The sequence below is a fragment of the Lotus japonicus genome, chromosome 3 (genome assembly GCF_012489685.1).
Source record: "Lotus japonicus ecotype B-129 chromosome 3, LjGifu_v1.2".
Taxonomy (NCBI): Eukaryota; Viridiplantae; Streptophyta; class Magnoliopsida; order Fabales; family Fabaceae; genus Lotus; species Lotus japonicus.
In genome coordinates, this window is record NC_080043.1 from 65,742,015 (window position 1) to 65,814,103 (window position 72,089).

Consider the following 72,089-nt stretch of genomic DNA (forward strand, 5'->3'; position numbering starts at 1 on the left):
GATTGAAAGTAAATGTTGTGTAGTAGTTCAAATGTGGTTAATAAAAGATTACATTAATGTAGTGGTGCCTTAGTGCTTATCAAAAAAAAAGTTGGTACCTTAGTTTATTGATTATTATTTGGAGATTATAGGTGAAATTTACTCTTTTTTTTGGTATATTAAAGTACAAAATTGGAAATAAAGTCAAGAAGTTTAATTGGAATTTTATCTATGTTTTGTATTTGATATAAATTTATTACGTGAAATGCTTGAGTGGTAAGCTAATTTAATTGTAATTAAAGAAATAATTGTAGCTAAAACTGAACTGGTATTAATAAAAAAAAATTGATATGAAATTAAATACTCAAATAATATATTTTTACTGGGCTTTGTGATTTTTAAATACATAATTAATGGAAGAAAACCTACACGTATATTGGGTGGCGCTAATCCCTTAAACTTCCTGTTCAATCCTTTCTATTTAAAGGGGTCTTTGTTATGTACAAGTCATTGCAATTCATCTTCAGAATTGTGTTCTTAAGTTTGTCAAAATCCTTTCTGCAAGAAAGCATGGTGCACACTGAACCTGATGATGGTTACATTAACAGTGTTGGCATTTTTTTGTATCCTCGGGAAGTAGGGCTTCTCACTAATTTTTTACAATGATTATTTTTATTAGATTTCATGTAAACATATGAAGTTCATCAAGATTAGTATACTATTTTGTTTTTCACGAAACATTTGTAACTTGATCTGGAGCTTAGGTTTCATTTCTTTTTAAATTTTTTCCACCCAAAAAATTATAGTTCATATTTTAGCAACAAGATCTTTAAAAAATATGTTATTTTGTTGGGATGATTTTACATGATCAAGTATTAACATAGTACCTTATAAATATATATCATTATCTGCAGGAAAAAGATCCATATGTTGTAGTCCTTAAGTTAGTTTTTTTGCTTTGTTTTGAATTTATTTTTTGAGCAAGTGTTTAAATAATTGCACTATAATATTGATTTCTTATTATTAACATAGGCACAAGGACGTATAGATCAAGCGTTTGCTTTGAGCTGGGAGCATTTACTGGGCCCCAAGTGGGTGTTGGAAGATCCACTCCATAATATTTTTATGGTTGACTACAACATGGACACTGCCAAGCCTGCTCTCCAACAAGGATGAAGCTCTTTGGCTGAGTATTATGGTCTGTCTGATGATCATTGGTGTATGTTGAAAATGGTTGAACCCTGTCATTTTCACATGACCATAGCTCTTGTGGGGGGGGGGATGAGATTCGTTACTATCGTGCTCTATACCCTCCCTCACCACCACCATCACCTGTTTTTCTCCCTGAAGATGTGGATGATATATTTGCTGATTTACCAAATATCCTTTCTGGTGAGATGTCTATGGTGGAACTTGATCAAGAGGTGCCAGCAGTGGTCTCCTCCCCACAGTCAGTCCTTATGAATAATGTAGAAGATGAGCAGGTAGTTCCGGAGCATTACCCAGCACCAAATGGTGTCGCTGAAGGGGTTTTACTAGAGTACCAGATGGGCTTTAACACTGTTATTTCTCCATACAGAGCATATGGCAGCCAATACGTGAGTAAGACAACAAGTTTTTTGTCAATTTTTTTATTTAATATACATAACTGAGTTCACTTTTTCATCTGGCAAAGACCTTGCCAGGCAGGGTTGCTCATTATGTGCGTCGTCATGGAGCTGATCCTTGGGTATTGAGAGGTCCTACTGGCATTTGCGTAAGGGTTAACATCCTGCACCGTGCAACTGGACGTCACACTAAACTCGGTAAAGGTTGGAGGAAATTCTGTCAGCTTCACGATGTTGTTCCGAGTGACAGGATCCGCATGAGGTTTACAGATGGAGTTGCAAGGGTCATTGATGTGGAGTTTGACAGATAGAAGTATTTGGTGACACACAAGATTTGGTGGCTGGAGTGTTGTGAAGAACGCTGATTTGTGATGAAGTTTGTATTTGGATGTGCTGTTTTGAAGTCTTTTTCAAGTTGGTGTAGTTTGATTGTTTTATATTTATGTTTTCATTGTAATGTTTTGGAGATTTGTTTGGACAAAGTTCACTCTGTATTGTGATTAAGTTGTATGTGTTTTTCCATTGTAAGTTATGTTTCAACAGTTTATGTTATCAAGAATTTAAGTTTGAAGTTTGGATTTTACTATTTGTAGTAACTCTTATTATGTACTAATCCAATCAGCTAATTTAAGAGTACAAGGAAAATTGAAAGAGAAGATTAATTATCTAATTTGGAAGGCATGTGTAGGAGTTTTTTATATAGGGCCCAGGAATCGAATTTACAAATAAGTTGGATTCATTTGTGTAGTATTTTTTATTAATTAATATTTTGTCCATCGACATTATGCTTGTGGGGGAATGTATGTGGGCATGGTATATAGGTAAAGGTTTAGTTGTCCTTTTAGATTAGGTAGAGTAGCTGATGTCAGAGGGATATTTGGAAGGCTCTGTGCGCAAGTGTAATAAACTCAAAAAAGTTCCTTATAAACCCATTTCCTTTCATAGATGGTTGGTTCGAAGTTTCTGAAGCTAGCTCCCAAATACATGTCACGTAGAATATTGCTTTGGTAAGGTGGTTTCGGGTTTAATTTATCTAATGAGTGTACTTCTGGAGGCATCTCTTTGACGTTGTGATTTGTGAAGTTCTTCAACGGACCTTGTGCATGTGCCCATAAGTCATTCATGGATTTTCATATTGAGCCTGTTAATATGTATAAGTTCGAATCAGCACAAGGTAGAGTCCTACATTTCAAGATTAATTTTGGGTTCTCAAATTCTTATAATATAACATTTGATGTCTGCCTCATACTGTATGAATGTAATATACAGTAGTACTTATCTAAAGTATTTTGTCTTTGTGCTCCATTTAGCTAGGAGTAGAAGGAAACAAATAATGGCACGAAAGAGAAGTTCTGAGTATATGTCCCAAAACAAAGTCTGTAGTAGTAGCAAACCAGGCAAGTTGTTTCTGGATTGGTAGTTATTTAAATAAGTGGGTTTGAGAATAGGACCGTTTTTTTTAAGTGCTCTTTGTGAATCTATAGACTGTTATTAATTTAGTAATTTGGTTGGTGCATGTTATCTTATATTAATTTTCAAATTTGAGTAACAGCTACAAAGATGAGGAAGAATAATTCAAGGTCTCCTTTCTCTGATGTTACAAACAACTTAACCAAAAACAACGATGGAAATTGTTCTGGAATTTTATCAGAAACTGTTGTAAATGTTATTAGATCCACACCAAGTGTATCATCTACAAGCAGCACATTGTGTAAGACTTAGATGTTTGCTTGCATAATTTGATTATTGAAATATAATTGAGCACAAAAACTTAAAGGTTATTTTCATATTGCAGTCTCAAGATTATCGAACAACAATTATTTTAGCCCCCCGTTATCCATACATCCAGATGGTCTTTCGAATATCTCAACCATTAGTGGTTAGTATGCAAATTTGCGCATAAGTCCTATAGTAATTATTCTGAATGTATTATTAAGTAATTGTTTGTTTTTTTATATCAAATTGCAATTGATGTGTCAGGGAAAAAAAACCAGTATGCAACTGCTAGGCGCAGGAGATTAGAGTATATGCATAGTAAATCAAGGAATTTCAATGTCAACCAAGATAATATGGCAGTTTTTGAAGGGGACAAAACTGTTGCCAAGGAAGGTATATATATTTACTATTAGGTTATGATATTGTAGGGTGGTGTTACATAAGTTTTGTTATCTATATTATTGATTGTAGGCAATAAATCAAATCAGAGGTATATTGAAGAAGGTGTTAAAAGGGTTGTAGTGAAGAAAAAAAAATTGGCTACAAGAAGGAAGTCGAGCCACCGTGGAGCAACTTCACAGAGATCCAATTCTGTTGATCCTAATTTAATAAGAGGTGCTTCTGCGTGTCGTCAATTATTGGTGGACTTCAATGCTGCTAATGAACCTTTAAAGCATTTGACTCAATTATACCAGGATTCTGAGCTAATAGGTATGTTTTTAGGCTGATTATGATGTGGGTTTTTTAGATTAAATTCCCTGCCTAAACTATTTGTTGCATTTGTGTGTCAATAGATGAGATAGACCTTGGGGATGCGTCCTATCAATGCTGTTATTGTCACGCTCACATGTGGTATGAAGAAAGAATTGGTAAAAGTATGCGGACTCTAAGCCCAGAATTTTCACTATGTTGCATGAAAGGAAAAGTTGTTCTACCTTTGTTATCAAAACCGCCATTGCTCTTATATAATCTGATTCGTGGTATTGACCCTCGAGCAAAACACTTCAAGGACAATATTAGAGCATATAATAGTATGTTTGCATTTACGTCAATTGGTGGGAAGGTAGAATCAGCAGTGAACAATGGAGGAGGGCCCCCACAATTTGTTTTGAGTGGTCAAAACTATCATAGAATTGGTACGCTACTACCGCAAATAGGATAAGCTCCTAAATTTGCTCAGCTCTATATATATGATACGCAGAATGAAAACTTGAATCGAATGAAGCCTTTTATGTAAGTTTTGTTGGAATTCTTATTGTTAGTACGTGGTCTATATTATTTTTGATTATAAATGTGTAATTCAGGTTCCCTCTGATGCGATTGTCCTGCGCGATGCTGGGACAAGAGGTTCGACAACCGCTTAACAGTAAAACAAATCTGAACAACAGAAACAATAACACACAATAATTGTTAACCCAGTTCAGTGAAAAATTTCACCTACGTCTGGAGGGTTTGCACCCAAAGAAAGGAGATCCACTATCTCAAGATTCAAGAATTACAGACACTCATGAACAACTCAGTTCATAGTTCCCTTCCTAATCTACCCAGTGTATTTCTACTTAGAATCTCAACCTAAGTATGAGAGCCCCTCTCACTTTCTCTCAATCACTGCCACAGTGATTGGTAAACACAATGAACAATCAGAGTTTGAATGTAATCAAACAACACAGAACCCTTCTTTGCTTTATAGAATCAGTGAGCAAAGAGGATTCACAAATAACAAAGAACGAAGCACAATAACAAATCCTAAAACACTCGATCTCTCTCTATCAGCTTCGATAATCTTCACGTTTTAGGTCTTCATCCTTTTATAGACTTCAGCAGCGGTAGCATGGGCTTTAGGGTTGGCATGGGCTGAAGAAACAGATTGCAGTAACAGCAATTCAAAAACGCAATCTTGATAGATTCGGTTTCTTATTGCACAAGATAAAGATAGAAACCAATCTTTTAACAAAGATTGTTTCAAAAAATAACAACCCAACAAATAAACCCTTCTGGAATAGCTACTTGCTCCTCAAGTAACTCAAAAAACATATCTTCAGTAAATCTTCAGAGGGCCCACAATAGAAACACAAGCTGAGGACTGATGCCCTAGCTTCAAGAGATCAGATGCCACGGCATCTGCTTCGACAATCGGTTGTTTTGACAAAATGCACGACAACATGTTCCAACAATCTCCCCCTTTGTCAAATTTTGTCTAAAACAACTCACAATCAGAGAGGATAAAAACTAGAGAAACAATTCTCCCCCATAGTCAGAGCTCCCCCTCAAACTGATGCATCTACACAACCAACTACCATACTTCAGAAGGCATAGTCGGAACATACCACTTAGCAGCACAAACACACAACCAGAGGTACAATCAGCCTTAGCACATGATGACACCACAATAGATCGGCTTGAACGTCATTGTATCAGAAATACTATCATCAGAAGCTGGCAGCACATGATCAGAAGTACTACCATCAGAAATACTGCTTATCAGAAGCTGGCAGCACATGATCAGAAGTACTACCATCAGAAATACTGCTTATCAGAGGCAACGTCAGAAGTACTGCTTATCAGAAGCAACGTTTCAGAAACAAACATGGCCATTGTCTTGAACTTGTCTTCAAATTGAACTGACCAAAGCTAAAACTATTAGAACACACATAGCAGAAACAGAAGCAACTTCATAGTAGAACTTCACAGTTGAAACATAGGTCTTCACAAACTTCTGAAAACTCAAACATCTGACTTCGGAAAACTCAAACATCTGAACAAACAAACTTCTGAAATCACAGACTTCTGAACTACTCCCCCTTTTTAGCACAAATTTGCAAAGGGTGCATAAAAAAAAAACAAAAGACAATACCAAAAGAACAAAGCAAACTAGGCTTCAGAACCGGACTCCTCCCCAGACTCGCCTGCACTTTCTTCAGATCCTTCCTCCTCTTCATTACCCTCTTTCTGAGCAGCTGTAGCAGCAGCACTTTGCTCACCATCTTGACGTTCTTCTTCTTGTAGCTTGAGTAGCAACGCATCAACCTTGAGCTTCCTGGCAGTGCTCACCCTGATTGTCTCCTGCAAAGCCTTGGAGACTTCCAGTAATTAAGCAATTATGGCCTTAGTGCCAGATGCAGTCACAGGAGGCGCAGATGTTTTGCTGGTTGGTAAGGCAATGTCGAGGACATGTGGCTCCATAAACAAACGTTGATCCAAAGTGATTGGAACTCCCCAAGACATAGCCACATCATCTGCCCTGAGAATCTGAGGATGTTGCTTTAGAATTATCTCAGTAAGAAGTGAAGGAAATGAAACAGGCAGCTTCACAGCACAAGTATCAGCATGCTTCAATGTCTGCTCAAACACAAAAGTTCCAAAATCAAAAGCAATAGGCTTGCCAATCCTATAAATCAATCTGGCAAGCGTTGCAGAAACACCAGAGGTATGCTGAGTAGGAACCCAATTCACAGCACCAATCCTGTTAAGAATATCATACTTCACACTCAGATTTCCAGTAGACAACAACTTCTTGCTGGGCCACTTCTTCACATAACCGGCAGTAAGCTCCTTGGCAACATCATCCATGGACACTTCTTCATCAACAAATTCAATAGCACTTCTTCCAAGTGCTTGATTGACCACAGCAGGTGAGAACATCACACATTCAGCCCGCACATAGACTCTCCTGAATTCTGCACTATCAGGAAGTCCCACATCAACAGAGAGATTCACCAAGAACTCTCTCACAAGCTTCTCATAGCACCGACCAACATTCTGAATAGTCTTCATCAGACCTGCTTTCTCAATAAGTGCAATAACATCTCTGCATTCAAGAACATCAGAGCCAACTTCCCTTTCCTTGGCCATTCTCCTCTTGCAGACAAACTTCCACTTCTGAACATTCTCTTCTGAGTGGAAAGACACTCTATCAATAGGAACAGCAGGAACATTCTGAGGAATACGCTTACCAGAAAACTTCTTTTTCTCAGAAGATCGAATGTCCTGGACACCGACTTCAACATCTGATTCAGAGTCTTCAACACCAACTGAAATCTTCCTCTTCTTCTTCTCAGTGGGAGTCTTGTCTTCCTTTTGCTTTCCCTTACTCTTCACACTGGCTTGTCGGGACTTGTAGGTTATAGGTGAAGACTTGGATTTCTTTGATGAAGTAGGAGTGACTTCAGGAGAAGAAACCCTTCTTTTCTTCTTCATCCTCGCAGCAACACTATCAGCAAAGTTCTCAGTCAGAGGAACATCATCAGAAGCATCATCAGAGATGTCCTGAACAGAGGCTGGATCAGCATCCTTCGAAGAGGATGAAACAGAGATATTAGGCTGGGTAGCATCGCCTGAATTTTCATGAGAAGTGGAATCCTTTCCAGGAGTTTCTTGAGCAGAACTTTCCTTAGACCCAGTTGCCTCAACATCAGCCACAACATCAGGGGGCGATTTCACAGGAGAATCTTCATCATTAATTTCCTCTTCGTCAGGAACATCCTCAAGGATAGGAACATGTGGGGCTTTGCTGTTCTTGACTTGCGATTTGTAGACCTTACACGTTGGGTTTCTTGATCGCATCTTCTTGGAGGCTTTCTTGGACACAGAAGATGGTTGAGAAAGATCACTCTTCAAACCCATGCACTTGACTCCTTTAGCAGTTCTTTCAATCTTGGCCTTGACCGATTCCTTCTTTCCTGAACTTTGAGACATGATGAATCGAGAGCAAATACAAACAGAGTATAGAACAATGGAACAGATTTGCAAATGAGAGATGATAAGTCTTGAGGAAGATAAATGCACAAGCGGTTGAGAGAACACAATTTGTCCGTTGGAGGTAGTTATAGGATAAGTGAACCATGAAGTAACCTTCTCTCTGCTGATGTCACAACGGCAGTTAATGATGACCACGAATAAACTAGCCGTTAACACACTAGGGCACGCTAATTGCTATGCATCAGAAAGACAAATCCCTAGACTTCCTCTTAATTTTTCAAAAGTGGTTGCATCAAGGGGTTTTGTGAAAATATCAGCCAATTGCTTGTCAGTTGTAACATGATCCAAATTAACAATTTTATCCTCCACCAAGTCTCTAATAAAATGATGTCTAATGTCAATATGCTTGGTCCTGCTATGCTGTATGGGATTCTTAGAAATATTAATTGCACGGAGATTGTCGCAGTACAATGTCATGACATCCTGTTCAACATCATATTCCTTCAGCATTTGCTTCATCCACATGAGTTGTGTACAACTACTTCCTGCTGCAATATATTCTGCTTCAGCTGTAGACAATGAGACACAATTCTGCTTCTTGCTAAACCATGAAATCAAATTATTCTCTAAGAAGAAACATCCACCAGATGTGCTCTTTCAATCATCTGCACTTCCTGCCCAATCTGCATCACAGAATCCAACTAAAGAAGAATTTGTATCATGAGTATAGAGAATACCATAGTCACTCGTGCCATTGATGTACTTGATAATTCTCTTGACTTGTAGCAGATGACTAGCCTTAGGAGCTGCTTGATATCTTGCACATACACCAACTGCAAAGGTGATATCTGGTCTGCTAGCAGTGAGATACAACAAGCTTCCAATCATGCTTCTATAGAGACTTTGATCAACATCTTCCCCCTGCTCATCCTTGGAAAGTTTGATGTGTGTAGCAGCAGGAGTTCTCTTGTGACCAGCCTTTTCAAGGCCAAACTTCTTGACTAACCCTTTAGCATACTTACTCTGTGATATGAACATCGAATCCTCCATTTGTTTGACTTGTAGTCCTAGAAAATAGTTCAATTCACCAACTAGGCTCATCTCAAATTCAGATTTCATTTGTCGGACGAAATGCTCCACCATTGAGTTCGACATTCCTCCAAAGACAATGTCATCCACATAAATCTGTGCTATCATGAGCTTACCTTTGTCATTCTTCACAAACAGAGTTTTATCAATTCCACCCTTACTGTAACCATTGCTTTCAAGGAATTCAGTTAACCTTTCATACCAAGCCCTAGGTGCTTGCTTCAAACCATACAAGGCCTTCCTCAACTTGTACACATAATCTGGATGATGTGGATCTGTAAATCCTTTAGGTTGTTCAACATAAACTTCTTCATTCAAATAGCCATTCAGAAAAGCACTCTTCACATCCATCTGATAAAGTCTGAACTTCAAGAGACAAGCAACACCCAACAAGAGTCTTATAGATTCCAGTCTAGCTACTGGAGCAAAGGTCTCATCAAAATCAACTCCTTCTATCTGAGTATATCCTTGAGCAACAAGCCTTGCTTTATTCCTTGTGACTGTTCCAGTTTCATCTGATTTGTTCTTGAAGATCCACTTAGTGCCAATGATGTTTACTTCTTCAGGTCTAGGCACTAACTCCCACACTTCATTTCTCCTGAACTGCTCTAGCTCCTCTTGCATAGCATTTATCCAGTATTCATCAGTGAGAGCTTCATTGACATTCTTGGGTTCTATCTTAGAGATGAAACAACTATGAGCAATTATACTTCTAGATCTGGTAGTCACCCCTTCTTGAAGATTACCAATAATGTTTTCTTGAGGATGATTCTTCTGAACCCTGATTGATGGAGCTTTGTCTGACGTGATATCCTTGTCTTCCTTTTCATCAGCACTTGCTTCTGACTCATTGTCGAGGGCGGTTGCTGGAGCATCGGCTGGAACATCAGCACCATCATCATCTTCATTCAACACTACTTCTTCCTTCTTGCTTGGTTCATCATCCACAGTCACATTCACAGATTCCATCATGGTCCTTGTGCGAGAGTTAAACACTCTATAAGCTTTGCTGTTCATAGAATACCCCATGAAAATTCCTTCATCACTTCTCGGATCAAGCTTCCTCTTAGGATCACGATCTGCAAGGATATAACATTTACTTCCAAATATGTGAAAGTATTTTACAGACGGCTTTCTACCTTTCCATAGCTCATACTGTGTAGAGGATGTCCCTGCCCTGATGGTGACTCTATTATGTATGTAACATGCAGTACTCATAGCTTCAGCCCAGAACTGGTGTGGAATCTTCTTAGCATGTAACATTACTCTAGCTGATTCCTGGAGAGTTCTATTTTTCCTCTCAACTATTCCATTCTGCTGTGGAGTGATAGGGGCAGAAAATTCATGGCTAATACCTTCTGTTCCACAGAACTCCAAGAATTTTGAATTCTCAAACTCCCTTCCATGATCACTTCTGATTCTCACAATCACACAGTCCTTCTCATTCTGAAGTCTCATACATAGATTCTTGAATATTTCAAAAGTCTCTGATTTTTCTCTCATAAATTCAACCCATGTATACCTTGAAAAATCATCTACACAGACAAACACATACCTTTTTCCTCCCAAGCTTTCAACCTGCATGGGACCCATGAGATCCATGTGAAGCAATTCCAGAACCTTTGTCGTGGTCTGATGCTGGAGCATCTTGTGTGGCACCTTGGTTTGCTTACCAATCTGACATTCTCCACATAGCTTTCCTTCTCTCAAGCTCAAATTGGGCAATCCCCTTATTGCTTCATCTGCAAGAATCTTTTGCATGCTCCTGTAGTTAAGATGTCCTAGTCTTTGATGTCATACATTCACCTCATCTTCTTTAGTTAACATACATCTGGAAACATGAGCTTTTTCTTCTGATATCCACATATAACAGTTGTCTTTTGATCTGGCTCCTCTCATCACAACTCTCTCATCATCAGTGGTCACAACACATTCTATCTTATTGAACTTCACATCATATCCATGATCACACAGTTGACTTATGCTGATTAGGTTGGCTGTTAAACCATTTACAAGTAACACATTGTTCAAGTTAGGAGATTCTGTGCTAACAAGTCTTCCTACTCCCTTGATTTTTCCTTTAGCTCCATCTCCAAAAGTAACATAGTTGGTGGAGTGACTTCTGATGTCTTGCAAGAAGCTCTTGTTTCCTGTCATGTGCTTTGAGCAACCACTATCAAAATACCAATCTTCCTTTGATGATGCTCTGAAAGACGTGTAGGCTACCTGACATCTGACTTCACCCTTGGGCTTCCATTGCTTCCTCATCTGAACAGGCCTTTTATCGTGCATCTGAGGATAACCATATAACCTATAACAGTAGGGCTTTATATGACCATTCTTACCACAGTAGTGACACTTCCAAGGTACAGTTTTGTCAAGCTTAAGCTGGGGTTTCACATGCAGAGGTACATGTCGAGGCAATGAATCTGACAACTGATAATTTCTGGGCTTCTTGAATTCAGTTTGTTTTGCAGCAGACACAAATTTCTTTGAACCTTTCTGATTTTCTTTGTTTGTTGTTCTATAGTCAAAGCCGATTCCCTTCAAACTCCCTCCTTGCTTGCTAGTTTCTTTCAGAATTTCATCAAGCATATCAGAACCACTGTTCAACATTCTGACAGATTTGTGAGTATCTTCAAGCTTTCTTGTCAGAGTTGCCACTTCCTCTTGAAGTCCTGCATTAATCAACACTAGATTAGCCTTTTCCATCACATCAGCATTATTAAACTTACTTTGCCATTCGATCTTCCTTCAGCTTTGTGCTGAGCTCTTTCAGCCTTTCATTCTGAGAGACAAGTTGTTCTATCTCACTTTGCTTTTCTCTCACAAGTTTACATGCTTCTTCCCACTTGATGTGCAGCAGCTTGTAAGTCTCAGCCAGTTCCTCATCTGTAATGTCCTCATCACTTGTATCAGACTCATAGATGGTTCCAGAGAAAGCATTGACTTTGTTTGCAGATATCTCCTCCTCATCTTCAGTGTCTTCATCTGACCAAGTTACCATCATACCTTTCTTCTGCTTCTTTAGATAGGTGGCGCATTCAGACCTGATATGGCCATATCCTTCACATTCATGACACTGCACTCCTTTATTCTGACCAGATCTTTCTTCTTCTTTGGTCTTCCTCTGTGAATTAGAAAATTTGGGTTTGTTATCGAACTTCATGTCCTGGACATTAGGCCTGGTTCTTTTGTCAATCTTTCTCAATGCTCTGTTGAATTTTCTTGCTAGCATGGCCAAAGCCTCAGAAAGATTTTCACCCTCACAATCTTCATCATCACCTTCATCAGTGTTTGACACAAAAGCAATACTCTTACTCTTCTTCTCAGATTTTCCACTCAGTTTCAACTCAAATGTCTGCAAAGAGCCAATAAGTTCATCAACCTTCATGTTCTCAATGTCTTGAGCCTCCTCAATTGCAGTGACTTTCATAGCAAACTTCTGAGGAAGAGATCTCAAGATCTTCCTTACAAGCTTCTCATCTGACATAGGTTCTCCCAAGGCAAATGAAGCATTAGACAAGTCACGGACACGCATGTGGAATTCTGAAATAGTCTCTTCTTCAGTCATCATCAAATTTTCAAATTGAGTAGTGAGCATCTGAAGCCTTGACATCCTCACTCGAGTAGTTCCTTCATGTGCAGTTTTCAGAATTTCCCAAGCATCCTTTGCCACAGTACACGTATTGATCAGCCTAAACATATTCTTGTCAACTCCATTAAATATAGCATTCAGAGCCTTTGAATTTCCAAGAGCAGCTTCATCTTCAACACTGGTCCATTCTTCTTCAGGTTTTTCCACAACAGTAGTAGAGGTGCCTTCAACCTCAGCCTTAGTGGGGTGCTTCCAACCCTTGACAATAGCTTTCCAAGTCTTGTTGTCAATTGATTTGAGAAAGGCTGTCATGCGAACCTTCCAGTAGTCATAGTTAGTACCATCCAGAATGGGTGGCCTATTGACTGATCCTCCCTCCTTGTTATCCATGAGAACTTGAATAAAACTCCCTGGAGCTCACCCAACCAGAACAGGGTGCCTGCTCTGATACCAATTGTAATTCAGGTTCCCTCTGATGCGATTGTCCTGCGCGATGCTGGGACAAGAGGTTCGACAACCGCTTAACAGTAAAACAAATCTGAACAACAGAAACAATAACACACAGTAATTGTTAACCCAGTTCAGTGAAAACTTTCACCTACGTCTGGAGGGTTTGCACCCAAAGAAAGGAGATCCACTATCTCAAGATTCAGGAATTACAGACACTCATGAAAAACTCAGTTCATAGTTCCCTTCCTAATCTACCCAGTTTCTACTTAGAATCTCAACCTAAGTATGAGAGCCCCTCTCACTTTCTCTCAATCACTGCCACAGTGATTGGTAAACACAATGAACAATCAGAGTTTGAATGTAATCAAACAACACAGAACCCTTCTTTGCTTTATAGAATCAGTGAGCAAAGAGGATTCACAAATAACAAAGAACGAAGCACAATAACAAATCCTAAAACACTCGATCTCTCTCTATCAGCTTCGGTAATCTTCACGTTTTAGGTCTTCATCCTTTTATAGACTTCAGCAGCGGTAGCATGGGCTTTAGGGTTGGCATGGGCTGAAGAAACAGATTGCAGTAACAGCAATTCAAAAACGCAATCTTGATAGATTCGATTTCTTATTGCACAAGATAAAGATAGAAACCAATCTTTTAACAAAGATTGTTTCAAAAAATAACAACCCAACAAATAAACCCTTCTGGAATAGCTACTTGCTTCTCAAGTAACTCAAAAAACATATCTTCAGTAAATCTTCAGAGGGCCCACAATAGAAACACAAGCTGAGGACTGATGCCCTAGCTTCACGAGATCAGATGCCACGGCATCTGCTTCGACAATCGGTTGTTTTGACAAAATGCACGACAACATGTTCCAACAAAATGTTTTAATGAGGCATTATTGAATGTGCAGTGATGCTAACAAAGATGATAAGTTGGACATATCTTTAGTGGATGATTTGAAGCAAATGATTGATTAGTGCAATATTCTAGCAAAATCGTTTCGCAAGGTGCGGGATTTTGTAAGGTCTAATGAATCAACATCGTTTGGCTTGAGACTGTTTCGAAAAAGAGGTAAGGATCCTCGAACATATAACCTTCCTACCTGTGATGAAATTGCTGCGCTTATTGTAGGTGATTTTGATAACCTTGAAGTTGGTAGAGATATTATTGTTAAAAAAAATGGAGTCCTTACTCGGATACACGAAACTCATACTTCCTTTATTCCTTTACAATATCCATTGATATTTCCATATGGGGAAGATGGTTGGCAAGAGGACATTCCTTTGAGTGGTATTTTTGCATCTACTAGCTCTCGCTTGAAACCGCGGGTGACATTGAGAGAGTTTATAATGTTTAGAATTCAAGAAAGAGACTTGGAGCATGGCAATATTCTTCTTAGTAGAAGGCTTTTTCAACAGTTTTTGGTTGATTGTTTTACTATGATTGAATCTCAAAGGCTTTCTTTTGTTCGCAATAATCAAAAAATGATTCGCGCTGATTTCCTAAGTGGACTTGAAGAAGCAATGTCTAAAGGAGAAACTGACTCAGGTTCATTGGGAACGCGTATTGTGTTGCCAGCATCATTTATTGGTGGAAGGCGTTACATGTTTGATTGTTGTCAAGATGCAATGGCTATTTGCAAGCGTTATGGTTATCCTGATCTCTTCATAACAGTTACTTGCAACTCTGCATGGAAAGAGATTGATAGATTTGTTCGAGCTAAAGGCCTTAGGGCTGATGAAAGACCTGATGTATGTTGTCGAGTTTTTAAGATGAAGTTGGATCATTTAGTTGGAACCTTGAAAAGTGGTATTATTTTTGGTCCAGTAGATGCAGGTAAATAACAAGACCCATTATCGTTTATTTTTTTATTGGATGTTATTGTTGTTGTTATTTATGTATATGTAGTTGTTTTGGCATATTTGATTAGTCACTGAAAATTATTATTTCTTTTGTAGGTATGTATACAATTGAATTTCAAAAAAGAGGGTTACCGCATGCACATATTCTACTATGGTTGCGAAGAACAATAAATTAGTTACAACAACTGATATTGATAAATTCATTTCTGCTGAGATTCCTGATCCTAAACTTTACCCTAAACTTAACAAAGTTGTATGCAACTATATGTTGCATGGGCCTTGTGGGTCTGGTTTTTTAAAATCTCCTTGCATGTTGAAAGGTAAATGCAGCAAGTTTTTTCCGAAAAGATTCCAAGAAAGCACTATTATTGATGAAGATGGTTATCCTGTTTATAGAAGGAGGGATACTGGAGTATATGTTGAGAAGAAAGGTCTTCGGATGGACAATTGTTTTGTTGTTCCTTATAATCCTCAACTACTCATGTTATACAATGGTCATATCAACGTTGAATATTGCAATAAGTCTAATGCAATAAAATATCTCTTCAAATATGTCAGTAAAGGGCCTGATCGGGTTAATGTGGAAATAACCAATCAGAAAGCAGATGGCTTGGAATCTGAGTCAAAAGATGAAATTAAGCAATAATATGATTGTAGATATCTTACACCATGTGAGGCTGTATGGAGAATCTGTACATATTATATTCATGTCAAGTGGCCTTCAGTGAAAAAAGTGACATTTCATCTTCAGAATAACCAAAGTATTTGCTTTAGAGACAATGATAATCTCCAATATGTTGTTGAGAATGCTGTTGAAAAAGATACAATGTTTATAGCTTGGATGAAAGCTAATGATAAGTATGAAGAGGGGAAGGCATTAACCTATGCTGAGTTCCCATCATATTTTGTGTATGATGAGGACTCTCAGTCTTGGCATCCGAGGAAAAAGGGATATTCTATTGGAAGACTTCAATATATACCTCATGGAGTTGGTGAGCTCTATTATTTGAGAATTCTTTTAACAAGACAGAAAGGTTGCACAAGTTGGGAAAGCATTCGCACTATTGAAGATGTTGTTTATCCTTCTTTTCATGACGCATGTTACGCGTTAGGATTGTTAGCTGATGACAGAGAATTTATAGATGCAATTGTTGAAGCTAATGATTTGGCGTCAGGTTAGTATTATGTAGTATGTTTTACATGTGTCATTTGTTTAGCGTTTCTTATATCCATTATTTAAATTGTTTTTTTTAATACAATTCAATGTATATGTTTTCCTAGGAAATCAACTAAGGAAATTCTTTGTGATGTTGCTTACAACAAATACCATGAGTAAACCTGATATTGTTTGGGAAAAATCATGGCGTATTTTATCTGATGGGATTGTGTTTGAAAGGAGAAAGAAGTTATGCATACCAGGTGAGTACTATATATCAAAAAAATATATGATATTATTGTTGATTTAATATTAATTATTAACATTGTAGTTTATTTGTATGTAGATCTCCATATAAACGACAGAGATTTACAAAATCTTTGTTTAATAGAATTGGAGAAAATATTGCACTTGAATGGGAGGTCTTTAAAGGAATTTACTTGCTTACCATATCCTGAAGGATTTGATGATTGTCAGTATGAGAACAAATTTGTAGCTGATGAAATGAATTACGATAAAGTTGCTATGGCAAGTTTGCAAAAATCATTACTCAATTCCTTGACTGAAGAACAAAATAAGATATACAATTTAATAATGAAAGCAGTTATGTGTCAGTCTGGAGGATTATTTTTTCTATATGGGTTTGGAGGCACTGGTAAAACTTATCTTTGGAACACATTATCTGCTGCTGTTAGGGCTGAAGGATTGATTGTACTTACAGTTGCTTCCAGTGGAATTGCATCTTTACTTCTTCCTGGGGGTAGGACAGCCCATTCTAGATTTAGTATTCCTATTTCCATAAAAGAATGTTCTACTTGCAATATAGCGCAAGGTTCTCTTAAAGCAGAGTTGCTACAGAAAACAAGTTTGATTATATGGGATGAAGCACCAATGTTGAACAGATTTTGTTTTGAAGCGCTGGATAGGACTTTAAATGATTTAATGAAATCTCATTTAAGGATTGATAATGATAAGCCTTTTGGGGGCAAAGTTGTTGTTTTGGGAGAAGATTTCAGACAAATACTACCAGTTATTCAGAAAGGAAGCCGTTGTGATATAGTTGATGCCACGATCAATTCATCTCATTTGTGGAAGGATTGTCAAGTTCTTAGGCTAACAAAAAATTTAAGGCTCATGACTTCTCAACATGAAGATGAAAATGTTGAAATTAAAAGGTTTGCTGATTGGTTATTGGATATTGGAGATGGGAAGGTTAATAGCACTGATGATGGTAATTCTACCATTGAGATTCCAGAAGATCTTTTGATCCTTGACTCTGACAATCCAATTCAAAGTTTGATTGATTTTTCATATCCTAATATGTTGCAAAATTTGGAAACAAAAAATTATAGGTTTTTTGAAGAAAGAGCTATATTAGCACCAACTTTAGAAAGTGTAGAAGTTGTCAACAATGAGATTGTAAGACCTGGATTTTCAGAACAAGTTAAGTTTCCGACTCACACGTAGAAATAGTGTAAGCGTGACAGGAGTTTGACATTTGAGAAAGATTAATGAAGAAGAAAGTTCAGGAATTGCTTGAGGAATGTTGCGTAGCTGTTTTCGGAGTTAGTGCGAGTCGTCTGCACACCTGCCTTATGGCAAGCGTGTCCAGAATAGGCTATTTCGCTCTTAAAGCAACGTTTTGAGTGAGATTTCGAACTCTCGGAAAATTTAAAGATTCTTTTTATTTTTCCATCGACCAGCGTTTCATTTCGGAACTCTGGACTGTACGCACGATAGGTTTCACTTTTCGGATGTCCGCCGACGCTAATTTCTTTGCTTCGAAACCCTATTTTCGAGCAATGGATGAATACTTTTTCTATTCGGGACTTCTAACGAAGATTCCGTCCGCGTTGCCAGACTTGTTTCGACGTTTCCAATCTTTCTTCAGTTGGAAGTTTTGTCGTTTGAGCATCACAGCAAAAAGTAGTTTTTCGGGGCAGATTAACCGACACCGCTTTTGAGTTTTTCGATATCGTTTTTCCCAAATCCTAGATATTTGTTTTGAGTTCTGGAATTCCGACGCCAGAATCTCTCTTAGAATTTCTCGGTGATCGTGCTGCAAAAATCGGAATCGCGAAATTTTCATTTTCCCGCGATTTCACCCGCCTATAAATAGCGCGAAAAAGCAAAATCCTCTCATTTTCTTTCCATTTGTGGCTGATTTCGTGGGGAGCAAGGGGGGAGGGGATTTCCGCGAAAACTTGACCAATCTTCGTGCAGTTCGTCCCTACTTCTAGGTATCGAGGTAACTATCATGAATCCTGCCTCTGATTTCTGTTTCTGCTGAGTTTCTGAAGTCGTTTCTGTGCTCTAAGTTTTGAGCTTTTTCTAAAATTGTCCGATTTCTCTGATTTCTCGCTTGGGTTATGTTCCTTATGTTCCCCTGAGTCTAAAACCTCTGTCAGTAAACTCTGATTGCGATTCAGTTGTCCAGGATCTGAAAAATTGACTCAAAACTCTTTTTGTCTCACATTTCGAAACTTTATTGTCGAAAAGACTTAATATGACTTCGTGCCTTTAGGATTTGTTGTCACGGATATCATGAGGATCGTTGCTGTCAAATTTGTTTTCAGAACTGATAACTTTGAAGTTTTGAGCCTTTATTTTGGACCAAAATGCCCCTGCGTAGTCGTATTTCGGCCCGATTGTCCGAAAATTGTTCTGACAGTTTCTTTGCCTTAGTTTTACCCTAAAACTACCTTGTAAACTGATTTGATCGAAGAAAAAGAGCCGAAGCCCTTTTCTCCTTTTGGCCGTGGGTTTTTCCTAAGGGGAGGGGAGTTTTTCGTTTTCGAAAACTTGTCCTTTCGTACCTGTTTGTCGTATTCTGAAGCTTTGATGCTTTGTCTATCGTTTATGTATTGTATTGCGATCGAACTAATCGATTTTGTGTGGATTCTGCTTTGTTTTTCCTCCGAGGTTCAGTTGAAGGAACTTTGGAAGTTTCAAGGCATTCCTGTGAAGGAGATTTGATTTGCGAAGCTGGATCAGCTCGAGGTTAGGGCAACTTACTATATATTAGCTATGACTGCATGATAGGCGTCGATAAATTCGACTTATGTTTTATCTGATGTTGTTTTTGATGATGAGTTGATGTTATGATGCTTTTCCATACTTGTGATGTTGTGCTTTTGTTGGATTGAGCGTTTTGACGCAATTTCGGAGTGGAGATTCATTGATCTGGTGATCTTTGATATTTCGGGTTGGATGAACAACCCTAGGCAAGTCCAAATGTGGGGTTTGAGACTTAGCCATATGTTGGAATTCTTAGACTTTCCCCGGGAAATGTATTTTGGGTGGTTGATCTTTGAAAACTTAGAATGATAGAGCTTTGAAAAACTAAAGACTTGGGAAACTTAGACTTTGAGAAATAAACTCATAACTTGACTAATTCGAATTGAAACAATTTTTATTAACGTTTAAGCATAGGAGAACTGAAGGGGAAAATATTTACGAAAGACGGGGAAAAGTCGACTTTGTTGTGGGTTTGGAGAGTTATCGGAATTGGGGGAAGCCACTAAGGTGAGCTATGGTGATGATTGAAAGTCACCGAGTACTCTAGTACTCTTGGGGATTGTTGTGGAGCCGTGTTGTATTGACCGACACCTAGTGCTCTTGTTGTTTGGGCTGTGTTGTATTGACCGACACTAGACCCTTGTGTATTCTGTGGATGGAGTTGTGTTGTATTGACCGACACTTACTCCGAGTTGTGTTGTATTGACCGACACTAACTCATGGGTTTGTTGAGATTGGGTTGTGAGCTAAACACTTTCGTGGTAAGGACGATTCGTTGTTTGGCTAACCACGTTGCATTCAATCGGGTGAATAACGGGAATGGTTCACCTGTGCATATCATGGTGAATAACGGGAATGGTTCACCTTGCATTAATGATGAATAACGGGAATGGTTCATCATTCGGTGAATAACGGGAATGGTTCACCAAGGATGAATAACGGGAATGGTTCATCCAGGATGGATTTCATCCAGGATGGATAACGGGAATGGTCCATCCATAGTGAAAATGCTTCACTTGTGGCGAACGGGAACGCGTCACAAATCCGGATACATATTGTGCATTTCACGCATACATTCATGCTGACTGAGATTGTGTGTTGTTTGTTTATTGAAGCAATGTTAGAGCCATAACATGCTAGGATTGTTTATATGTATATATATCAACATATATCTATACCCCATATCACATGTTGAGTGTATATCTACTTATTGCTGTGAGTTGACCCTAGCGCCTTGGCTTTGTTTGTATGTTTGTGTTTGGGCGGTCGGCCTGCTGCCAGATGTCGATGGCCGACTGGTGTTCGATGGTCTCTCCCTCGGGGGGGATCAGATATGAGCTTGTGGATCGGGATGCCCCCACCGCTTGGGTGATCGATGTTGTGGGTCATCGAGCGACGTACCGGGGAAGGGTCATGGAGGACCGGACTGACGAGTGTGAACATCTGACGAAAGAAGTTCTACGACGCATGGAGCTGAGCTTCAACTTGCCGTCTTCAGTTCGCCGAGGACTCGGATGTGTGAGCAGTTATGGGTTGGTAGAGTTAGGCAGGCGTCATATTTGTGTAGAGCTCTGATTCGTTTTGCTTTTGGGACGGGGTAGGTTCCCGACGCATGGCTTTTGTGTGGTTCTCTTATTGAGGGATCACAGTGAGTCAGTCGGACTATAGGAGTCTTTGCTTAGGCCATTTTGAGGCCGACTTTCTCCCAGTGGATTGTAATTATAACCTTTTCACTCACACTTCTGGATCTGTAACTATTTGCCTACGGGCACACTACTTTGGAGTCACTGCGAGTGCGCGTGACATGGGAGTGCAGCTGAGGCTGTACATGTGTATATATTTGTGTGTTGGTTGGGTTTTGTCTTTATTTTCTATTGCTTGATTTAAAAGGTATCAAACAAAAAAATTACCTGTTTTCAGCGTAAAGTCTATTTTTGGTTACTAAAGTGACACCTGGAAATCGGGGTGTTACATTGTGGTATCAGAGCTTAGTCGAGTCTTTTGGGAGTCTTTGGGGAATAGGTCTTCTGTGCTAGGTTGTGTGACTCTGCAAAGAGTGAAAATTGATTGTCTGCAGAGCGATTTTCGCTCTAATTGCTTGCGTTACTACTCAATCGGATTGAGTGGTTTGTCTAGTGCTACCGTATGGTTAGTACTAATCGGACGTTCGATGGGATATAGGATGGTGGATCTTAACCGGATGGCGGAGGCTACACGTGAGCATCATCAACGACTGATGGCGACAGCAATGTATCAATAAAGAGGAATGAACCGAATTGGAGCTGGGGGACCAATGAGGTCAGGTTCCCAAGGCTACAACGGAAGGAAGAGTTACCATAAGTGGGGACCATATCAGCGTTCCGAGGGAAGAAATCTTATCTCAAGAGAGTACAAACCGACGACTGCTGATACTGGGGGGGAAGCCAGTTGGTGACAAAGGAGTGACATGTACTCGTTGCAGAAAGTTTGGGCATTTTGCTAACAAATGCTCAGTGATTGGACGGAGATGCTTCAAGTGTAACCGAGAGGGGCATCTAGCTGTGAACTGCAAGACCAAAGAAAGTCTATGCTTCAATTGCAACCAACCGGGACATTTCTCCCAAGATTGCAAGGCACTCAGGGGCGAATCATCAGGGAATGTTGGGAAAGGAAAACAACTTGCTACAGAGGAAAGGATTCATATCAAGGGAGGAGCAAGAGTTGAGGAGTCGAACGAGGAAGAACGTGGGAACGATGGTAATATTTTAACTGTTCTCGTATTCTAGAATAACTTACTCTTTTATATTCAAGCGAGTGTGACGCGCCTAACTTGTATTTACTACTTAGACTATGATCCTATGATTATTATCCCTAGTAGGACCTTATTCGAAGTTGCTCGTGATTTAACTATAGAGGTTACACGAGATCTAGAATAGCACGCGGAGCTAGGGAGTTGTTTTACCGAGGCGTTGATAAGGAAGCTAGGATCTCAGGGAAATTCCTTATGGGTACGAATCGTAGGATTTTAGGGCGTTTAGTTTTGAAGCGGAGTCGTTAGAGGATCTTTCGGCAAAAGGGATTCATTCGACCGAGTGTTTCACCGTGGGGAGCGCCAGTGTTGTTAGTCAAGAAGAAGGACGGAAGGTCGAGATCGTGGGTGGATTATCGACAATTGAACAAGGCGACGATCAAGAACAGATACCCGTTGCCAAGGATAGATGATTTGATGGACCAACTACGAGGGGCTACCGTATTTTCCAAGATAGATTTGAGGTCAGGCTATCGTCGGATCAGAGTGAAGATTGAGGATATACCGAAGACTGCTTTCAGGACACGTTAAGGACACTACGAGTACCTAGTGATGCCGTTTGGAGTGACGAATGTACCTGCTGTTTTCATGGATTACATGAACCGCATCTTTCAGGAGTTCTTAGATCGGCGTGTGGTGGTGTTTATTGAGGACATATTGATCTATTCGAAGGACGCGAATAAACATGAAGGACATTTGCGCCAAGTTTTACAATTGTTGAGAGAGAAAAAGCTGTATGAGAACCCTTCCAAGTGTGAATTCTGGTTGGAGGAAGTCAATTTCTTAGGCCATGCTATCTCGAAGGAGGGCATAGCTGTGGATCCGGCGAAAGTGGAGACTGTTTTGGCTTGGGAGCAACCGAAGATGGTGACAGAGATCAGAAGTTCTGTGGATTTAGCTGGATATTATAGACGCTTCATTGAGGGATTTGCCAAGATTGTTGGACCTTTGACTCAATTGACGAGGAAGGATTAATCTTTTACATGGATTGAGGGTGTGTGGTTCCGTAGCAGAATCGTTAGGAACTTGATATCAGGATATTTGTGGTTACTGGATGTCAGGAACTCATTGTCTGTTCCAGTGGGTTTTTCTAAATTTCCACCTTCGATGTATTAGGCCTGATCAACCTAATATTGAGGGGGTGATATTCGGAATCACAGCTGATAATGGACCTTGATAGAAGGATGTGTAAGATGAATTTGAATTGATTGAGGATTAGTCGGATTTGGGAGGAAAGTTCGTGTTAAGCATTTGATTGTACAAGATTAAGATTTGAACCTTTGGAAGTTGATGATTTTCGTATAGACATTGATTGGTTAGTTCGTGTGATTACTCCAAGTAGAGGTAGACTAAGCCAATAGAATTGATGTTGGAAAATCTTTAAGTATTTTCTCGGAAGTTATGAAGTCATAGGTTATGTGATTTCTGACGTGGGATTATTAGAGATTAGATAGGTTGGATTTAATATCCGGTTATAGATGATTGTTTGATGGTAGCGAGATTGAGAAGAATTAACTCTGAACTAGATTGTTATAGTCGAGTTCGAGGAATAAGTTTTGCTAAGCGTTGGATTAATATGTGGAGACATTATAGTCTTAAGAGATGAATTTTCGCTTGAAAAGTGTTGAATTAATGATTAAGTTGGAGAAAGAAAGTTTTAGCATAAGTTGAATACTTGAGGTTGGTGATATGGATTCCAAGGAAATATGCTGAGATTACTAAGTGAGATTTACTAAGTTGGATTGAAATCTTAGGGTTAAGATTGAATCTTGAGAGTCGAGAATCGCATACGAGTAAGAGATCTTACAGTTGTAGCTGTGACAATAGGAGTTGAATCTTAGAAGAATGAAGACCTGGAGATGGGTTTCGGGTTAAGACCATTGAGGTATAATATAAGAGTGATCTTGAAGTAAATGAATCTTGGGTTGTGTAGGGTCATAAGGTTGGTTATAAGTTGGTGATCGATTGATGTTGATCATGAGGTTGCAGACATAATGAGCCATGTGATATGATTTGAATGATGTTAGCATAATAAGTTGTGGATGTGAAAGCATGACGACACTGGTCAGGTCGTTTGGGTAAGTGAAGGAGTTATAGTTTTTAAGAAACGGATATTCATTTAAGAAGTATTGAAGGATTAAAGGACATTAGAGGACCAAACTTGGAGAAGGTTTAGGTTTTAAATCTATGAATGTCTGTCTAAGGTGTGAAGGACTCAAAGTTTGTCAGAATTTGATTGGGAGATTAAGAAGTTGATTGACGAGATGGTGGTTGAGTCCCAAAAGGAGGGTGTTGGTGTTAAGATGAATACTTGAAGTTGTTATGTTTGGACAAGTTTCTTAGAGCTTAAGAGTGGATGAAACTTTGTTATGGATTTTGATGATGCATATTACGGTTAACAAGTGAATTTTACTAAGGTTGAATGAGAATCCTAGGGCTAAGGTTGACCTAGTGAGCTGAGATTCATGTACACATACGAGATTTAGTGGTGTTAGCGGTTACGATAGAGTTAAATCTCAGAATGTTGAAGGATCGGATGATAAGATGGCTAGTTAAGTCCCTTGAGGTATAGTTATGATGTAATCTACTAGAGGATAAGTCTCGATTTATGCGAAGTGTTAGGGATTTCAGTAAGTGTAAATAGGTTTGAGTGAGGGAAGTTCTAAGGAAGAAGACGATAATAATGGATTGTTAGATATTAAGAAGAGGATTATCTTATAAGTTGTTGGTAACTTGATGTTGAAAGGGATAAGATTAGTGAAGGACAAGAAATAAGGACATAAGTCGATTTTTAATTCGAATGGTGACTAAGTAGGAGATTGATTTCATTGTGCGAGTGATGATAGTTACGAAGTTGGATGTGACGTTAATGGACTATTAGATTCCAACGCAATGTTTCGTCTAAGAGTTATCGAACGAACAAGTGATGGACTGTAGATGAAGATCACGAGGACAAGTTGAGTATCTACTTTGAGATGACAGAGAGGCACTGAGTTTAAGAAGAATTCCGGACGACCGAAAGTAAAGAAGTAAGTGGCTAAGGTTGTGCGACTGCACGGAATGCCAACCGGTATCATTTCAAGCAGAGGTCCGACGCAAGTAATCGAGTCAGACGACATGAGGTTGAATGATGTTTTGTCTTTTGAGACGCCGATAGTTAGCAGTGGGGATAGAAGAGTGAAACAGTTAAGGGGAAGGCAGATTGCTTAAGTAAAGATTTTGAGGAACAATGACACAGGCACTACTACATGGGAATTGGAAGATAAGATCAAGGAACTGTATTCCGAACTTTTTGCAGAGCTCTGAGTTTCGAGGACGAAACTTTCTTTTTGGAGGGGAGTATTGTAAGACCTGGATTTTCAGAACAAGTTAAGTTTCCGACTCACACGTAGAAATAGTGTAAGCGTGACAGGAGTTTGACATTTGAGAAAGATTAATGAAGAAGAAAGTTCAGGAATTGCTTGAGGAATGTTGCGTAGCTGTTTTCGGAGTTAGTGCGAGTCGTCTGCACACCTGCCTTATGGCAAGCGTGTCCAGAATAGGCTATTTCGCTCTTAAAGCAACGTTTTGAGTGAGATTTCGAACTCTCGGAAAATTTAAAGATTCTTTTTATTTTTCCATCGACCAGCGTTTCATTTCGGAACTCTGGACTGTACGCACGATAGGTTTCACTTTTCGGATGTCCGCCGACGCTAATTTCTTTGCTTCGAAACCCTATTTTCGAGCAATGGATGAATACTTTTTCTATTCGGGACTTCTAACGAAAATTCCGTCCGCGTTGCCAGACTTGTTTCGACGTTTCCAATCTTTCTTCAGTTGGAAGTTTTGTCGTTTGAGCATCACAGCAAAAAGTAGTTTTTCGGGGCAGATTAACCGACACCGCTTTTGAGTTTTTCGATATCGTTTTTCCCAAATCCTAGATATTTGTTTTGAGTTCTGGAATTCCGACGCCAGAATCTCTCTTAGAATTTCTCGGTGATCGTGCTGCAAAAATCGGAATCGCGAAATTTTCATTTTCCCGCGATTTCACCCGCCTATAAATAGCGCGAAAAAGCAAAATCCTCTCATTTTCTTTCCATTTGTGGCTGATTTCGTGGGGAGCAAGGGGGGAGGGGATTTCCGCGAAAACTTGACCAATCTTCGTGCAGTTCGTCCCTACTTCTAGGTATCGAGGTAACTATCATGAATCCTGCCTCTGATTTCTGTTTCTGCTGAGTTTCTGAAGTCGTTTCTGTGCTCTAAGTTTTGAGCTTTTTCTAAAATTGTCCGATTTCTCTGATTTCTCGCTTGGGTTATGTTCCTTATGTTCCCCTGAGTCTAAAACCTCTGTCAGTAAACTCTGATTGCGATTCAGTTGTCCAGGATCTGAAAAATTGACTCAAAACTCTTTTTGTCTCACATTTCGAAACTTTATTGTCGAAAAGACTTAATATGACTTCGTGCCTTTAGGATTTGTTGTCACGGATATCATGAGGATCGTTGCTGTCAAATTTGTTTTCAGAACTGATAACTTTGAAGTTTTGAGCCTTTATTTTGGACCAAAATGCCCCTGCGTAGTCGTATTTCGGCCCGATTGTCCGAAAATTGTTCTGACAGTTTCTTTGCCTTAGTTTTACCCTAAAACTACCTTGTAAACTGATTTGATCGAAGAAAAAGAGCCGAAGCCCTTTTCTCCTTTTGGCCGTGGGTTTTTCCTAAGGGGAGGGGAGTTTTTCGTTTTCGAAAACTTGTCCTTTCGTACCTGTTTGTCGTATTCTGAAGCTTTGATGCTTTGTCTATCGTTTATGTATTGTATTGCGATCGAACTAATCGATTTTGTGTGGATTCTGCTTTGTTTTTCCTCCGAGGTTCAGTTGAAGGAACTTTGGAAGTTTCAAGGCATTCCTGTGAAGGAGATTTGATTTGCGAAGCTGGATCAGCTCGAGGTTAGGGCAACTTACTATATATTAGCTATGACTGCATGATAGGCGTCGATAAATTCGACTTATGTTTTATCTGATGTTGTTTTTGATGATGAGTTGATGTTATGATGCTTTTCCATACTTGTGATGTTGTGCTTTTGTTGGATTGAGCGTTTTGACGCAATTTCGGAGTGGAGATTCATTGATCTGGTGATCTTTGATATTTCGGGTTGGATGAACAACCCTAGGCAAGTCCAAATGTGGGGTTTGAGACTTAGCCATATGTTGGAATTCTTAGACTTTCCCCGGGAAATGTATTTTGGGTGGTTGATCTTTGAAAACTTAGAATGATAGAGCTTTGAAAAACTAAAGACTTGGGAAACTTAGACTTTGAGAAATAAACTCATAACTTGACTAATTCGAATTGAAACAATTTTTATTAACGTTTAAGCATAGGAGAACTGAAGGGGAAAATATTTACGAAAGACGGGGAAAAGTCGACTTTGTTGTGGGTTTGGAGAGTTATCGGAATTGGGGGAAGCCACTAAGGTGAGCTATGGTGATGATTGAAAGTCACCGAGTACTCTAGTACTCTTGGGGATTGTTGTGGAGCCGTGTTGTATTGACCGACACCTAGTGCTCTTGTTGTTTGGGCTGTGTTGTATTGACCGACACTAGACCCTTGTGTATTCTGTGGATGGAGTTGTGTTGTATTGACCGACACTTACTCCGAGTTGTGTTGTATTGACCGACACTAACTCATGGGTTTGTTGAGATTGGGTTGTGAGCTAAACACTTTCGTGGTAAGGACGATTCGTTGTTTGGCTAACCACGTTGCATTCAATCGGGTGAATAACGGGAATGGTTCACCTGTGCATATCATGGTGAATAACGGGAATGGTTCACCTTGCATTAATGATGAATAACGGGAATGGTTCATCATTCGGTGAATAACGGGAATGGTTCACCAAGGATGAATAACGGGAATGGTTCATCCAGGATGGATTTCATCCAGGATGGATAACGGGAATGGTCCATCCATAGTGAAAATGCTTCACTTGTGGCGAACGGGAACGCGTCACAAATCCGGATACATATTGTGCATTTCACGCATACATTCATGCTGACTGAGATTGTGTGTTGTTTGTTTATTGAAGCAATGTTAGAGCCATAACATGCTAGGATTGTTTATATGTATATATATCAACATATATCTATACCCCATATCACATGTTGAGTGTATATCTACTTATTGCTGTGAGTTGACCCTAGCGCCTTGGCTTTGTTTGTATGTTTGTGTTTGGGCGGTCGGCCTGCTGCCAGATGTCGATGGCCGACTGGTGTTCGATGGTCTCTCCCTCGGGGGGGATCAGATATGAGCTTGTGGATCGGGATGCCCCCACCGCTTGGGTGATCGATGTTGTGGGTCATCGAGCGACGTACCGGGGAAGGGTCATGGAGGACCGGACTGACGAGTGTGAACATCTGACGAAAGAAGTTCTACGACGCATGGAGCTGAGCTTCAACTTGCCGTCTTCAGTTCGCCGAGGACTCGGATGTGTGAGCAGTTATGGGTTGGTAGAGTTAGGCAGGCGTCATATTTGTGTAGAGCTCTGATTCGTTTTGCTTTTGGGACGGGGTAGGTTCCCGACGCATGGCTTTTGTGTGGTTCTCTTATTGAGGGATCACAGTGAGTCAGTCGGACTATAGGAGTCTTTGCTTAGGCCATTTTGAGGCCGACTTTCTCCCAGTGGATTGTAATTATAACCTTTTCACTCACACTTCTGGATCTGTAACTATTTGCCTACGGGCACACTACTTTGGAGTCACTGCGAGTGCGCGTGACATGGGAGTGCAGCTGAGGCTGTACATGTGTATATATTTGTGTGTTGGTTGGGTTTTGTCTTTATTTTCTATTGCTTGATTTAAAAGGTATCAAACAAAAAAATTACCTGTTTTCAGCGTAAAGTCTATTTTTGGTTACTAAAGTGACACCTGGAAATCGGGGTGTTACAGAGATGCTATGCAAAATTCTTGGGGATATCAAAGAATATTTGAGTTGTGATAGTACATGCAAGTCTGATGATAACTCCGAGATTGAAGCTGAATGGTTTACAACTGAGTTTCTTAATAACATTAAATGTTCAGGAATACTCAATCATAAATTGATTTTGAAAGTAGGGGTTCCTATTATGTTGTTGCGTAACATTGACCAAGCTGGAGGGCTTTGTAATGGTACGCGCATGATTGTCAAAGAGTTGGGAAAAAATGTCATTATTGCTACTGTTGTATCTGGGAAGCAACTTGGTGAGAAAGTACTAATTTCAAGAATGGATTTAGTACCAACTGATTATGGTTTGCCTTTCAAGTTTGTAAGGAGACAATTTCCCATCTATTTATGCTTTGCAATGACAATTAACAAAAGTCAAGGTCAGACACTATCTCATGTGGGACTTTATTTGCCAAAACCAGTATTTACACACGGTCAATTATACGTTGCTTTATCAAGGGTGAAGACAAGGAAAGGATTGAAAATATTGATTTTGGATGAAGATGGTTCAATAGCAAGTTCTACAAAAAATGTTGTCTACAAAGAGGTGTTTGACAATATATGAACAAAACTTATTATTCAAAGGGGTAAGTTTATATTGTGTAAATTTTAATCTTGCTTGAAGGTTAATATGTTACTCATTGATGTCTATCATTGTCTTTGTAGGAGCATCAATACTGGAGACAAATTACTTGGTCGTCATTTTATGTGTATTAATAATCCATTGTCCCTTTGAGTGGAATATTAATTTAGTAGTAAAACATCATGATATTTCATTATATTATAGGTTGTGTCTATGTTTATTTCAAACCGTTTATTCACTACTGATTAGCAATATCATTATTAAAATGGCTAGATTTATGATTGTTTATTACAAACTAATTTGTAATATTTGTGTGCTCATATTTATGTAAATTTGTGTGAGATTTCTTATAACTGAGCGATGTTATATTTTTGAAGCTTTAAATGGTGGGAAATTTTTTATGTCCTATGAATCGAGCTTCATTGTAGGTGCTAACTATAAGAGCTCAATACATTATTCTGTAAACGGAAGAAAATTCAGTATTTGAATAACACAGAAACTTTGTAATATCGTATAGTTCCCTCTACGTAGTGTTCTGCTGTTAACGCATTTATTGCTTAAGCATTCTTTCAACTCTCAACAGTGGACCATGAGATACCCGTTTTCTTCTAATTGACATGTACGTGGTTAACTTCAGTTTATTAACCTGTCAGAATTCAATGCTTAATTGGGATATACATGTATATTTCATATCATGCCTCTGACAACACGTTTTGTAGATTTCCATCAAGCGGAAAGTAGTGCATCCTAGAAAGGCTATCACTGAAAGAAGTTGTTATAGGTGTCCATGGCCTTTGCAACCTTCTAATCACGTGGCCACTGTAAGTACCACTAAGTGTGCCCGTAAATTTAATGTAGGTTCATTTTAAACCCAGTATAATAAGTCCATAATCCATATTGTCTCCAGCCTCATTTTGTCCGGTGAAGAGAAGTTGGTGCATAGATGGAGATCAATGTTGGAGCTGATGTCTTAGGTCCCAAAGATACTATTGTCTTTGCTTCACTACCTGAGAAGGTTATTATACACACTATTTGTATTATATTTTTCTGTCCTTAAAGTTGTGTTAGAGTATGTAGGAACTCAACTTATATGATCTTTGCAGGAAATAGTTTTGCTGCCACGTGAGTTTACAGTTGATTACTACAATGATCTAAAGCTGGAGTGGAAGTTATTTGATCCCTTTGGGAAGATGCACTTGGTATTATATGAAAAGAATGTGGAGAAACCTTATTTGTTTAAAGGTTTGCTGGAAATTCGCGAGTATTATACTCCCTCCGTCCCTAATTATAAGCTAAAGTTGTAAAAATCACACTTATTAAGAAAGCCTTAATTGATGCATTGGTTTTCAAAAAAATGTACAACTTTCTATGTTTACCCCTATTTATGATAACACTTTTTCATCATTGTACTACTAATGGTGGTGCTCCACTACCAATAAATGCAAGGGTGAATATGGAAAGAAATATTAACTTTTGCAAGGTTAGCTTATATTTAGTGACACAAAAAAAGTCTCAATGTTAGCTTATAATTAGGGACGGAGGGAGTACCTTGGAAGGGTTGAACTGGTGTGTCCTTAAACATCAGGGTTTTTCAAACTTTGATTTATTCATTTACAGTGAGAGGATTGAGGAAGTGTGTTATCTCCCTCCCCCCCACCTCCTGTTATGGATGCCCCCCATCTCCTGTGACAACTGCCTCCTCACCTCCTGTTAACACTGTCATCCCACCTTCTGTTATAACTATCCACCCTCCTCTTGATATAACTGGCCACCCACCTCATGTTATGACTGCTAACCCACCGCTTGCTATAAATTATGATGTACTGAGCAACTCTTCTTCCACAAGTCCAAAAATTCCAATAGAAGCTAATTGGATTCTCTATCCATGTTTCTTCACTTGCAAAGTCTCACAAAACCAAGTCTCTGGAAGTCAGCTAGTAAGCTTAACTAACACTTGTGTTGCTTATTAAATATGTATTCATCTTATTATAAGACGTAATGTATTGCAGAATGTTCCTGTGCATGTTTATGAATATCTCCGCGACACACAAGCTTACAAATGGACTTTGAGAGGACCTACTGGGATGCAGGTGGAATGTTCTATCCTTGGCGTGCCTCAGAGAAAGTATGCCAAGTTTGGTAGGGGTTGGAAGTCGTTCTGCACCTCACATGATTTAAAAGCTGGAGATGTGTTGTCATTTTTCCTAACCAGTGAAGTTCTCGCTTTTGTTGATGTTTTAATCCACGACAAGAAGTGAAACAATGCTGTTGTACGTTTTTTATTAACTTCCTGGTTGTATTAATTTGTTTGACTGTTTCTATCAAGTATTGGACAAATGTTCTATTTTAATTAATTTTTATGGCATTTGGTGTTGTATGATTAAGCCAATAGATATATTAATTAAGGCTCAAGCGGTGTGCCGCCCATATACAAGAAGAGGGGAGGAAATAAACTAAAAAATAGAGTATTGAGTGACAAAACGAAAAAGCCATAGTATAGACCAAAATAAATCTAAATGCTACAGCCTCCAAAGAGAACAGACAGTAGCAGAAGCTTCAATTGGACAAACCTACTATTCCCTATACTCTAAAAAGTACGACTGAGTAATTCGTTCAATTGTTGTCTCCACCTTTTATTCAATGGCTTTTATGCATATCAGTTTGTTGGAGTACCATTCATACTTTGAAAGTGGAAGCTATTGACCCTTTCTGATAGTATGTTTGTACGAAACGATTATTCTTAAAAAAATGAGGTAAGAACTTAACCGTGCAAAGCACGGGTATAGATACTAGTATCATACAAAAGTCAAAGACAGAGCCAAAACCATAATCAATATTCCAAGACAATTACGAACCATTGAAAATACTAAGCAGTTTCGCTCGGAGGATATCAAAAACTCCAAAAGAAGCAAAGTTCCAATTACCACAATCAAAACTCAACAAACGTCCAAAACCACTATGATCCGGATTTTCAAGAGAGGTTCCATCAATACTTTAGAGTTACTCATCCACTTAGAAGTCGTTTCCAAGACACCCAAGTCTCTCGATTGTAATTTTAATAATTTGACAACAAATTATATTTATATAAAAATCATAAGGTTAAAAATCTAAATTTGCATTAAAAATAAGAATTATAGTAGGAAAAAATAAATTCAATTTCAAATTACAAAAATAAGAATTAAAAATATTTTAGTTTACATAATTAAAATAGTTTGTTTTTATGATATTGCATTCTGACAAAGGCGACCACCATCATGGATAAAATCGTCATTTAGAAATTACATGTCCCTATATAAATCCAAAAAATTAGGGTTTATCGTTCTCAATCACCGCATTCTCTTCCGTTTGAAGAAGCGAGAGCTCGCAGCCGCTACCCTAACCCCATCGTCCTCTCTGCTAGCAACAGGTAAATCTGATGATTCTCTTCATCTATCTCTCGCTTTGATTCATCATTCAATTGTGTTTATGGTGTCGTTCTGTGAGAATAATGATAGATGTTTTTTTTTCATTGTTCTAATCCATGTTTCTGCGTTGTGAATATGTTGGGTTTTTGATTGAACCTCTTTAGTGGATCACATGAGACATTTGCAGGATCAGATTTCTAGCATATCATTGTTTGTTCTGAAAGCTTATGAAATTATGTTTACAGAATCGATTTGCTTACTTTCTTGTACAGATATAACAGGCTTTCTATGTTTTATATAGTTGTTCAACTTCCATTAGCCTTTTTGTTCCAGTATTATGCTTTGGATTACTTTAGAATTCTAAATGAGTTCCCTCCAAATAGAGAATGATTAATTTGCATCTTTGGTTGCTGTTGAGTTGGGGCTGTATTGATTGATATTATTTGTCACCCGATCATCAGGAACTGCATTTAAAATGAGTGGGTATGATACCCTTTAGTTCATTTTTTAGGATAAAGGCCAAAGGTATGGAATCCTTTCATTTTTAGATGGGTACCAAAGAAATTGCCTTTTATAATTCCCTTTTCAGTTCACTGAGATGTCACAATCTGTTCTGCTTTCTGCCGCGTTGATTCTTTAATTTCTCATAAGATATTTGATTGAATTGTCTTTGGATTAAATCCCTCTTAGAATAGTAGAAACTGGTTTTTGTCAGATCACATGAAGCATTTTTGCAGGAACAGAATTCTAACATATCATTGGTGTTTGTTCTGAAGCTTTTGAAATATAATGTTTACAGAATCTAGCTGCTTGCTTCCTTGTTCATAAATGAATTAGCCTTTCTTTGTGTAATGTGTATGTAGTTGTTGCATTGCCATTATCCTTTTATTATGCTTTGGATTGCTTTGAAGGTCTAAATGAGTTCCATTCATATAGTGAACAATGATATCTTAAAATCTTCATTTGCATCTGTTTTACATGTTGAATTGGGGATGCATATTGTATTGATATTAATTTTCTCTCAAACAAGGGGAACTTCATTTTGTTGTAGTCGAAATGGTTTCTGACTTTCTGGTATTCAGTATTCACTTTCTTCTACTGAATTTATTTTTTTTGAGCAAATTACATGTCTATTCATATGTAATGTCAGTCAGCTTGTCTATAACATTGTTAATGTGCCTCTGAACAGGATGGAGTCTCAGGTGAAGCATGCTATTGTTGTCAAAATTATGGGTCGTACTGGATCCAGAGGTCAGGTCACTCAAGTCAGAGTTAAGTTTTTGGATGACCAGAATCGTCACATCATGAGGAACGTGAAAGGTCCAGTGAGGGAAGGGGACATTCTCACCCTTCTTGAGTCTGAAAGAGAAGCCAGAAGGTTGCGCTAGAGGAGCTCTCATGTTTTGGTTTAGGATTCAATGAAGCATTGCTGTTTTTGCTTTAGTTAGCTGATGCCAAATGTTCGTGTCATGAACTTAAATTATGCATCTATTATGACTTGAATTTGTTGTCTACACTTTATATTGTTGGGATTTTGAGTAAATTTGTGCTTTGACTCTTATTTTTTTCTTCTCTATTGGCCATTGAGATGTTCAGCTGGTACGAATTTTTGTATTTGTTTGAAAAGTTTTTTACTAGTTGGTCGTTGCTTTGATATGATTATGCAAAATCCTGGTGATATGAGATCTGCTCATGCTTTTGAATGGCCTTACTGGTTTCATGCATGGAAAAACAGAGGTTCAAAACTTGCCTTGGAAACTTGTATAATAAGGATATGAGAATCCTGGTGATATGAAAGATTGACTCTTGACTAGTACTCATAATGAATCTCATACTCCCAGATTTTTGTTTGTCAATATAGTGAAAGAATCTCATTGGAATACGAAAATGTTCTGGACTTTTGGTTTACAACTTCTTCCCTCATTGACTAAAACAAGAAAAAAAATGGATATAACAAGTTTAATAATCCTATATACAAACCCAATTGAGCCAAATAATTTACAATTTAATTGTTGTTGCTATAACGACCAAAACAGTTATTTGTTCACAAACACAAATATCAATCAAAATACAAAGTTATTGTACTCTAAGTTACTTTTCCTTTTCGTATACGCATTCTCACCTCATTTCCACTTTTACATTTTATTTACCTCTCCTATCTTTCCATCATAATGATTCGTTCACACTTTATTTTCTTTTTCATCTTATTTCCACTCATATTTCTCTCTGTATTTTCTGTCACATTACATATCATATCACTTATTTCTCTCATTTCTCTTTACATTTATACAAGATCGATTTGAAAATTGACGGTTGACTCAACATTATTCTATCTTTTATCACACCTTACTTTCTCTATTTTTTTCTTTATGTCTTTCTTCTCTCCACCTCACTCACTTACATTGAAGTGTGAATGAAAAACTTAAGGAAGTTATGTAAAAGCAAAGCACCAAAAATCTTTCAAGATATAGTCAGTTTCAAGTTTCAACGGTCTTAGTAGACTTTGTTAATTAGAACAAACCACAACCTTCTAGCTTCTTCATTCCAACACAGACCTTTCTCCCATTCAAACTCTACATAACATATTATTTTCTTTGACTGATAGTTACAGTGTAGAGGCAAGCCATGGACAACATGAATAACAGACCATGTTTCTTCTGGCTTTCTCTTCTCATCTTCTGCTTCTTCCTTCACTCCTACACCTCCCTTGCTGCTTTCACCACCATCTCAGCAAATCAATCTCTTTCCGGTGATCAAACCCTTGTCTCCAAAGATGGGAGCTTTGAACTGGGTTTCTTCCATCCAGGTAACTCCTCTAGATACTACATAGCCATGTGGTATAAAAAGGTGTCAAAAAGAACATATGTTTGGGTAGCCAATAGAGATGACCCTATTTCTGATAAGAACTCTGCCATGTTAACAATATCTCATGGTAATTTAGTGCTCCTGGAGAATGGAAATCTAGTTTGGTCAACGAATTTGAGCTCTCCTAGTCCTAGCTCAGGTTCTGTAGAAGCTGTGCTTCTAGATAATGGGAATCTGATATTACGCGACAAGCCTAATGCATCAGAATTAGAATCTCTATGGCAGAGTTTTGATCATCCAACAGATACATGGCTTCCCGGTGGCAGAATAAAACGGGACAACAAAACAAAGAAGCCTCAGTATCTGACTTCATGGAAGAACTCTGAAGATCCAGCAACAGGCCTATTCTCTTTGCAATTGGACCCCAATGGAACCACTTCATATATGATTCTATGGAACAAAACTGAACTGTATTGGACAAGTGGTGCTTGGAATGGACATATTTTCAGCTTGGTTCCTGAGATGGGGCTTAACTACATTATTTGAGCTTTGTGTCGAATGAGAACGAGAGCTACTTCACCTACACCTTGTACAACAATTCCCAACTATCTCGTTTCGTGATGGATGTCACGGGGCAGATCAAGCAATTGACATGGCTGGAAGATTCTCAGGAATGGAACTTGTACTGGTCACAGCCAAGCCGCCAATGTGAGGTTTATGCTGTTTGTGGTGCATTTGGGAGCTGCTCTGAAAGCTCCATGCCATATTGTAATTGTGTAAATGGCTATGAGCCAAAGTCACAATCTAATTGGGATATGGGAGATTACTCAGATGGGTGTGTGAAATCAACAAAGTTTCAATGTGAGTCATCCAATTCCTCTAATGGTACCAATGACAGGTTTTTAACAATGCCCAACATGGCTTTGCCTGAACATGCAGAGCTTCTGGGAGCAGATAATGTTGGGGAATGTGAGTTAACTTGCTTTAGCAACTGTTCTTGCAAAGCTTATGCTTTTTACAGTACCGATACCGTGTGTTCATTATGGTATGGAGATTTTTTGAATTTGCGACAGCTTAATAAGGATGATAGTTCAGGGCAGACTCTGTTTCTCAAACTTGCAGCATCAGAGTTTCATGATGATGATCCTAAGAGCAGCAATGGGATAAGCATTGGTGTTATTGCTGGTGCTGTTGGTGGTGGTGTTGTGGTGATTCTCCTAGTTCTTGTTGTAATTGTCGTGCTGAGGCGAAAAAAGAGACCAGGTAAATTCCCAGATATAACATATCATCATATCTTACATAGGCAAGAAAAATTATCTTGCATTACAAAAAGAACCAATTTAGGGCTGTGTCATAGACTCATAGTGTTTGTGTCTTCTAACTAATCAGGGGCTGCAAGTAATATTTTCAGCAAGCATTACAAAAAGAACCTGAGGAAGGAAGTTGTTGACTTGCCAACATTTGATTTCTCAGTCTTAGCATATGCCACCAAAAACTTTTCAATCTATAACAAACTTGGAGAAGGTGGCTTTGGACCAGTATACAAGGTGACATGTTTGAGATCACTTCTCCTTCCCTTATTAGAAACTTCCTAACCATTTCATATTATATTTTAGGGAATGTTGATAGATGGACAAGAGATAGCTGTGAAAAGGCTTTCAAAAAGATCTACACAAGGGTTGGAAGAATTTAAAAATGAAGTGGCACTGATTGCCAAACTTCAGCACCCTAATCTCATAAAGCTTCTTGGTTGTTGTATTCAAGGCGAAGAAACAATGCTGGTCTATGAATACATGCCCAATAAAAGCTTGGACTACTTTGTTTTTGGTAGGAAATTTTTTCAATTTCTTATACACATTTGTAAAAATCTTCTTATTTCTTATCATAATTTCTTTAAGAAATTATGGAGAATGAAGTGTCATGTTAAATGTGTTTAATTGACCAGATGAAACCAAAAAGATGTCATTGGATTGGCTTAAGCGTTTCAATATTATTGGTAGCATTGCTCGAGGACTTCTTTATCTTCATCAAGACTCAAGACTAAGGATTATTCACAGGGATCTCAAAACTAGCAATATATTACTAGATCGGAATTTGGAACCGAAAATATCAGACTTTGGCTTGGCACGAATATTTTTGGGAGACCAAATTGAGGCAAACACAAATAGAGTGGCTGGAACATAGTAAGTTCGTTTTTACATGATTATGTTTCTTTGATACTGCATTTTCAAGTAATACTCATTTTACTTTGAACACAACATATTCAGTGGCTACATCTCTCCAGAATATGCTGTCCATGGGCATTTCTCAATGAAATCAGATGTCTTTAGTTATGGCGTGATTGTACTAGAAATTGTAAGTGGGAAAAAGAACAGGGGATTTTCAGACCCAGAACACTACAATAATCTTCTTGGATATGTAAGCATAATCACCTAGCTATCTTTCTAATTAGTCTAATTTGAATTGTTTCCTATCACTAATTTTACTTTTACATTATTAGGCATGGAGATTATGGACTGAAGAGAGAGAAGTGGAACTACTGGATGAAGTGTTACGGGAACAATACACACCATTTGAAGTCATACGAAGCATACAAGTCAGTCTATTATGCGTGCAACAAAGGCCTGAAGATAGACCAGACATGTCATCCGTGGTTCTAATGCTAAATGGTGAGAAACTATTGCCAAAGCCAAAGGTTCCTGGCTTTTATACTGAAAAAGATTTAAGTACTAAATCAGACTCTTCACTTGCAAATCACAAATTATGCTCCGCTAATGAAATATCCATCACAGAGTTAGATGCAAGATAGGGTATTGAGACAAGGAAATTACAAGTCTTCACCTTATAAATAGGTTATCCTAGCCAACGTAAGTTTGTGAACATAGGTTTGGTTCCGCCTTGCTCATGGAAATAAAATGTATATTGTGGTAAGTCGTTTACCGCTAAATGTGAGTACAGGCGGCAAGGGTTATTTGTTATATATATTATTGTCGACAGTGGATACTCTGAGCTCGTAAAAAAAAAATCAGAATATGAATATGTAGAAATATGAATAAGAGCAAGATTTAATTGGTTTAGCATTAAAAAGTATGGCAACAAAAAAATTTCTGTTGATGCTTATTCCACCCAAACCTGAACTGGAGAAAGTGGTCTCGTGATACAATTGGCAGCACAGTGGACATACCAAGCCAGTGATAACTTAAATTTCTGCTATAATTTATCAATGACAGTTACATACACCCTACAAGTTTCTTTATGAATCTTAAAAACACATTTTTCGTTGCCTCTTTTCTTGGCTGCAGAGAAGGCTCGGTGTTAGTTGATTCATGATTCATTTCCATGTCAATTGATTCATCATATATCAGATAAGCAGCTGTCTTCTTGACTACCAATCCATTCCCAAAAATGACAAAAATCTCTACTTTGTCACCCGATTCAAGATGTGACACTATACCTTGCCAATCATCATCATTAAAGGAGATTGTTGTGTCTCGCTTGTACATGTGAGCAACACACTTTGTGTAATTAACCATCAAGACACCAATAAGACATTCAGCTGCTGTGTTTCCAGGATTTGATGAATAAATGACACACAAAGTCATTCCCTTTATGTGACAATTTCTAACTTGAGGCACAGTGAAAAGCACTGAATGTCCTTCTTCACCTGCATAGGTCAACCAATGAGGATTGTTGTCACCCGTCAGAGGAATATTACCTGGCTCATTAGTTGTCAGTACCTGCTTCATGAACCAAAAGCTTAGTCATAGTGTAATACTTATTTGTTTCATTTCTGAAACATAATGTTTTTCAAAATGGTTTACTTTTTATTCTTCTAGTCCTTAAAAAAAAAATCATGTATTTGATAGGATTGACACCAAGAATGAATTGAAAGTTTTATTGAAATAGAACCCTAATTCCTAATAGCCCAATGTAGACAGAATTAGGAAAACAGAGATGAATGATACAAGTGTTGTTGAGACTTTCGAGAGGCTCAACTCTCCCAATTTCTGATTACCACAAACACAGTGATATCTCCTTCCTACCCTCCCCCTATTTAACTATGCAGTTACAACAATAATCCCCCTCTATGTCGTAACTAACTCTACTAGATTTGAGTCCAACTAATTATAACTATATTTTCCTCCTAAATCTCCTTTGATAGACTATAGTAGCTCTGGTTTAAGCCCTGTCTCTTGAACTATCAATACTTTAGTCCCTAAAAATCCTAGAGGGACTAAAAATGTAATGGTTTTGTTAAATGTAAAGACTAAAACTAAAATCAATTTTAAGAGGGACCAATTTAAAAAAATCATACTCTTTGAGACTAAAAACATATGTAAAACTTTGCTATCCATGACTTATTTAATTATATTGTCTTTCTAAATTCCAGAATGAATTTAAGATAATAATAGTGTACTACATAAAAAAAAGGACATGGTAACCATTGAAACCAATTCGGTTAATAGTTTTATTATGTAATGTTGCATTATAACTTGGCTTGTTGAAAATTGAAATAGGGTATTTTGAGATGAAAGCACGAAGGCATGCGGATGCGATTATGAAAAGCAAAGGCTCTCTAATAAGGCAAGAAATGAAGTTTCCTCCAAACATTTTCACCAAGATTATTTCATGTTCTGTTAAAAGTAAAAATGAATAGTTTAGGTGAGAAGACAAAGATAAAGAGAAAACCTCTGATATGCTCTTCCTGAGAGTATTGAAGACTTCTAGGTAACTTCCCATTCCAATCAAATAAGACCTCACAGAATCATTTGAGATTGGCGATACATATGGTATTATTTCGAATTCAGTATGATTTACACCATACATGTCATCCAAAATAGTACGTAATGCTTTAGATAGTTGAAACTCTGTGTTGCATTGCACCTGGACACTTCGAAGACTTGAAAGGCCGCTAAGCATTGCTGACAAATCTTCCAAACAATTATTCTGAAAATTAGTGGAAACTAGAGACATGGCTCCAAATAGGTGGTGAGTACTGGACAAGGGCTTCATTGTTGGAGACATCCAAGACCAAATGAGCGAAGGAAAAACATCATGTGCTAATCCTTCATAGCCACACAGGGATATATATCCAATGCTTTTTGATCTTACAATTGAAAAGGGCACTTGTTTCACAGCAGTATTTTCTGCAATTAGAGTTGTCAAGGATTCCATTTGCACTATATCTTCTTCTAATTTGTCAATTTTTGAACAACCCGAAATGATGAGAGTTTTCAAAGATTTCAACTTGTATGTCACTCTTGGGAGATTGCTAAGATTGGTACAATCCTTCAAGTTCAATAAAATAAGATTGCAGAGATCACCAATGGACTGGTGTATGTTGCACAAACTTGAACAATCTTCGAGAATGAGCTTTTCAAGATTTGGTAGATTTGAAAAGTCAGGGGTTTTTATCAAGTTCCTGGAATGACTAAGATTGAGGATTTTTAGCTTCTCAAGCAACTGCAATAGGAAAAACAGTAGATAAAACATTTTGAGTCGGTAATGCAAAATGAAATGGTGCCAAGTTACAACAATTACTACTCTCATAAACCTTTCAGTTTAAAAGAAAAAGTGAATGCAATTTATACCTGAGGTACCTTCCATACTTGTTGAAGATTACTGTGTTTAATGTCAATTGCAACTACATTTTCCAGATAAAATTTGTCAGGCATGTATTTCAAAGAAAATCCTTTCCATGAGATCCATCTCAGCTGCTTAGAAAGATCTCCATAATCTCCTATGAGGTTTACATTATCAACCTGCAACAGTCTTAATCTCTCCATTTCCTTAAAAACATCAACATTGAAGCAATATCTACTGATTCCAGGCAACTTCAAGGACAATCCCTCAATAGCTTCTGTCCCCTGTGACCAAAAGAGTGGAGAAAAAATGGAAACTTGTGTTAATTACTCACTAGAAAAAGATACTAGAAACTGGTGAAGTAGACTTGAAATGAAAAATACTCTCATGAAAAGTTTCAAAGTAGTATACAGAGAATGTTTTTACCGTATTTTTTGTTAATACATCTAGCACATCCTCATGAAACCACAGTCGACTAGGCTTCTCCAATTTCTTTTCTGAGCTGTCACGAACAATCTCTCTTCCCATATCTCGAAGCAGATCATGCATTCCAAGCTTGTTATTCCTTTCAATTTTTATGAGGCTCCTTTCTACTAGAACTTTAATTCCAATATCAGCATGTAGACCGCAACCATTTAGTATGTCGGTAACATAAGCTATGTCCTCGTGGATAAAGAAGCAGCATATGTCAAGAAATATATCCTTCTCCATATGATCCCTTAAACCGTCAAAGCTTATTTTCAGTTTCTCCTGTATTTGATCATCCGGTATTCTTGTTAGTTTTGATAATACACATTGCCACTCTTTTGTACTCCTCATGTACAAATAAGATCCAATGACTTCAAGAGCTAGTGGTAGTCCACCACAGTAAGCAACTACATTTTTTGAGAGACTCAGGAAGCCTTCTCTTGGGGTTGCTTCCCTAAATGAGTGCCAACTGAAAAGCTCAAGGGACTCCATTACATTCAAACCCTCCACTTCATAGACGTAGTCAACATCAAGGACTTTGAGTAGACGTATATCTCTTGTTGTAATGATTATTACACTTCCTGAACCAATGCCTTTACGATTTCCGCATAATGCATTTAATTGCTCAGACTTATTCACATCATCAAGTACAACAAGTGCTCTTTTTACAGAAAGTCTTTCCCTGATCGTAGCTTTGCCCCACTCAATGCTGTGCACCTTCATCTCTCTAGTTTTAAGGATATCTGAAAGAAGCTGTTCTTGCAAATCAATTTGACCCCTATCTTTCTCCCAAACTTCTCTAATATTTGCAAGGAAACTTGCATCTTCAAATTCATGATGAAGTTTATTATAGATGAGTTTGGCTATGGTGCTTTTACCACACCCTCCCATGCCCCAAATCCCTACTATAGAAACTCCTCTTGTTTGCTTTTTCAGATTTCGAATCACATGCTGCACACGGGGTTCTAATCCAACTGGGTAGTCTGTAATGGACAAGTATGTTTTGTCTAGAGTTCTCAAAACTTTATCAACAATATCCTTCACCACAGCGTTTTCGTTTCTGTAATAATAAAAATTGCGAAAGACAAAGAAGGAAAATGAGAAATAGAAATATTTTTAACTTCACATGTACAAAGAAAATCACAAATTCAGAATTCATGTGTATTGATCCCTTCATTCCAAAATGATTGTTGTTTTAACTTCACACATATTTTAAAAATGGTCGTTGTTTTAGAAATTCAATACTAATTATTTCATTTCCTTCTATTTATACCCTTAATTAATATTATATCTCTCACCTACATCTCTTATTATTTTCACATATCACAATTCTCATCCATTGCTTAACTAATAATATATTCTCTCCTTAATATAACTCAACGCTAAATAAGAGTATTTAAGTCAAATTATAGCTGGACTTCCAACTTCTTTGCTTCAGAAGGCTGCTGCCAAGTCCAGAGAATTTGAGGCCACTTATTGTTAATGCAGAAAAGCATCTTCTGAAGCATACTCTTCCAAACAAAATTGGGTTGACAAGATAATAGCTATTATACAAAATTTGAACAAGGCTGCTACAAATTTTAATTGCTAAGATAGCATGTGTGATAGTTCCCTAAGTGAGCTTCAGTGTGAAGCAAGGGAACTACTGCTGAGATGTTAAACTATTTAAAGACAAATTATTATCGAGAATCAAAGGAGGGATGTTAGTCATGAAAATGGCAATTCATTCTTTTGAAAAGCAAAAATACTTCTAACTTCTAAAGCCATGATATCTATCCATATAGAATTTGGCTGAGTTTTGCTTTGTATATTTGCTGTCTAGCACATCTGTAATCTGTTTTTTTGGGGTGTGCTTCTTGTAATGTAAAGTGGTGAGACGAGTTTTCAACTGACAAAATGACTGACCCCTTGTACATTTGTACATGTTTAGCTAATTAAGACAAATAGGTGAACTTATAATGAGCTGTTCTTCTCTTTCAAAAAAAAAAATGACAAATTATATATCAATATAATGAGTTCTTAAACAACCATTTTAACATGAACATGCATACCACCGTTCCAAAATGATTGTTGAAAATGGTCGTTGTTTTAGAAATTCAATACTAATTATTTCATTTCCTTCTATTAATACCCTTAATTAATATTATATCTCTCACCTACCATCTTTTATTTTCACATATCACAATTCTAATCAATTACTTACTATTTACTTAACTAATAACTATATTCTCACCTTAATATAATTCAACGCTAAATAAGAGTGTTTTAGTCAAATTATATATCAATCTAATGAGTTATTAGACAACAATTTTGGAACACATATATTAGATATAGCATGAAAATACATACATACCGCCAATTTCTGACATCCCAACCAGCTATACTTGCCGTATCAATCAGTGCTGTTTTCCATTTATGATCAACAGACTTTGACATGACAAGATCAAAAGTTTCCTCGGCATAACCACGAAGAAACGAAGGTTGGACGTTGTAGAACACAGGCAGAACAACCTGCCCCATAATTGTGCGGCAATCCATGATTTTGACCAGTTCATCAAGACACCAGTTAGAGTAAACGTAGTTTTGTGACAGAACCACGATAGATATCTGAGAACCTTCTATGGCTCGCAACAGTTCTGGTCCAAGCTGGTTTCCCCTTCGAAGCTTGTCATCGTCGAGGAAAGCGTTGACTCCGGCGTTTGAAAGGGCGGCATGGAGATGAGAAACGAAGTTGCCACGGGTGTCTTTTCCCCTGAAGTTGATGAACACGTCGTACAGCCATTGACGATTGGTGGACGAAGAAGCCATGGATTATTGGATCTAAGAAAATGCAAAATATGAGAGAATGGAAATCTAGCTACTGTTGAGTCAAACTTTTGCTTGTCCCCTTTTTTTTTTTCTGACCATTCATTCAACCTATAGAAATTTCGTAGTTGCTGCATGTGGGCAGCGAAATAAATAGACTTTTATTTTAACCACACTGGTCCACTTAGAAATTACTACAACAAGGTGTTGTTCAGGATGATTTAGTGGAACGCTTATATTAGATCACTAATGCTTTGTTTGGTAGCGAAGAGAGAAATAGAGAAGAGAGAGTAGAGAAGAGAGAAGTTGAGTAGAGAAAAATATGTGAGAAATAGAGTAGATTTAGAGGTTGTTTGGTATGATAAAAAAAGAGGAGAGATAGAAGAGAGAGAATAAGGTGGATAATAAAAAAGAAAAAAAAAGGTAACATTTTACCCAAATACACTTTAATCCACATAAGACAAATTTTCTACAACTTTTTAATGGTTAGCATAAGGGTACAATAGAAATCAACTTTTCTTAACATCATCACCGGTCCTTTCTTCGCAAAAGGGAGAGAGGAGAAAATGCTGGTGGGGCCCACGTATTTTGCATCTCTCTTCTCTCTAGGTGGTAGAACCAAACAACATTGATTCTTTATCTCTTCCCTATCTCCATCTTCTCTATCTCTCTCTTTGCAAAATTGGCTCAACCAAGCAAAGCCTAAGTAAGTTGAGTTCAAATAAAAGAAAATTTGAGTTCGGGGAAGGGTTGGTTAATGAAGCGATTTATAGGGTGAAGGGTCAAAGTTTAAATCTTGGTAAAGAAACTAATTTACTAACAATTAACAACTAATATTTATCTATTAAAAAAGAGTAAGATGATGTCAAAAGATCAATCCCTCAAACAGGGGCGTAGTCAGGATTTTGACACCGGGGTGATCAATTAGATCAAACAAAATATTTATATGTGTATATTTGAAAACACTCTAAATAATTATAGTATCCAAAAGTAAAATGAAGTTGTTTTTACTAGAATTTTGGTTCACTATGTTCTCTGTTGTTTATCCAAAACACATTGTGACTTGAAAGAAGAAACAATACTTTTACCCCACAAATACAATAGTATATTTTGAAAGGAATAACATTTTTCATTAAAAATGTTAATGGAGAAAAATGTAATTGTAATTAAGTATGTTATAAGTGTGAAAACGTAATAAATAAACTGCTTATTAATTTTATATCTAAAAGTTTATTTTAATTCATTTTATTTTATTTTATCCGAACAACATTCCTTTTTTAAACGTTTGCGTATGATTTTCATACACAAATTTAATCTTTAATCTTTCTTTTTATCAGATTTCATTATATGAAGCATAATTTTATTTAAGGATGATCCGAACAGACTCCATGTGTAAATCAAATGATATAATTGACTTTTTAAAAGTAGAAGAAATGTATAATGTATAATTAATTTGATCCGATGATATTATTTTTATATATAAATGTACCTAATCGAATAATAAGCATGATATTCTCTCTAGCTCAGTAGTATAATATCTCATGGGAATCTCTTGAGTCGCAGGTTCAAAACCTGCTAAATACGAGAAGGTGAGACTCGAACACAGGCCAAAGAAGTGAAATAAATGATTACAAACCATTGCGCTATATTGTAACTTGTGTTAATATTCACCTCATTTTTTATTTATATTTTATCACAGGGGCCATAAGAAAAATTTACATAGTATCAACACAAAATTCGAAAAGATGCCAGGGGCCATGGCCATGGTGAGCCACCCCCTGGCTCCGCCCCTGCCCTCAAAATTTTATTTGTTGGAGAATTCTGGTGTCCAGATTAGCACTTGTAAAGAAAAAAATGAAGTTATTCAATTTTATGTGTAAATTAGATAATCTCATTTATAGAAAACACATTGCTTCATTACCCACAGTTTGCTTTAAGCATCAACTAGAATTATAACCCGTGAGATGCCTAGGAATATTTTTTTTTATCGCGTGAAACTTTTTAAAATATGTTACTTTTATAATGTTTATTAAAAAATTATATATCAATTAAAAGAACAAAATTAATTTTAGATTAAGGAAAAAATAAATTTGAAAGTTTTTTTTCGATGGTGTGGAGAATGTTGTGGGCTCTAGGTTGGATAGTGCTCGTGTTTCATCAAGTGCTTGTGCTTGTGCTTCTTTGAGGGAGGGGAGTCGTGGCACTCCTTTCATTCGCGTTCTTGATGGTCAGGGTCCGGCGTTTCAAATCTTTGTCGATGGGGTTTTAAAGTTTGTTTGGATGGAGGATAAAGTGTGTACTTTGGATGAGATGAACTGATCTGCAGATTGTGCGGAAGCGATTCGTGATATTGCTCGGAATTTGGAGATGAAGATGCATGCTTTGTGGCTGCCACCAGATTACGCTCCCTCCATTGCGAGTGTAGGGCTTGAGGATGCTGTTTCTAGTTCTGATTTCGTGGTGCGTGATGATGGTACGCCCGAATCAGAACCTGACAGTGCTATCATACCTAACGTTGATGGGTTATATGGTGAGTCAGTGGTTCCTATCGTCCCTCCTGGTCAGTGCGTTGTGCCTTCTTCGATTCATTTGGATGTTGTATTCTCTCGTTTCAATGTGTTGTCACGAGAGAAGCAACTGGCGGGGACGAAGGTTGGTGATGCTGATATTGGTTTTGTGGAGCCTGTATCTTCTCGGGGTTCGGGCCGGAGAGGCATGGGTCATCCTAGGAAAATGCACAAGGGGAAAGGTCGACCTAAGAAGAAGAAGGATCTTCAGGTCTTGATAACCGAGGATAGTGACATGACAGATGTGACAGAGTCGTCTGTAGATGTTGAGGAACGTGGGCTTTCGGTCACAGAACAAAATCATGATTGCGTTTTTGAGAGGGCGCGGGGCATGCTGGAAACGGGGAAATTTTGTGAACTTGTGTTTTCTAGTACCGACGAGGAGACTCTTCAGGCTGGTGTAGAGCATCTTAAAGCTACTCATCCGAAGAGGTATGGAGTGTCTGGGAGTGTGCGTTGATTGACTTGCGTGGTTTCGGTTTGCGTTTTTTTGCGTGTGTATCTTGTAGATTGACGTTTGTTGCTTTTGTTGTGTGTTGCTTTTGTTTTGTGTTGCTTTGTATTTAATCCATTGTCGAGATTATCTATATCTTGACTTCTTTCGCATTCAATAAACTTTTGCTTTCAAAAAAAAGTGTTTTTCTATTATAAATGTGTTTGTTTTTGTTTCGTCGTAGCACAATTATTTTATTTATTTCTGGTGTTTATCTTTGTTTATCTAAATGTTGCATTATTTAATTTAGTTTTTTTATATTATTTATTTCAAATAGTTAGTTGAAATATTTGGTGAAAGGATATTTAATGAAGAAGTTTTCCTCCACTAACTACTATCAAATCCCTTTCAAGACTCAATCGTAGTATAGTATCAGGTTTTGCCGTCTCCACAGGGATTGTGTTGCTACGTATTAATCTCACTAGCTAGATGTTGGATGATCGATTTAACAAGTAAAATGTGATTTTATGTAAATAAAAGAGAAAATATATTTAAAGCGATAAAAGAAGTTCACGGAGGCAAACAAAGAAGAAAGCGTATTTGGAAAATGAGTTCACTTGATTTACTACTTATTATCAACCAATATACTCTTATAAGATGAAATTAACATTTAAGATGCCGATAAGAGCTATTCACTCACTAATTTCTTAGCTAAGTGAATCTACCAATTAAGAACCTAGCCTTAATTCCTTAAGCCCTAGTGATCATAAAAGGAGCATTATAGCACATACCTACTCGATAAGACATTCTCAAGCTCTGTTCCTAACCTAAGAAGTTCATGTCTTAGTGGATAGAATCTCTGACTGTCACTCAAGAAATCCTAATAGTTCCGACTAGATAATCCTATTCTAGAGAGGTGAGTATCCCGACTAGTCACTCGGTTTAGACCTCTTTTCCAACTCATGATATTCATACCTAAGAGTTAATGTATCCTATTGTCACCTAGAAAACCTCAACCCTACCTAAGACATTTCATTCTTAAGATGACTGATGCAAGGGTGGTTCCTCTCATTAACTAAATTCACACCAACTTCTCAATTGTCATGCAAATCCTAAAAAACGTCATATTGGCAAAAGACACATGAACGCGCAAAGAGAATTAATAACCTAAGACATAGGAATTTTTCCCCTTTCTATGAACTAAGTCTATATTAACCCATATCAATTTCCCAATCTATTTACGAATTAATATAAACCCTTAAAATTATCAATTAACCAATTGAAGCATTAAACATAGAGAGAAACACCATATAATGGAAACACATACTTATAATTGCATAAAGATGTATTGAATAAGAGTAAAATCAACTACATCATCCCAAATACCAAAAAAGAGTCAAAACAATAAAATAGGTAAAGAGAAAAACAAAACCCAAAATAGAACGGAGCCATGACGTCCGGAGAAGCTGTCACCTTCCTCCATGGCCCTGACACCGGCCCTCAAGGGTCTAGCCTTCCTCTCCACCAAAAAATTGCCTCAAGTCTCCCAAAAGTGTTTATTAGGTTTAGGAGAAGAGAAAAGATGAAAGGATCCAAAAGAATAGGTTAAAAACTGATTTTATAGTGCTTTTTCGTGTTCTGTGCCTATTTTGTCTTTTCTGCAGCAGCTGATGTTCCTGTGTATTCACGTCCACTCTAAACTGGTGCACCCGCTCCCATCTGGACGTTGATCTCTTGAGTAGCTACGTGGCGCGATCAGGTGCGCGGGCTCACCTTAAGCTCCTGGACGCGCGGTGTACTGGAACAGAGCCCAATAAAAGCTGCGAATTTCTTTTTCTTTTTCCTTTTTTTCCTGATTTTCTCTCTCTTCTCATATCTTCTCCTAAAATAACAATAAAATAAAATAAATAGAAGATAAAAATAAGATAGTAACTTAAAATAAACTTATCTAATCCTAAATTAAAGTAAATAAATCCTAATAATATCTAAAAAATAATATAAAATATAGAAAAATACTAAAACTTAATAAAAATATTAAAATGCATGAAATGAACCTAAAGTGTCCTAAAATGACTAAAATATCTTAAATAATATATTAAAATGCATGCAAATAAACTAGAAAAATAACCTTAAATCCCGGGTCATCATACCCCTATACTCAACGACAGCTTGTCCTCAAGCGTAAACTTAAGTTTGCTTGTCCTCAAGCTCAAGAAAATAGTTCAAAGTAAGATGCTAGTAAACATATTTGCACAAAAGATACATGGGATGAGTTCCTCAAAATAGTTCTTGCTGAAAATTAAGCTTTAAAAACTGAGTAACTTTTAGTAAGTGCAAACAAGAATTATAGAAAATTCCGATGCGGGGCTTCACATTTTATTACTAATTCCCCAACCCCATATTGAGAATCCACTAATGATGGCCAACGGTTTTATTCTATTATGAGCACACACATGTTCTTTCCTTTTCAATTTAGCTTTGTCTCAACCCTTCACAGTTATTACCAACTCAGGGCGAAATTATTTTCTTTTATTTAACAATGTCAGAATATGATTGGGGGTATGCTCAGTGGTGCAAGTACTTCCCATTCCCTTACTCACATTCTTTCACTATTTTTTGCATCTTTAACACTTTAGCTTTACTTTCACATGTGTGCCCCTTGTTTAACCTCACAGCCAAAAAGAGTGTAGACTCAATATATAGATTAAAAGGAAAACTACCTATTTTATGCATTATCCCCACTAACCTGGCATCTTAATAACCTTACTGCACTTTCCTAAAACTCACTCAAGTCTCTATCACCTAACTCTCCACATGTTCCACAAGTTTCACTCACACCCATGCATCAAGCTCATTTTATTATAACAACTAGCATCAAACTCAGAACATATATTAAAAATAACAACAAGCATTATTCAAGCACAAAAGTGTGAATACCAAGAATCCAAGGCATGTGCATACTAGTGTGTGCAATTATAACAACTAATGCTAAATGCATGATCATGAAATTAAATGAGAGATGAGTGGTTCAGAAAAACTCCCTGTACTCAAATTGGGTGCAAACTTAAAAGCACCAGGACATGGTCAGTTGGGCCCTCTAACTCAGATTAATTCCTGTAAAATCACTTAGTCCTTGCAAAAACGAGCACACAAATTAAAACACCACAACATAACTCAAATAATTTAATGAGAGACTATGACTCAAAATCATATGCATCAAATCATCAATTCATGACTAACGAACTTAATTCTCATTAAATCCACTAGCTGATTCATTCTAGGTCAGGTTCACAGAATTCCAAACTTCATATCATGTTATAGTTGATCAGGCCACAACAAGCATTTAGCACAAGAACAAATCAATTGAATTGACATATAAGAAGCATAACAAAAAAGAAATTGCATACTATAATAATGCTCTAAACAACACCCAACTAGCTTAACTAATATTTTATCAAAAAAAAAAAAACGTATATAAGGTAATAATAGACACCGAGAAAATCCTCTTTTTTTTGCAACTTGAATGATTACATTAAGAAGCCTTGGTGAATTTCGTGAAATTAAAGAAAATCGATAGGAAATATAATATAATACAGTAGTTAATGGGTTTGGAAGATAGGAAAATTGAAAACTGGATCCAAAGAGCTTGGAATGTGGAAACTCGGTACATTAGGATAAATTGCAATGTTGTGGGCTTGTGGCTGATCGTCTGGCTCGCTAGGGAGCCAATAGTCCCACATATGGATTGTAGATCATTGAAAGGCCTAATATGGATGAGAAACACTTATTTTAAAGGACGAGTTTTGCATAAAGGTGTTACTTCTAGGATTAAAATGTGTAATTAAAGTTATTAAACTAAATTTTAAATAAAAAAAATATATTTTCTGATGTGCTGAAATTCAATTTATGACTTTATAATGTAGAAATTCAATTTAAAGCTTTATGCAAAAGAGAAACATTAATTTGATCAGATTGAGAAAATGAACAAAAATCTGTAAACAAGATGAGTAGCAGATCGGGAAAGAATCAAACAACGTTGTCATCACCGACAACAACGAGGATGGACAAAGAGATTGACACGTTTCTCAAGAAGCTCTCATTTGGTGCCATAGCCATTGCTTCCCTCACCCTCCTCTCCCTCTTCCTCCACACCCCCGACACCTGCATCCCCACCCACGCGCCACCGCATCCCCACCTCCGTTTCCCCAAGTCCACCTGCGACTACCCTCCCACGCGCCCCCACCTCCCCCTCCACAAGAAGAATCACCGCCTCTGGTCCTCACGCGCCTGGAACACCACCGTGCATTCCTTCTCCCTCATCCTCCTCCCCCTCCGCCACCTCGGCCTCCTCCGCAACCACTCCAGGGCACTCTGCGTCTCCGCCGGAGCCGGCCACGAGGTCGCCGCGCTCTCCCTTCTCGGCGTTGAGGATGTCACCGGCGTTGAGCTTCTTGACTCCCCGCCACTCGTCAGCCGCGCCGACCCTCACAACCTCCCGTTTTTTGACGAAGCCTTCGACCTTGCCTTCACCGCGCGGTTTGATGAGGCCCTCTTCCCGGCGCGATTCGCTGCTGAGATGGAGCGCGTGGTGAGGCCCGGCGGCGCGTGTTACGTCCTCGTCGGGGAGTGTGGGATTAGTGAGGTGATGGAAGTTGTGCGTTTGTTTAGGAATTCGAAGCTTGTTAGCTCAGACAAAGTTACTTTAAGTGGAATGAGAATGACCAGTATTCTAATGAGAACTAGACAATCTACTTCCTGATGATTGATGTTTAGATTTTCAATTGTTGTTGATATTGTTCAATTTATGTATGTATGATTCTTATTTGATTTCATGTGGTTTTGGATGCATTTCTAGTTTTATATATGTATGTACAACTGGTGTTATGGTTTTTAGAGTGAATCAGGTATAAAGTGAACATTTTCATTGGCATTTTCTGGTTCTGTTCACATCTGAGTCTGATGTCTGTTTCGCTTGGAAATGTGGGAAATGTTTTGCTCTTTAAGGGAAATGAATCTGAATGTATTAGGAGGATCTTTAAGGTAGTCTATAGCAAGATAACTTGTGTTCATTTGTGTATTACTGATTTTCCAGTTGGATTGTAGTCTTGAGTACTTAAAGTAAACTTGCTTCTGATGTGTTTCTAGATGTGAAGGGGTTGTGGTTATCTAAACAGGACAAAGGTAAAGATTTGGAGTCACAGTCTTCAAAAACAGAACATCTGATTTATTCATACTACAACACATCAGATAATTTCCTTCCAATAGGTCTTACATGGTTTGCCAAAGTAAGAGATTTAGACCTACTGGGGAATAATTTCACAATTCTTTATGCGCATGTATCAAAGAATGTGGATTTTTAGGAGCTTTAAGCTGGATGGTTGCAGGCTTATACACGAAATTGCAGAGATATCATGGAAATAAGAAACATTTTCTGCAAAAGGATGCGAATTACATTGATCTCAAAGGAGAATGTCACTCTTCAAGAGAACTTATTTTGGATGATTGCTTGTATCTTCGAGAAAGTAGAGGGGTTCTGCCAAATTTGGATAATTTCTCTGCAAAAAACTGCACATCCTTGACCTCCACGTGTATAGGCATGTTACTGAATCAGGTTCCTCTTCTGATCCCTATTTTATTTTATTTCAATAATTATGTTGACATAATTGTACATAATTTCATGAGTGTTTGAAGTGAGTAGATTAATATGGTGTTTGGTCTGAAAATTAGTTGATGCTTGTCTTGAACCAGCTATTCCAAAAATAGTTAATAGTTGTGCTTGACAATACACAGGCTCACATACCTTGTGCTGAAGCTCTACTTTTTAATTAGAATCATGGGGCAACAAGGATCTAACTCTAGACCATGGTCTTAAATGCTTTGATACCATGTGATTAACCAAAATTTTAGGTGAAGACATATGAATAATTTTATATTTTATACATATAACAATGCTATGAACGAGTATCGAGCAGATTAGTAATGTAATTTGATGGAGTGTTTTGCTATTACTTGCAGTAGTGTAACTAAGTATATGAGCCTGTTAGTGGCTGTTATCACTGCCCCAGAAACTTTTATAGGTTTCTTGACATTTCTTATTTTCTGTTTCTAGATTAAAGTCTTCACTTCTGTAAGCAGTAAAATAAGTTCCTATCAAGTCAGTATCAGTCCCTGTGAATGTCTCTAAACTTATGACTGACAGGAAATAGTTGAGGATGGAAAGAAGATGTTTTCTTTGCCATGAGCCGATCTTCAAGATTGGTTTGTGCTCCGCGCTAGTGGAGAGTGAACATCTTTCTAGTTTCGCAACAAATTCTTTGCTTTTTCTCTGTCTTGTTGGACAGGTGGAGGTGCAACCTATCATGGTCAGGTTTAGCCCCGTCAATGGCAATGAATAGTCCCTTGGCAGTTCTAGAGTTTATGAATTCAGGATAGCAATGGATCATATACTTGTGGCTGCTAAAATTTGAAGATAGTTCGTATATAGTGTTTTCAGATAATAAGTGGAATCATGTGAAAGTTACATGTGTGGATCATAGTACCAACATCAAGGTCCTTATCAGACCAGTTGCCAAAAATGGTGGAATCCATGTATTGAAACAAACAAGTGGTATGAGGGATATCCATTTCACCAATCCTCTGTTGATAATGATAAATCTAAGTTTGGATCCACATTAGGTGGAAGGGTCATGACACGTCAATGAGTGAAGGTGAAAATTACTTCTTGAAAAAACTCTCTTCTACTTCATTACTACCTCACTCAAGTTGTTTTTTGTTTTTATTTATTTTCGTTCTTGTTTTGTATTTATCAAGATTGCAACAAATATGTTGTCTTTGCACATTCTGACATTGACCAAACCTCCACCTGCTGAAGCTGAAAAAGGCCTAGCCTTTCAACCAATATTTCCAGGTAAGAGTCCTCCAGAAGATGTGGAAGGCGAAACTTTACAGAGGTTTTCTGAAGATGAAGTTTATCAAACTACAATTCAAAGTGTGCACCCTGTTATTTAAAAATGTCATGAGGGTAATGATATCGAACTTGAAGTGGTTACCTCTGCTGAGATTGAATCCAAAGGGTCTTCTACCAACATTAAAGGTTCTGACTCAGATGGTCTCTTTGCCTCTAATTCTCCTATGAAGTGCTTTTCCTCATTCCTAGGTCTTCAAACAAGTCCCTATCAGTCTGTCCGAGTCTGTTGTGGTCTTGGTACCATTTTATTGCGTGAAAAACGCGTCTAGGGCTTGTTAAGGCAGTCGGTAATTTCACTATATTGTTGATTGAACGAAAGCTCTTATGATGAGGATGATATGTTAATTTACTGAAATGGTCTCCATATATGACAATAGGGATAACACTTCCCAGATTGTGATCTACCACATTTGCAAGTGACAAACACTTTGACAACCTAGTTTATCAAAAAAGTCCCATGCTACACTTGACTTTCATGCATCATCCATAAGTCATGGGTGAAGCATTTCATAATGAATGAAAGCTCAGTGGAGCATGAGACTTTTTTTGGTATACTGATTGTTAAGATTTGTGCTACACTAAGTGCATTTGACACCATTCTGGAAAATGTTTTTTCTGTTGTCATACCAGTTGCCCACTTTGGTAAACTAACATATCATCCTCAATATAGGAAGTCACTTTCGTTAAACAAAAAATCGTCATATAAAAAAGATGAATATTGTAAGACTATATTTTTTTTTCGGTACATCGGAAAAATGTAAGACTATATTTTAGTAGTTAATTAGTATTTAATAATATTATTATATTGATAATAATTAGTTGAATGTTGACTTTTGTGTTATGTTGAATTGTTTGGTTGACCTTGACTTATAATTGACAAGAGTTATTTTGACTTTGAAATAATAATGCATGGATGAATATATTTTGATAAATTAAAATAATATAATTAGTTTATTTTTCGTGATTATGGAGATAAAAAATATTATTTGAATTATTTTTGAGTTTTATTGAATAAAAATATGTTTTTCCTTATTTTTTGTGTTGTGCATGCTCGTCGTGAGGCTAACCATGTTGCGGACTGCTTGGCCAATATGGCCCATGATTTAGCTCTTGGTATCCATGTTTTAGAAAGGCCTCATCCTAGGTGCTCGTCGGTTGCTGGCTGATGCTTTAGGTGTCTGTTTTCCTAGGCCTACCCGTGTGTAGTCTCTTTTTTCGGGCTTAAGCTCTCCTTGTAACAAAAAAAAATATTTTTGGTTAAAATAATTTAAAATCCGAAAATATTATTTGAAAAGGTGACTCAGAGGTTATTTTAAACCTTAGGCATTAATTATGAGGTGTCAGTTTTAAATTTAAGTTATAAGCAAATAAAGTTGTTTTATTTAAAAATTAGGAGATGAAGATGAAAAATCAGAGAACGGGATAAATTTTGAATTATATTCAGAGAGAATAGCTGTAAATATTGTCTAAAAGATAATTATATAATTATTGTAATTGTTTTGTAATTTATTACAAGAATACATAATTATCTCTTATTTTAATTAAAAAATAAGATAGAGATAAACTGATTTTTAATTAAAATTAATGACGAGGGCAAAACTAACACCCGTATAAATTTTACACCCTTGCACTGAATATGAACCATTGATCCTAATTTAATCTTTTTGGTTACAATTGTAATTTATTCTAACACTTCTAATTGATACAAGTTAATGAGTCACATGACATTTCTTCTGTCCAAGGCAAGGGAGGTTGAGCGAGCAGGTTAAGATTTGGGAGGGGAGACGAATGGACATGAACATAGCTCACGAATTGGAACGTCGTAGTATCTAATTGGCGGTGAAGGCTGAAAGCCCGATGGGTGGAATTACCGTGGGGGATGGATGAGACCTTAGGGCCCGTTTGGTACGCTGTATAGTATAAGGCCTGATAGTATAAGACTTGATTGTATTAGGCCTGGTAGGATAAGGCCTGATAAAATTTTAATACTATACAACGTTTGGTCATACACTGTATAATTTGGTGGCAACACTAGTGCTATGGTAGTGGTGGTATTGGAAGGTGATGATGGTGGATGGTGGTGGCGGCAGTGGCGGTGATGGTGGAGGGTGGAGGCGGCGGCAGTGGTGATATGAAGATATCAACGATAGTGGCAGTGGTGGAGCATGGTGGTGGCGACAACGATGGTGGTAGCAGTGGCAGCGATGATGATGGAGAGTAGTGGTGGCGGTGGTGGTAGTGGTGATAACGATGACTAGAACGTGATGGTGGTGGAGGCAGCGGTGGTGGTGGTGGCGGTGGTGGTAGTGGTGGAGGCAGTGGTGGTGGAGGGTAGTGGTGGTGGGGGTAGTGGTGGCAGCGACAGTGGTTGTAAGACCCAGGATTTTAGAATTAAATAATTAATTAATTTCCAACTAACGCATAGGACTTTGTGTAAGCGTGATGGGAACTTGACTTGTGTTTTATGTTTGGATTAGTATTATGAAGAAGAAAGTTCAGGAAATGACCAATAATAGTACTATAGTTGCTATAGGTTCTAGCACGAGCTTTATTCACTTCCGCCTTAGGGCGAAAGCGTTAGTAAATGGCTAATCTGCTCTTAAAGCACTGTAGAAACGAAATTCAAAAATCTTCAGAGGAATGTAAGAATTTTCTCTCACTCCTTTCCATGACAAGTGTTTCGATACGAAATCCTGGACTGTACACACGATAGATTTCATTTCTCGGAAGTTTGCCGAAACTAAGTTCCTGACAACTCAAGAACCTTAAAGTAAACCTTGGATGAAGACTTTTTCTATTCGGAGCTTCAAGTGAAGATTCCACACGCGTACACCCATTTCTTTCGATGTTTCCAATCTTTCTTCAGAGGGAAGTTTTCTCATCTGATATCAATTGCAAAAAGTAAATTTTCGGGTTAAATCGATTAATACCGTTATTGGATCGTTTGTTTAAATTCCAAGAAACCTGTTTTGAGTTCTAGAATTTTGTCACCGGACTCTATCTTATAATTCACAGAGGAATGTGCAGGAAAAATCGGAATCGCGAAATTTTCATTTTCCCGCATTTTCCATCTCCTATAAATAGAAGAAAAAAAAAAATCACATTTTCCACTATAGATGGCCGTGGGTTTGAGAGGAAGAAGGGGAGGAGAGCTTTTCACCATTTCTTGACGGTTCGACGTGCCGTTCGTTGCTACGCGTAGACCTCGAGGTACTGATGTTATTCCTTACCTCTGATCGTAAATTCTGTCGCTTTTTTTCTATGTCTTTCTGTGCTCAAAGTTTTGAGCTTTTTGTAAAAGTGTCCAAATAACTTGATTTCTCTGCCTAAACTTATTCCCTACATGCCCAAGAGCATGAATATTCAGTTACTTTATGCTGAATCTCGCCAAATCGCCGCAGAGATCCAATTATGTGGAATACCCACTTTTATGAGAAAGCTTCGCTTTTTGGTTCGAAAACTCTCGACTGAGTTTAGCGCCAGTAGGATTAGTTGTTATAAATGTCGTTAGGATCAAACTTATCAAATTTTTTTTTCAAAATTCCAACTTTGAATTTCCGAGCTAAAAACTCTGACAAAAATACCCCAGTGTTAGTTTTCGACCCGATAATTTTTCTGAGAGTTTCCCTGGCCTAGATATCGCCTAAGAATACCTAGGTATTAAATTAGATCAAATAAAAAGTTCGGGAAACCCTATTTTTGGAAGTGGCCGAAACTTGTAGGAATTGGACCGTGTCCAAAAATAATTTTTGGGTCTGTATGGTTTGAGCTATGGCGTAGCTTTTTCGATTGTCGAAATTTTGGCTTTGGTTTCGTGTCATTTCGAGTTCTGTAGCTCGAGTTACGCACATTTTAGCGAACAGAGGTCATGTAGTCTATTCGTGCCTAAATGTCGAACTCCGAAGCTTCGAAAGCTTCTTTTCCGGTTTTGATTAGTGTCATTAGTTTATATTGTTCCTTAGTGACTAAGAAATGATATTTTGCTTAAGGTTTGGAACGAGTTGAGCTGAGGAAAGGGTCTTTGGAGAAAGCAGTGAGGTTTCACAACTGAGGAGGACGCCCGGGGACTTTGCTGAGTTCGAGAGCTTTATTTTGGATTGGACTGCGACGTTGAAATAGGAGGGAGAAATAAAAAGGTAAGGGTAACTCATTTTTAGCGCGTCTTGAGTCTTGCATGCTTTTATCGCACTGCATGCGTTTGAGATGAAGGTGTTTAAATTGATTGACATTTGATTATGACTGTTGTGTTGAACTGGGAAAATGTTTTTTGGAGGCTTCGGCCTAGTGAACTTATTGAGACGTGTGTCTCCGTTTTCTGAGATGCTTCGGCCGTTTACTGGTTTATGTCATTACTGCTTTCTAGTGGATATGACAGAGTTATGTTTTATAGCACTGAATTATTGATTTATCGCTCAATAGAGCTTGATGTGTTTGTGCTGATATGGAACTGAGTTGACGTATGCTTGTTGATATTAAGAGTAACATAGGGTTACTCTGTCTTGATTATTGGATTTGAAATTGTTGATATTTGTGCATATGCGTTGTTGGATTGTACTTTGTGGCCTTCGTGGCGGACTGTGTGGCCTTCGTGGCGTACTGTGTGGCCTTTGTGGCGTTATTAAGTGGCAGATCAGTGGTTTTCGTTCCACGTGACTGTCCCGTCTTGCGAGACGCTTTTGATTTGACCGACTGTGTGGCTTTCATGGCGGACTGTGTGGCCTTCGTGGCGTTACTAAGTGGCAGATTAATTGTTTTCGTTCTAGGTGACTGTCCCGTCTTGCGAGACGCTTTTGATTTGACCGACTGTGTGGCCTTCGTGGCGGACTGTGTGGCCTTCGTGGCGTACTGTGTGGCCTTCGTGGCGTTATTATGTGGCAGATCAGTGGCTTTCGTTCCACGTGACTGTCCCGTCTTGTGTGACGTATAAGTGGCGGTCAGGTGATTGTGTTCACCTGGTTGTCCCGCCTTGTGTGGCGCAATAAGTGGCGATGAGGAGGTGTGGTCCTATCATTGTCTCGTCTTACGAGACGTCATTGATTAACCCATAATGTTGGTTTTACTGTTATCTGATTTGATGGTATATTGTCAAGGTTGCTGATATCTGATTTGATGTTATATCGTGGAGGTTATTGTTATTTGATTTGATGTTATATTGTTGAGATTATTGTCATATGATTTGATTCTATACTATGGAGGTTGTGGATATCTGAGCTGTTATATGTTGTTAAGTTGATATCTGAATTGATGTTATATCGTTGAGGTTATTGTTATCTGATTTAAATCTGTTACTATGTTGTTGATATCTGATCAAATCTATGTTGTTGATATCTGATTTGATTTTATGTTGTTGGATATATGTTGTCATCTATATGAAATTAAGTTGCTAGCTTATGTGCCATGTTATGCACTTAAACTTTAATAACATGTTTTTCCCTGTTATAAGTGGTAATTGCATGGAGTTAACCCTTTCTATTTGCTACTTGTTGTTTGGGCGCTTAACGCTATTAGGCGACGGAGAACCCTCGATGGAGCTTGACCTCAGTACGAGCCGAAGATGATGACTTGAAGATTAGTGAAGGACCTAAAGAGTAGAGTCGGGTTAAAGGCTAGAGCCTTGGGTTAGAGAGCTTACTGTTATTGGTTTAAGCTTACCTAATGATTTTAAGGAATTTATGTTTGAATTTCCTAGTAGATTCCGATGCTTTGCTTTCCTACGGTTCCCCGATGCAGAGACCATAGGAAGTATGTCGGATTTATGGCGTCCTTGCGTTATAGATTCTTCGTTGAGTTGTTTCTATTGGTTAGGTTTTGTAGGTTGGGTGCTTTCGTGTTTACCTTCGGGTACTTGCCTTATTCAAGGCTTGATGTAAATCTATATGTAGATGGGAGTATGCATGACATGTTTTAGAAACACTTTGAAAAGAAAAAAATATACTCATGTTTATAAATCATTTTGGAAAACATTGCATATTTATTTTATCAGGTTACTATGGTGACCCCCGAAATTCGGGGTGTTACAGTGGTTGGGGTGGAGGTGTTATGATGGCAGCGACAGTGGTGGTGCTGGTGTTGGTGACAATGTCGGTGGTGTCGGCGACGGTGGTGGCGGCAGTGACGGTGGTGGTGGTAGTGGTGGAGTCGGTGGTGGTGGAGGGTGATTGTGGTGGCGGTTGATTAAATATATTGAAGTAGTTTATATATTGCAATCTTATCTTGCCTTATCCATCATTTATAGGGTGGATTAAATAATCCATCATTTTGATGTATAAGAGGAGTTTGATGTATAAACTTATACAATACAATGTGAGCACCAAACAATGGATAAGCTCATAATATATTGTATAAGCTTATATTATCATGCCCCCATACCTCCTCAAGTGCATCCGTGCCTGCTTATATTAGCACTATTTCATCTTCTTTTCCCCTTTCATTCACAAACCCAGCCACAACACATATCACCTTCATCCTCCTCGATCAACCACTCTCATTACCTTTGTCACAGCCACCAACACCGTATCCATTGCCCCGAATCCAACAACCACCAAAACCCATTCCCTTCCCTTCAAGCACAAACCATTTTCACCTCAACCATGACAGAACCCAAACATTAACCAGAAGAAAGAAAAAGATGAAAGAAAGCTCAAACTCCATCAGCCAGCAACTACCTTCACCAACAGCAACAATGATATATACACACCTCATTTTCTAAACACTTCATTTACACATATTTTTATTTCTATCGCACTCATCTTATCATCTATCATATCTCATACTTTTTCTCTTATTCTTTTTTTTCTTTTTCTTATCTCTCTCCTTATTCCACCTCAAAGAAAACTGTGTAAGTAACATTATTCTCACCAACAACGCTTAACAGAAACATTTTCTAATCATTTGGTTTGGGTCATCTGACCCAATTCCTAAGTGTAGGGTTACCTGATTTGTATGCTTCCTCTCCTCTTTCTCAGTGGTATTTTTTAAAAGTCCATCTTTTTGATTTGATTGCTTGGTCTTGTTTTTCAGATTCTTCTTCGATATTTGTTTATTTGTTTATTTTGACAATAGTAGGCTAAACTGAGAAATAGAAATCTTTGTATTATGAAAGAGATGTTTCCAAAATACATCTAAATACAGAGGTTTAATCTAAAGTCGAGAGAGGGTCATGAGATCTGAATTTGCCCTCATGACCTCTTAGGCCGGTTAAAACTTTGGATTTAGATGTATTCTAGTCAATTTGGAAAAACATCTCTTTAATGATGTGAAGATCTATATTCCTCTGCTTAGCCCACTATTATTAAAAAATAAGTAAAAAGACAAATATGAAACTGAAGCAATACAATTATTTCCGTTTTGAAACCAGAAGTACAAAGCAATTTCAGTAATAGAAATTGTGACAAAAAAACTTGCACGCAAAAACTCTGTTACTAAAGCGATCTTCATAACTAGTGATGAAAATTAAGGATGATAATGTGTAAGACCCAAGTTTTTAAGCTTAGAATAAGTGGAAGAGATTTCCATTTACGATTAGGCTTGATGTATCATGAAGGAAAAACCTGAACAAAGAGTTTATCGGATGGAATAAATTTATGAAGGAGAAAGTTCAGGAGAAGTCTAAGGATTTCATCAAAATCGAAAAAAGGTATAGCACGATCGATATACGCTTAAAACTAGGTCAGAAACCCTAGTAAATAGCTAGTTTTCACTTAAAGTCCCGATGGAAACTAATTCCAAAAATCTTCAGAGAAGTGTTAGAACTTCTCTTCATCCATATATAACAATCGTTTCGAGGCGAAACCCTAGGATCTACGAACGTCCGATTCCAATCATCGGAAGTTTGCCGAAACTGAAACCCTGGTATTTCAAAACCCTAAAATCAACCGACGATGAAGATTCTACACGCGTACACCCATTTCGCTTGATGATTTCAATCTTTCTTCAGAAGGAAGTTTTCTATTCCGACATTCGATGCAAAAAGTAACTTATCGGGTAAAATAGTTTTTACACCGACTTTGCATTAGCCACCTAAAATACAAGGAAACCTCTGTTGAGTTTTGGTATTATGTCGCCAAAACCTATCTTAGAATTCATGGAGAATGAAGCCGGAAAAATCGGAATCGCGAAACTTTCATTTTCCCGCGTTTTGCCAACCTCTATATACAGCATTAAAAACAAGCCTCGAAAACCAAAAATCATACCGATATTTCTTTGAAGAATTAGAAGATTCAGCGGGGAGAATATCGTGTCTAGAATATATTGGAATCAGTAGGAAGAATCGGAAATCACTCTCATATTTTTATCGTAACTCTATGAGCTAAATCCTCCGATATCTAAACAAATCTGTACCGGTTTACAAATATCTATTCATCCTTATCCAATCTTTGATAAATATCTATTCATACTTATCCAATCTTGATAAATATCTATTCATACTTATCCAATCTTGATAAATATCTATTCATACTTATCTGATCCTTGATAAATATCTTCCATTTCATTCCCTATAAATATGTGAAGCTTGAAACAAAAACCTCACAAACACACACACACAACCCGCGGCCAAGGAGGAAGGAGGAGGAGAAGAGTTTTTCGCCGATTCTTGCCTGATCGTTCCATAGTTCGTTGCTACGCGTAGGCCTCGAGGTATAGTCGCTAATCCTTACCTCTGATCGTCTTTTCCATAGCTTTTCTCTATGTCTTTATGTGCTCATAGTTTTGAGGTTTTTGAAAAACTCTCCTGAATACTTCATTTTCGATTCTAAACACCTTCCTTATGTGCCCAAGAGCATATCTAGCTAATAATACCTCGCCGATTCTCGAAAAACTACCGTCGAGTTTCAATTCTGGTGAAAATACCCATTTTTGGGGTAAAGCTTCGTCCTTTGGGCTGAAAACTATCGCCTTAGCTTAGTGCTAGTAGGATTAGTTGTCATAAACGTCGTTGGTGACATCCCCATCCAATTTGCATTTTGAGATTTCAGTTTTGAAATTCTGAGCTAAAAATAATGACCAAAATACCCCTGTGACAGTTTTCGATCCGATAATTTTTCCGAGTTTAGAATACTCTTAGTTACGGCTAATAATAACCTAGGAACCAAGTTTGATCGAAGAAAAATCGAACCACACAATTACCAATAGTGGCCGTGAGCTACCCTAGAGGAGGAGGAAAATTCCTTTTTCGAAAACTTGTCCTTTCGCGCTAGATTATCGTACCTCGGAGTATATACTACTTCGTGTAACCTTAGTGAGTATTGATAGTTTAGTTTCCGATAGATTTTGATAGAATTCTGTGGTTTTACTTCAAAGGTTCGTTTGAAGAGTTTCCCGAGGAACAAGGCTTTGCTTGTGAAGAAGAGTTAGAGGACAATCCTAGAGAATCTTCAGGTGAGGGCTACTCTCTGAATTACTAGATAATGTTTTAGGTGTCGACGAATTCGACTTGATTTATGTGTTATGCACTTAATTGCTAAATGTCTGAAATGATTTATGAGGCTTCGGCCGAGCTTGTTGATTTCATGATGCCTTGATATTGTGTGCTAAATGATTCACATGTTATGTGCTAAATGGTTAATCTAGGATGTGTTGGAATATGCTGTTTATGCTTATTGGATTGCGCTTATTTAACTATATTATTTCACATATATCTGTGGTAATGAGGAGTGAGAATAACGGGCAAGTCATGCCGATTTTATTTTGAGAGTTTGAGAAAGTTTGACAGGACGAACGGAGTTCGGGCCTTGTTATGGTTTTAGTGGATCGAGACATTCTCTGGAGTCATTTGGGGATTAGGAGATCCCGAGAACTTATAAGATTTCGATAAGACTAAAAGGATATTATTTTGTAAAGAAAACTCATAAGACATTAAACAACCTCTAAATCTTCAAATAATGATAATAAACTCGAAAGGAAGCTTAGGATGCAAATCTTAGTTTTGGAAAACGAGAAGTGTCGCCGGATCCAAGTGTTGAGGAAGATTGTGAGTTCTGAGTATGTTGATACTCATTCGCTCTGGGAGCAGTTTGTTTAGCCATCCAAGAGATGAGCCGAGAAGCTTCACTGAGGCGTGAGACCTTGTGAATGCGTAATACTCCACTGAGGCGTGAGACCTTGTGGAAAGCATGGATCTTCACTGAGGCGTGAGACCTCGTGAACAGCATGAAGTTTCACTGAGGCGTGAGACCTAGTGAATGCGTGATACTCCACTGAGGCGTGAGACCTTGTGGAAAGCATGGATCTTCACTGAGGCGTGAGACCTCATGAACAGCATGAAACTTCATTGAAGCGTAAGACTTCGTGCAAGTGTGTAAATTCACTGAGGCGTGAGACCTCGTGAAAGCATAAAACTTCACTGAAGCGTGAGACTTTGTGAATGTGTGAGACTCCACTGAAGCGTGAGACTTCGTGAGAGCATTGATGACTCGAAGAGTTATCGTGAGTGTTTGCACTCATTTTATGATTATTGTATTTTGTCGCAGAATCAACTTTTACCTTAGGGTATTCTTTTTAGAGACAAATAAGTTAGTTAGAACACGTGGCGACGTGTCGCGTGAGGTCGGAGACGTTGTTTGGCTAATCACATTGCATTCATGCATACATAGGAGGTTAATACACGGCGTGATACCGGACCTCGGTGGATTCCAAAATGGTCATAAGACCCGGATTTCCGCGTAAGAGCGCTGCTAGGTGACTCTTAGTAGCAGACCGAAATGGCAGACCTTAGGGTTTACTGCTGATCTGGCTACCTTTGTGTGGTGTAAGAGGCACGCGGGCAGAAATGGTCCCACCGTTGCTGGTGCTAGGATTGATCCGTTGATGTCCATCCGTTTCCGGAATGCATTGGTTAACTGGGTTAACCGCCATCTGCATTTCATGCAACATGCATACTGACTTAGTTGTTGAGTGTGATTGATAATTGTTAATCCTATTTGATGCATGCTATCTGTTATTACTGCGTTTATATTCATTGTGGAATATGCAACCCTAGGAATGTTATCTCTAGCTATAAGCCTAAGCGACTATTCTCTTATCTATATCTATTGGTGCTATTATTTACATAATTCTTTAGAGTTGACCCTCGCGTCTTCTGTGTGTGCTTTGGCGGACTACGCCCTTTGTCAGATGTCTTTGGCGGACTAGTTCACGACGGTTCACCCATCGGGGGGAACTAGGTTTGAGATGCTGGAATAGGAGCGCATCGCGGTAGCGAGAGGAGGACGGATGGTGTACATAGACTTGGTCGTTCTGAATTCAGATTCGGACGACGATCACGCTAGCATGTAGGATTGAGTGCTAGTGTGAGCTCCTCGAGATGGGATTAGTATAGGAGTAGAGTCTTAGCTCTGACCGTTATGTTTTCCTTTGGGAACAGGGTAGTTTCCCGCCTATAGCTTTTTGTGTGGTTCCTCTACGGGAATCACAGAGAGTTGGTTGGACTTAGGAGGTCTTGTTTTAGGCCATCTGGGCTGACTTATTCTCATTTTCGAGGGATAGTGTTGCGGACACTTCACCTTTACTTTGGTCTGTACCTATTGCCTACGGGCGTCACACTTTTCTTCTTTCCGTCACTGGAGGTTACTCGTGACGAGGTTGCTACTTACAGCGGGGGCTGTGATTATATTGGATATTAGTTTCTGTTTATCTTTTATTGTTGGGTTTCATTTATTTCAGTCTTGTTTATATTATCGAAAAAAAAAATGTATTCACGTTTTCCGCATTAAGTCTCTTTTTGGTTACTAAAGTGACGCCACCGAAATCGGGGTGTTACATAATGGGTCTTGAATCATAGAATATCCGTAAAAAATCCCCACTGTGAGTAGGTTAAAAACCCGCTAGATGAGTATGAGGTTGGGTATGGGTAATTACCCACAAAAAGTTGTGGGTATGGGTGCGGGTATGGGTACTCCCGCCTCGTACCCGCACACACATATTATTATTATTATTATTATTATTATTATTATTATTATTATTATTATTTGGTAGTATATGAACAAATTAACTTAAGATATAGCTTTTAAATTACTCTTTTTTTAAAAAATAGGTGAGTATTTAAGGTATTCATAATCATTGCTAATTTACTCCCATTTATTTTTAAAATTAGTAAGTTAATAACCTACAACTTTAGGACTATAAATCTAAAATTGTAAATTTGAAGTTATATATTTCTCGCTTATTCCATCCAAAAAAAATATTATTAGTTGAATGATTTTATTTTTTTAAGTATTTTGATAATCTTTTGTATTTATATTAGTTGTTTTATTTAAAAATTTAATTGCATTTTTATTTTCTATTAACAAAAATAGAGAAAAATACATTTTGATTTGCTAAATTGCAGGTAGTCACTACAAAAAAATGTATTTTTAGTGGCATTGATATTGTTAAGTTATGGCATTTATTAAATGCCCCGAGTGTTATTAGTGGCATTCACCTTTAAGTGCCTCTATTACAGGTGCCACAACTGTTTTATTGTGGCATTTTTTGCTTAAATGCCGGTTTTGTATGCCACAAATCGCTTCAGGCATTTTTTAAATGCCACAAATGCATCTACCATTGTATTAGGCTTAAATTTTACTGGCACCTTGTAAATCCACGAATGCATCAATCATTACAGGTTTTGAAACAACACCAAATTAGCTTTACCAAGTGAATATTTCATTTTTTTTATTCGTAAATATATTTAAATTAAATCTTAAAATCTCTAATATGTTGGTGATTAGTTAATCCATAATCACCAAAGTAAGCAAAGAGAGAATAAGATAAAAGGAACATAATGAATATTAATAAGTATGAGCAAGATTATGTCATACATAATTGCAAGACCACTCTTCAAAGGTGGTTCTGTCACTCATCAGAAGAAAAAAAAATACAATTTACTGCTTTTCCATGTCTCAAATATGAAACATCTTTACTAAATTCTGAGTATGCATCAAGATTTCACATGCTAGCACACTAACAAATGGGCATGAAGTCATAAACATGATAGGAAATGTATATATTTGTTATAGCCTCCAAAGTTGTAAACTGCCAACACTAGCCGGAGTAAGAGTCATTACAACATGAGACTTAGATGAATGTACACCCTACACAGATTGAAACACCGGGAAGGAGAAACTTCAAGGCTTTCTGAAGATGAAGTTTATCCAACTACAATTCAAAGTGTGCATCATGTTATTAAAAATATCATGAGGGTAATGATATCGAACTTGAAGTGGTATCCCCTGCTGAAATTGAATCTGAAGAGTCTTCTACCAACATTGAAGGTTCTGACCTCTGACTCAGATGGTCCATCTAACTAGGTTGATAGAAAACTCTCTATCAGTGGCAATGAAACCATATCTTCTAGGGCAGGTTTTGGAAGTGCATCTCTAGGTATAGCGTTTGGTAGACAGTTTGGAAGGGAACGAAATATGGCATATGTGTTTCATTCTGTGTTTGTTATGTTTTTAGAATGGAACAGAACAGGACAAAAAGCTCCAGGAACGAAACACTTTGATTCCGTTGAAAAAGGTGGAACAAAACAGAACATAACGAAACACTCACTTAAAAAAAATGGTGCTTGTTGTGGTACCTTAAGAGCATCTCCAATGGTAGTATCTAATGTTAAATACATACTCATATGAGTATCTATTACCATTGGAATACATATTCAATTCCAACATGACAAAAATAAGTATGTGGGAATAGATACTCTACACTAGACTTGAAAATTGAACTTGTATTTATTACAAGCACTTACAATTAATATAATTAGATTAAAATGGAGATAAATAATAAAATATACAAATGTTATGTTGATGGAGGGATCCACTATAGAAAATTTAAGAGTTGTTGGGTTGTAGTAAAAAAATTAGTAAAGTGGTGTAGATGATGTGGTATTATGGGAAATGTAGATGTTTGATTTTGGGTCATATTAGTCCCTGTGTTTATAAAAGTGTTTGATTTTGGTCCCTTAGTAAAAAAATGACGATTAGTTGCGGTTTTTTTTACAGTTACTAGCGGTTTATAATATAATTACTGGCGATTTTTTGACTAAGGGACCAAAATCAAACGTTTTTACAAACAAAATGACTAATATGACCCTTAACCCTATAAAAAAAATGAAATGTAGATATTTTAGTCAGTATGATGAATGTAGATGCTCTAACCCAGCTTAAGGTAACACACCAAAACTGAGTTGGACCAATAATAAATGGCCACGTGTAAATGAGTCAACATTAATATTAATTTTAGAAATAAATTTATTTATGAAAATAAACTTAAAATTAGTTCTAAACAAATCCTTTCACTTATTAAAATTAAAGTTTAGCCACATTATTTTTCAAGTAAAGATATTTCACTCTCTTTCTGAATTTTTTTTTTTTTTAGATAAGCAATGATTGTATTGATAGGAAGTACAAGGGGTACTTCAACCCAATACGAAGAAAAGAAACAAGAAAAAACTAACAAGCCAAAAGAACAAGAAAAAAGAAAACTGCAGACATAGCTGCACCTAAACCAAAATAGACGGACCACACCCAAACCTACAGCACCTTCCCCACTACTAGTCCTAGATCAACCCCAACATTAAAGCCAAAGACCCTATGAAGCCAAGCCAATTGAAATGGAAAGCCAGCTTTGACAGTAACCCCACCAAAACAAACAATCACAGTCCAATAAACTTAAATTGTATTACCACCCAAAAGGACAGCAACCCCATATTAGCCAAGACTCTCTTTCTGAATTGGATCTTCATCTGGATTTATCTTGATCTGCAAGAGAAGTGTTTGGTGTTGCAGGAAAATTGTATCTTAATCATATCTACGAGTAATTTAATGTAACTAATTCTAACAGTTTTAAAATCTAAGTAGAGTTTCTTACTTTGCTTAGTCAAAATGACACCATCAGTATCTACATGCAAGAGGTCCACTGACGACAGCTGATTTTCGTCGAGAACCTAGAACAAGAAAGTCCAGCTTGCTATAAATGTACATTGATGGAATATAACATATTAAGAGATTCCATATGTCATCACACACACACATATGATCAGTCATCCGCAAGGTAACAATAGACGCTTCAGAAATAAGAGAATTACTTTCCGTAGTTTCTTCAAATATCTTTGTGAAATCACAATTTTCCTATCTTCCTCAAGTTGTTTCTTGAATATTGCCAGTAGTTTCTCATCCTGTAAAGAGTCATACAGAATTTCAGATGACATAAACCACGATATAATGAAACTAATAATAGATATACTTAAAATTTACCTTAGGTGGCTGTATAGACAACACATTAAAGGGCTTGTAAAATTCACCATCTTTTGATGTCTTTTGCCCTTTATTCATAGAAAAAAGCTGTGAACAATTATGAAAATGAATTCAATAAATTTGGGAGGAGATAAGGTTGACATAAATTTCAACCATGAAAAAATTCAACGACTTTACATTTATCAACATATTAGGGGATCTAAGTAGAAGAAGAAGAAGTGATTTAATAGAAGCAAAATTTGAAACCATGGAATACTATTTTTGAACTAATGCAAAAAAATGTAGAAAGATAGGAATCATTTGTTGGAAAAATAAAAGATGGAGAATATAGAAAATGAGGAACTCATTATTTCTCCTCACATGCTACATGAGATGGTCTTCCATTTATAATGATAAACACATAACAACTACATAATTACTCAATTAAAAATACTTAATAGACATGGTAAATGCTTAGTGGTTACATAACAAAGAATGATGGCCCTTAAACACATAATTCTCCTTAATGCATACTAACTCATGACCATTCATTTTTTAACCTTTATTTTCTAATTATTATTAACTTTATTTCTAACATCATTACCAACTTAGCAACGCAAGCAAAGTTGAAAGTATCATTGTCTGTCAAATATGATAAATAAGAAAAGTCAAAATGATGCAAATCAGTAGGAGACTTTTAGAATATAAATAAAAATTAAAGCTTACTAATTGTCCTTTCGACTGAGCTTTGTTTTGCCCACAAATCAGTACTATGGGGCCAGATAGCAGTTCAAACTTCTCTTGGACCTTGTGAAAAAACTCACTTTGGATTGACTTCGGAACTGATTTATGCAAACCATCTGGAAAATAGACAATAAGTGGTTGTTCGGAATGTAAAACCTGCAAAACCAACAGTCAGTCATGGTGATGTCTACCTATTATTATTACTAATCCAAAATTGGTTTTGGTTCCAAAAATTGAAAAATACCACCTCACATAAAGCCTCCATTGCTATGTAGCAATCCTCTGATGGAGCATCAAGATCATGCTCAATGTTGTTAACATTAGTCCAACAAATTGGTGGCTTTCTATTATCAACACTTTCCAGCTCATCCTCATTAATATCCAAAATGACAGAGACTCGATCTCCATTAACCTCATACACCTCTCCTCTCTGACCATTAGCTAAAGGCCTGCTGCAATACATCCAAAATTGGTTAAAATTGGATAAAAGCAATACCTGCATGAGAAATAAATAATTCTCATTTGCATGCAATTTACAGTGTTTGTCAATAAAAAACAATCTAACAGATAAGCTTCAAGGAATATCAAACTATAATGGTAACCGTGTCATGAGATAGCATCACTAAGTAACCATATATAGTGTGATGCTAGAAACCCATATACTATTAGAGAATAGAGAGAAAGTTAGAGCAAGAAAGTTAGAGAGAAAAAACGGTTATTTCAATCAGAATACCGGGAATGGCCGCCAAGAAGGAAACCTCTAGTGTGAACTGTGAAGAATTCCTCTTCTCGCATGCTTTCATTGTCGATTTCACTAAGTGTTGGTATCTAGAGTTAGTATTCACAAGAGAAGGCTTCCGGTTGAGAATGAGGGGTTACATTTCGCATGCTTTCATTGTGGCCGTTATGGACATAAGTGGGCGCTTGTAACCTAACTGCAAAAGAGATCATGAAGGAGAAACAGGTGAAAACTGCACGTAGTAGAAGCTTGGGGAAGAACTTTATCAAGGATTCTGCTGAAGAATTTGGGCCTTTGATGCTTGTTCAGAAAAATAGGAGACCAAGGATGGGGCCTCCTAGGAACTCTAGTGCTGGGCAGGGTGGTTCTGTGAGAAAGAAGGTTGCAAGGTATGATGCTTTGTATAATAAACTGCAGATCTGAGCACCAAAGGTGTGCTGGGAGGTACTTCTGAAGTTAAAGGCTCTGTTCAGGGCACTGTGGCAGGTGCAATCCAATCCCTCTTGTAATTCCTGAGCAATCTTCTCCAAAAATAAAGGATCAGAATTTGGAAGTGAAAGAGAGTGAGGCCCTTAATGTGCAGGGTTTTATTGGGTTTTCAAAGAAGGTTAAGGGAAGAAGTGGTGGAAACAAAAAATCTAAACATGGTGTTCTGCAGGCCAAGTCTCATATTGCTTTGAGTCAATTCTCAAAAATGGCCAGGGATGTAGGATCGAAAAAAATGTTGGGCAATTTGGCAGGGCCTAATAGCCCCATCAAGGCCGTTGTTAAAGGCTCAGGATCTGGAGTGGAAATTCATGACACAGACTTCTTGGATTGCTTAAACTCAAACAAGGAAAATGTGGACAAGATTAATTAACAATC

General features: G+C 37.6%; 5 protein-coding genes and 2 pseudogenes across 7 annotated transcripts in view; 5 read left to right on the forward strand and 2 right to left on the reverse strand.

Moving 5' to 3' along the window:
- The first annotated feature begins 4,149 nt into the window (after positions 1-4,149).
- LOC130745327 (uncharacterized) lies at positions 4,150-29,480 on the forward strand (annotated as a pseudogene).
- Positions 29,481-31,272: 1,792 nt separating this feature from the next.
- Positions 31,273-31,863, forward strand: LOC130745329 (uncharacterized). Its single transcript, XM_057597513.1, has 2 exons — positions 31,273-31,435; positions 31,508-31,863. The coding sequence occupies exons 1-2, from the start codon at positions 31,283-31,285 to the stop codon at positions 31,754-31,756; spliced, it is 402 nt and encodes a 133-aa protein (XP_057453496.1). The 5' UTR covers positions 31,273-31,282; the 3' UTR covers positions 31,757-31,863.
- An 881-nt stretch (positions 31,864-32,744) lies between these two features.
- On the forward strand, positions 32,745-34,463 carry LOC130745330 (40S ribosomal protein S28). Its single transcript, XM_057597514.1, has 2 exons — positions 32,745-32,904; positions 34,092-34,463. Exon 2 carries the CDS (start codon positions 34,093-34,095, stop codon positions 34,288-34,290), a length of 198 nt encoding a protein of 65 aa, XP_057453497.1. The 5' UTR covers positions 32,745-32,904; position 34,092; the 3' UTR covers positions 34,291-34,463.
- A 992-nt stretch (positions 34,464-35,455) lies between these two features.
- On the forward strand, positions 35,456-38,687 carry LOC130745333 (G-type lectin S-receptor-like serine/threonine-protein kinase At4g27290; annotated as a pseudogene).
- Positions 38,688-38,760: 73 nt separating this feature from the next.
- On the reverse strand, positions 38,761-44,673 carry LOC130745331 (disease resistance protein RUN1-like). 2 transcript variants are annotated; one of them, XM_057597516.1, is made up of 5 exons: positions 44,112-44,673; positions 41,717-42,818; positions 41,308-41,574; positions 40,397-41,170; positions 38,761-39,444 (listed from the first exon to the last, which is right to left on the reverse strand). In XM_057597516.1, exons 1-5 carry the CDS (start codon positions 44,564-44,566, stop codon positions 38,938-38,940), a joined length of 3,105 nt encoding a protein of 1,034 aa, XP_057453499.1. In that variant the 5' UTR covers positions 44,567-44,673; the 3' UTR covers positions 38,761-38,937. The 2 variants fall into 2 exon arrangements, with proteins under 2 accessions (XP_057453499.1, XP_057453498.1); XM_057597515.1 differs by having other exon boundaries at positions 41,299-41,574.
- A 6,829-nt stretch (positions 44,674-51,502) lies between these two features.
- On the forward strand, positions 51,503-52,493 carry LOC130745334 (uncharacterized). Its single transcript, XM_057597517.1, has one exon. It carries the CDS (start codon positions 51,567-51,569, stop codon positions 52,320-52,322), a length of 756 nt encoding a protein of 251 aa, XP_057453500.1. The 5' UTR covers positions 51,503-51,566; the 3' UTR covers positions 52,323-52,493.
- A 16,341-nt stretch (positions 52,494-68,834) lies between these two features.
- Positions 68,835-72,089, reverse strand: part of LOC130745336 (uncharacterized) — a 9,198-nt gene continuing 5,943 nt past the window's right edge. The window contains exons 9-14 of one of the 2 annotated variants that reach the window (XM_057597521.1): positions 70,734-70,935; positions 70,469-70,642; positions 69,764-69,850; positions 69,595-69,684; positions 69,378-69,453; positions 68,835-69,268 (exon numbers count right to left, since the gene is read on the reverse strand). In XM_057597521.1, coding sequence (XP_057453504.1) covers positions 69,249-69,268; positions 69,378-69,453; positions 69,595-69,684; positions 69,764-69,850; positions 70,469-70,642; positions 70,734-70,935 — 649 coding nt within the window. In that variant the 3' untranslated portion in view covers positions 68,835-69,248. Of the gene's footprint in view, positions 69,269-69,377; positions 69,454-69,594; positions 69,685-69,763; positions 69,851-70,468; positions 70,643-70,733; positions 70,939-72,089 lie in introns of both variants that reach the window. The other variant, XM_057597520.1, reaches the window with a different exon arrangement.

What these genes read in the sequence shown, in the direction of transcription:
- LOC130745329 (XM_057597513.1), top strand. Translation starts at nt 31,283, where the DNA reads ATGACTGCTAACCCACCGCTTGCTATAAATTATGATGTACTGAGCAAC. An exon ending in AAGTCTCTGGAAGTCAGCTA is followed by an intron (nt 31,436 to 31,507) that starts GTAAGCTTAACT and finishes AATGTATTGCAG; the next exon opens with AATGTTCCTGTGCATGTTTA.
- LOC130745330 (XM_057597514.1), top strand. Translation starts at nt 34,093, where the DNA reads ATGGAGTCTCAGGTGAAGCATGCTATTGTTGTCAAAATTATGGGTCGT.
- LOC130745331 (XM_057597515.1), bottom strand. Translation starts at nt 44,566, where the DNA reads ATGGCTTCTTCGTCCACCAATCGTCAATGGCTGTACGACGTGTTCATC. An exon ending in TGGGATGTCAGAAATTGGCG is followed by an intron (nt 42,819 to 44,111) that starts GTATGTATGTAT and finishes TTATTATTACAG; the next exon opens with AAACGAAAACGCTGTGGTGA. An exon ending in ATGTATTAACAAAAAATACG is followed by an intron (nt 41,575 to 41,716) that starts GTAAAAACATTC and finishes TTTTGGTCACAG; the next exon opens with GGGACAGAAGCTATTGAGGG.
- LOC130745334 (XM_057597517.1), top strand. Translation starts at nt 51,567, where the DNA reads ATGAGTAGCAGATCGGGAAAGAATCAAACAACGTTGTCATCACCGACA.